Source organism: Ruditapes philippinarum, unplaced genomic scaffold, assembly GCF_026571515.1.
Source record: "Ruditapes philippinarum isolate M1 unplaced genomic scaffold, ASM2657151v2 ctg2281_1_1_1_1, whole genome shotgun sequence".
In the NCBI taxonomy this organism is placed as follows: Eukaryota; Metazoa; Mollusca; class Bivalvia; order Venerida; family Veneridae; genus Ruditapes; species Ruditapes philippinarum.
In genome coordinates this window covers 1-72,089 of record NW_026863416.1, presented here as the reverse complement: position 1 = coordinate 72,089, position 72,089 = coordinate 1, and the positions used below count along the sequence as shown (strand labels likewise).

At 33.7% G+C, this 72,089-nt stretch overlaps 4 protein-coding genes across 4 annotated transcripts; 2 read left to right on the top strand and 2 right to left on the bottom strand.

Moving 5' to 3' along the window:
• Positions 1–38,252: 38,252 nt before the first annotated feature.
• LOC132722077 (uncharacterized) lies at positions 38,253–42,715 on the bottom strand. Its single transcript, XM_060706508.1, has 6 exons — positions 42,532–42,715; positions 41,822–42,052; positions 40,578–40,804; positions 39,701–39,849; positions 39,018–39,128; positions 38,253–38,568 (listed from the first exon to the last, which is right to left on the bottom strand). The coding sequence occupies exons 1-6, from the start codon at positions 42,713–42,715 to the stop codon at positions 38,340–38,342; spliced, it is 1,131 nt and encodes a 376-aa protein (XP_060562491.1). The 3' UTR covers positions 38,253–38,339.
• An 8,075-nt stretch (positions 42,716–50,790) lies between these two features.
• Positions 50,791–52,638, top strand: LOC132722073 (polypeptide N-acetylgalactosaminyltransferase 13-like). Its single transcript, XM_060706502.1, has one exon. The coding sequence runs from the start codon at positions 50,911–50,913 to the stop codon at positions 52,627–52,629; it is 1,719 nt and encodes a 572-aa protein (XP_060562485.1). The 5' UTR covers positions 50,791–50,910; the 3' UTR covers positions 52,630–52,638.
• Positions 52,639–54,196: 1,558 nt separating this feature from the next.
• LOC132722079 (uncharacterized) lies at positions 54,197–60,686 on the bottom strand. The gene is made up of 5 exons (XM_060706509.1): positions 60,529–60,686; positions 59,796–59,890; positions 57,534–57,671; positions 55,959–56,102; positions 54,197–54,938 (listed from the first exon to the last, which is right to left on the bottom strand). Coding segments are annotated over exons 1-5 (399 nt in total). The 5' UTR covers positions 60,531–60,686; the 3' UTR covers positions 54,197–54,918.
• Positions 60,687–62,570: 1,884 nt separating this feature from the next.
• Positions 62,571–71,921, top strand: LOC132722072 (importin-7-like; the record flags this gene model as incomplete). The annotated part of the gene is given in 9 exon segments (XM_060706501.1): positions 62,571–62,754; positions 65,378–65,459; positions 66,003–66,159; positions 66,998–67,156; positions 67,581–67,737; positions 67,998–68,087; positions 70,943–71,037; positions 71,491–71,561; positions 71,819–71,921. Coding segments are annotated over 9 exon segments (998 nt in total), but the record flags the coding sequence as incomplete, so codon positions are not given.
• Positions 71,922–72,089: the final 168 nt, after the last annotated feature.

Here is a 72,089-nt window from a genome sequence, read left to right as displayed (position 1 = left end):
AACTTTAACATATCTAGTGTCCACTTTAAGTTTGATCCATAAATGATTGAATTCATGACCGCACACAACCGTCAAGGTACTGATATGAAATGTAATATTACTTTGATCTTAGTCTTTTAGCTACAATTGTTTTCACTCACATCACATTGTTTGAATATAGTACGTATTAATGCTAGGTTTTCGATAAATGAATAAAAATATATGGACTGATACGACAATCTGTGCATTATCATATCATGACTTTTGACATTTAAGTGTGATCCTGAATTTTGGACTGCTGAACACTTGTTCGCTACATGTCGTCTCACAAAGCCGCATATAATGCCAAACTATTCAAAAATTTATAATTCAAGTACTAACCAACTGATCTGGAAATTGCCGGAATTGCACAAGCATTTATTGTCGAATTCTAAGTTATGTTCAAACTGTTTGAAACCAAATAAGTTTTCAAACTCAGTAATGAAAAAGTACAATGTACAAAATCCCTTACGCCCCGAGCGCCGGTTTGAGCTGTACTGAATTTTCAAAACTAAAACTTGCTTGAATCAACACTTAAGTGAAGAACAGGGCACTTATTGCCTGCTGTTTTGAAGTATAAATATCAGAGGAAGGGTGATCCTTCGGAGGAATTAGTCATAACAAAATGGAATGAAAATTTCAGATTCGGTAACGTTGAGTCTGAACATTTGAGATATGCTATTGAGAAGTACAGCTCGAAAAAAACGAGCAAAGCCATGATGAAGGAGCTCGCATTAAGAATAATGTCTTAATTTGAACGTTTATTTTAGGCAAGGCAGAAAGCAGTTGAAAATAATATTAAATGTTAAATACCTGATTGCCTTTTGATGGCTATGAAATGAAGGTTGTCAGTCTCCATACGAATTTCGTGTCACGCAACCAACTGTCTGCAGATCTAACAAAATCAAATAACAAACAAGTATCTAAATGATATAAGAGGTCAAATCAATCGAATCTGTTAGATCAAAATACTATTCCTGAAGTAGTCATGTTACAGGTACTTCTTAAAGATCATGACTTTAATTACAGTAATTGTGAACTTGACATTTTGTTCTCATTACAATGCAAAAGTGGACATACTGTGCTTATAAGCACAATTTTTTCTTCAATAATAATAGAGCCAATGCCTTTTAGTCATTTACATAATATTTACGCATTTTCATAATACAAAATTAGAAAATAAACCTAACTTAAAATCAAAAGTAGAAATTAACTAGTCATGGCCAACCTCCAGACTAAATATTTGTCAACCAAGGCGTTCTGTTCTTATCAGTAAAACAATATATTGTGGTTCAGGGCACAATGACCTTATCATTTGACAACTTCCCTAAGAATCATTAACATTCATCTACTGGCCATGACCATAATTTAGACTTAATTTACTTAAATTTTGAGCTAAAGACAAAAACAGTGTTTAGATATTCCTAGGGCAAGCTTTTCAATTCGGTAACAGACTTTAACCTAAACACTTCTGTGCCTAAAATCAATAAAGTGCTGGTCAGAAGCAACATATCCAATCTAAGGATTGTCAAAAAGCCTTTAGTTACTTGTCGCACAAACTTTTTGTGTTTAAGGCAACAATTACCATGACTTTTGACCAATTAATAAACTTACTTCACTGAAACATTATCATTACATCTTTGACACCATTCAAGTTGTTTAAATATTCTATCCTGATAATCATATTTTCATGTATTTTTGGTAGAACGGTAGCAGTAAATATTAAATTACAAAATGTTTTAGTAGAAACTTTGTGACTTCGACTGTTTGTTTGACCGTTATAAAACTATAAGAGATCGTTAAGTTAGATAACCTGCTTATCATAGTTAAAATGTTTGGAGGAAAAAGTCACAGAATCATTTTGTGGTCAATTTTTAAGTCTTGGCCTTTGACGGACTGAGTGTAAAAGAAGAACGCTCCTTATTTTATAATCTTGACCTTTAGGCAAAAGCATTATCTAGTTTTTGATGTCAATCGAGAGGCAAGAAGTGTAATTTTAGTTCTAATGGACAACATTTTTTCACCAAACTTTTGTATTATAATTAGTAGTAAAACATTTTTGTTTTAACCTATATCCCTGTAACATTCTGATCGACCGTCTTAAAACTAAAAGGATCGTGTAGGATTGTGTAGTTGTAAACAACAATCTTTACAACGAATCTTATGAATGAAGTCCAAATTATGCTTAGAAGGAAGGGCTTTTTATGTCTTGGCCAAAGTTTTCCTGAATCAAAGACAAATGTGGTTTATCTTGTGTTCATAACTAACCTCCAAATCTTATGACAAACTTATTGACTTTGACCGAGTGATCTCTCTCGTGCCTTACCGCTATTCATGACCAACCTTTACATCACATCTTAGTATTGTAGATTCTAACACTCACGTGATTTTGTCACTTTAGACAAAGAAGGAAAAAAAACTGGTGTTAAACTGCCAATAAACACCGGTTAAGGACTACTTGTATATGCGCTGTTATGTTTTCAGCCTCGATTGTATAGTTTACGAGGCATTTTAAAGCAACAATAAAAAACTATATTTTAAGTTCGTATAATGCTTTCTTTTCATACAATACCGAAATAATAAGAGGATATTTTTTCGTTGGAGTGAAATATGGAATATATTTTCACGAAACATGATAAAATGCCACAATTTTCACGAGCCGGGACGGCGAGTGAAAATATTTGGCATTTTAACATGTTGAGTGAAAATATATACCATATTTCACGAAAAACGAAAAAATAAACTTTTTATTTAATTTCTTTATCAAAGAAAGTGATTACGAACCCCCTTGCTTGCAACGCAACTGCAATTGTATAGCGCGCAGTAATATAATTATTGTCTTGTTTTGCAGGCGATGTTTAGCGCTACATTGTGACGTCACGTCTGTACAGCGTTAATGACTGAATTTAAGATATTGGTGTTCGGATTCATTTTCTTAGTTAGACCATTTTCTATCATTCTAGATAGTTTTCAAAACAAAATTCAACAAAAGTTGTTTTGTATTTATCAGATTTTTCAAACAAAATGGCGAAAGAAGTCCCTTACAATAAATATAAGTTTTGACTACGCCCACTTTCATATTTATATTTCATATTTATTTTTTAAAAATATTAAATATATTTGACTGATATAGCACCATATTTCATGGGTAAAATTAAATAATATCTCACATACACTAACGCAACATTATATGATCCATATCAGTTAATAAATATTTTGACAAAACGTCGCCAATCCGTAAGCAGCGTAATGACGTCATCCCAAGTAAACAACTCATTCATAAACAAGCTGACGTTATTTCATACATACAAGAATGATAAATGGGGCCCTGATGTAAACACAATACGACGTAAGTTTTTATTGTTGAAAACTTGATTTTTCTTATTATTTCTTTTGTTTAATAAATACTATATCTCCGCAACAGTAGGGTGCGAAAATCGAACAGCGTTTGTCGAAAATCGGCACCGGAAGTTATTTCCGCTTGAAAAATAACATTAGTGCTTTTCCTTATTTTATCGTGTTAGAATCGAAATTATATCGGCCGGAGAGGTGTATATCGGCGATTTAACACCGGCTTTGTCATTTTGATGCAAGAAAATTAACCACTCATGCCTACGGCCTTCGTGGTCAATTCCTATGCATCAAAACTCCAAACCGGTGTTAAATAGCCGATATACACCTCTCAGGCCGATGTCATTTCTTAATTAAAGTATCTTCTTGTAATTAATGGAACATTTACTAGACAGGAAAAGCTCTTAACAAAAGTGTCCTCTACTTGATGTTCGTAGAAATGTGGGAGCATTGACTGCCGTGTGGTTCATGCGTCGGACAAGTAATTTAAGGATTGCTGACGTTATCATAAGAACTTCACCCCTCGTGTAACCAGGGCTGGGAATTAAAACTGCGTCGTATCCTACAAATTGTAAACAAACGCCGCCATCTTGGAACGAAAAAGGTATGTTTTTGTTTATAACTCTTTTTGTTGGAAATGACTGAAAACCAGATATATGTATTAACACGCTCCACTATTTTCCGGTTCGTTCGGTTTATGTTGCTTGAACAACTATTTTGTAAAACAAAAGTTATGAATATTTATGAAATTTTGTGGATACGACGCAGTTCATATTGCTTTATCTATCTTTTTTCCTTCAAATCAATCATATACTCGTTTAAGAGTTCACCATAAACTTCAAAATATTATTTTGCATCATTTACAAAAATTTCATTAAAAAGAAATGTTTATTTTCCAAGAAAGTACTGATTTGTACGAAATGATACGACGCAGTTGAAAATAAAATATGTTTAAATATATATTTTTTTTTTGAAGTCTTTTCAACAAAGATCATTTCGGCAATATATGTCTATTTTACGGAATAATCGCTTGTGCTAGATAAAAAAGGCAGATTATTCGCGGTGTGTTGCTTTTGATTATTTAGAATAAATTGTGTGATGTCCAATATAACATTTAATTTGAATTTTTAAATTGCGGAAGCTACTTTTAACCATGAACATGTTACTTACTTTATCATAATATCTGACATAATTGTTTATATTTTCTTGTATGTTCAATATTATTCCTTATTTTTGAAAAAAATATAGAAGTCTGTGAACTTGAATCACAAATTTCATTTTGGCTAGCTACGCTCTTAGTAAAATGTGGTTCTGTATGTTCTAGGTAATGACTGCTTTTTGTTGTTTTATTTCTAACTGTCACTCTGCCATTAAGCTTTACTGGGGGCGAGGACATAAGGGGCGCCTTTGTACATTACTTCAGGCAAAATGTTGCACCTGCAGAGAACCATCGACATTTTGAAACTTGCTTGCTAGGTTTTTCACGCGAACGAATCAAAAGTCCCTGGTGGTTTTCGAAGTTCATAGCAGTTCAGTGCAAGTGATTTGAAGTCAGTGAACATAAAGAGCTCGGCCTCCGTCGGACACACCTTTCTGGGTGTTTTGGGTTTTTTTGTGTGTTTTTTTTTTCAACAAAATTTGTTTTGGTCTTAAATGTCAGCTGTACAAATAAGTAGGTTTTTTAAAAAAAACTTCTGACATGAAGTTATTTGAATTAACTATAAAGACAATAACAGTTAAATTACTTATTGAAATAAAATATTTTATCAATCTCTAGGATCACTGTTTACCTTGGTATTTCGTTTAAAAATAAGTATGTGTCAGTGGTGTGTATAGCAGAGAAATTTTCAAAGTAAACATGAAGTCGTTTTTTGAAAATTTTTGTTTCATGTGTAAGTATGATAAGTATGTTAAGATGCCATGTCTCTAGTCTGTGGAAAATTCAATTCGATAATCTGACCTAAATATTCTCATCCCGGCTTTAATTCAATACAGTGAAACATTCTTCAATACTATTGAATCATCATGCTGGGTATATATCTGTATCAAATATATCGGTGCAAAAGCGTAAAATACCTTTGCAAAACGGACACCGTCTTCAGAAAATAATTTATAATTTTATCATTTGTAACTCTATTTGAAATTTTATTTTTTAATGGAGAAGAATAATACTATGGTGCAAATATAAAAAATACTTTTCGTAGGCGATAAAGAAATGCAATACGACAAAATCAGCGTTAAAATGAGTGAACGAAGCGCATACCCTACTTGCAAAAATATATCGAAGCTTAACCATTTATAATACAATTTTAAACAAAAAGTTTATGTTCATTTAAAAGAGGAATGATTCTTTATTTCAAATACCGATTTAAGTTTCAAATGATAAGGCTCATCTGTTCTCACCGATTATTAAGAAAATCAATACAATAACATCGGCACGTAAAATACCTAAGTAATAACGGAATTGACAGAAATTTAAGTAACAAAAGTAGGCATGCTTGCATTTGCGCATACCTCTCTTCCGATAGCGAGAGACTTTTTTCAAAATTTGTAATTCTTTTTTTTACTCTCTTTTTTTTAAAAAAAAATGTCATTCCGGATAGATACAAGGGTACACGAGAGGTAACCCTTGATATCAAAAGACTGCAAATGAAAAAAAAAACATTAGTTTCGAACTCACGGTAACAAGTTGATAAACATTCTAACGCAACCCTAGAACATGTTGTCAATGGGTGTGCGATGACTATGTATATAACATTTGATACAGCTTTCTTATGGTGCTTTATGACAGGTGCTAAAATGGGACCGAAAAAAAAGCCGTTATAAAAAAAATTATTTCATTTTCCATTTTCTTGGAACCTATAAGCTACCTCTGCTTTTGACTTAAGTTGTAAACAAGAAATGTTGTAAGACGTTACTACTTTACTAAATGCATAATTTAATAGCTGAACCAATATGCAGCCTGCAATGAAAATACAACTGCGTCGTATCATATTTTATTTTCAACTGCGTCGTATCATTTCATACAAATTATTATTTTCTTGTGAAAAATACATTTCTTTTTAATGAAATTTTAGTAAATGATGCAAAATAATATTTTGAAGTTTATGGTGAACTCTGAAACGGGTATATAATTGATTTGAAGGAAAAAACGATTGATAAAGCAATATGAACTGCGTCGTATCCACACAGTTTGATAAAAAATCTGCTCCGCTTCGAATTGCAAGTTCGCTATAACTTTTGTTTTACAAAATAGTTGTTCAAGCAACATATACCGAACGAACTGGAAAATAGTGGAGCGTGTTAATACATATATCTGGTTTTCAGTCATTTCTAACAAAAAGAGTTATAAACAAAAACATACCTTTTTCGTTCCAAGATGGCGGCATTTGTTTACAATTTGTAGGATACGACGCAGTTTTGATTCCCAGCCCTGGTAACAGTCTCCACATCCCGATGAATCTTAAGTATATTAACTGTTTTGACGCCACCAAAAGTAGCGTCCGTAGTATTTATTAACCTTCACGTATTTGACGTCGTTTCCATATAAATATTTTAATAAATCTCCTGATCTTTTCTCTTGTGAAACCGGTAAATGTATAATTAAATTACATAAAATCAAACATAGGTTTATTCTTACTGTCTATTTTACCCGTAATGTGGGTCATTTGTCCGCATATTTATGATATACCGGTAAAGCTGTTCAATACAGCATTATTATTTCATGGCCTGCTAACTTCGTCATGATAAAACAATGCAACAATGAAGCGCTGATCACTCTTATAAAACCTGTCAATAGTGTTTTGAAACATACAATGGTTATCTATAATTTCGATCTATAAACGTTGCAAAATTCAATAAATCTATTTTTTGGTCTATATCCAATATTTATATTGTACAACTCTAATTTTATATTCTATATCATAATTTTAATTCAATCCTACTGAATATTTGTTCATCATAAAAAATATTTGTGTGCGATAATTTCTATATATATATATATATATATATATATATATATATATATATATATATATATATATATATATATATATATATATATATATATATATATATATATATATATATATATATATATATATATATTAAGAGGATATTATTTCGTTTGCGTGAAATATGGAATATATTTTCACGAAACATGATAAAATGCCACGTATTTTCACGAGCCGGTACGGCGAGTGAAAATATGTGGCATTTAATCATGTTGAGTGAAAATATATACCATATTTCACGAAAAACCAAAAAATAAAATTTTTATTTAATTTCATTATCAAAGAAAATGGTAACGAATCCCCTTGCTTGCTACCAACTGCAATTGTACAGCGCGCAGTAATTCATGCGTAAGCACGCGCTGTTTTGCGCTACATTGTGACGTCATGTAAACAACTCTTTAAACGTCTGTACAGCGTTAATTACTGAATTAAAGATATTGGTGTTCGGATTATTTTCTTAGTTAGACCATTTTCTATCATGCTAGATCGTTTTCAAAACAAAATTCAAGAAAAAGTTGTTTTGTATTTATCAGGTTTTTCAAACAAAACGGCGAAAGAAGTCCCTTAAAATAAATATGAGTTTTGACTCCGCCCACTTTTATATTTATATTTCATATTTGTTTTTAAAAAATATGAAATATATTTGACTGATATAGCACCATATTTCATGGGTAAAATTAAATAAATAAATAAATAAATAAATATATATATTCTTTATTTGAAATTATATATTGTATAATTGAAAATATTTATTGTAGTAACACTGAAAAATATTTATTCGATAATTTGAATCATATATAAATGTCTATAAATTATGCACGAATTTCTGATAAAAAATTATCATCCTGATTAAACTAGACTATAATGTAGTGGAAATGTCAGATCAGTGTCCCTGTGAATGTCACTTATGCTTTATCCTCCCTATAAATATATATGCATGTCTAAAAAATGGAAAACGATTTTAAAGTCTTCAGGACATACGAGGGATAATCAAAAATAAGCCGGACTGGGGCTGTCTATTGAAGAATTTACAAACTATCATTAATTGTTATGTATAACAATTAATCGGAAAACTTTACCTGTAAACTGATGCTATATCTAATTTGATATCGCAGCGAATCAAAAAAAAAACATGGCCACGCACACCCGGCGCAGTGCATAAATTTGCGCTGACAATAGACCCTTTATGAAACGTATATTTTACAATATGGCACAATTAGATTTCAAAAGACGCCGAAACGTCATGAGCCATATTTGACGTTGTCAGAAAAGATGACTTCATTTAAATCACATTTATCTTTGCAATCACAATTTATGTGTCACTTGAAAAAGAAAAACTCGCGTTAAAATTATGCCGTCGGAACGTCACGAAATTCGATCAAAAGAAATTGTGTCAATAGTAAGTCGAGAAACTGTCGAAAACGTACAAAGTTATAATGGAAATAAAGGAAAAGGTTAAGGAAATCAGAGCATAGTTTTTGATTGACACAAATGATTATGAAAGGGTGGTTGAGAAATTGAATAAAAAAAGAAAAATAAGGAAGCGGCAGAAAGAAAATTCAAGAACGTTGGTGACGTCAGTCGCCGATAGAGACATTGAAAAGTAGCAGGCGATTGTCTGCGGACGTTGTTAACGATATTCGACAGTAGCTACAGGTGTGCAATCAACTCTAACTAAGGAATTTAAAATGATAAATATTAATGCAATTATTATCAAACTGGCCATTGCTTTCGCAGAAGCAGTGGGTTCATCACAGTGGCGATGGAGAATTCGTCGCAGAAGTGGTGGATAAAATATGGCCGTTTGCTGCTTTCGGTAAGTTTATGACTGAATTTAACTTTATGTTTTATTGTTTTACCTGATCACCTAGTGAGTCTGGAACCCACATATGTACGTTTCCAACTTATTACACGCACACGCTGCAATTCATTGCCATTTGTGTTAACACTTATTACAGTTTGACATGGGGGCGCCACTTTTGTCTATTTTAGGTTAAAACACGTACAAATGTGTGCAAAACGGCCCCTTAATGCACCAGCATTACATCATATGTATAACATTTGCACAAAACAACCATAATTTGGAATTTTTGAAAATTATTATTGCCTTTTTATGAAAGAATTGACAATAATGTTTTTTTTTTTTCGTCACATCGACACAGTATAGGTCATATCGCGACGTTCCAGCTTTACTGGTGGAGGAAGACCTCAGGTGCCCTTCCGTGCATTATTTCAGGCACGAACAAGCACCTGAGTAGAACCACCGACGTTCCGTAAGCTAGCTGGATAGATTCCTCACATGAAAGAATCCAAAGTCCCTGTCGGGATTCGAACCCACAGCGGTGAGGGGCACAGCGGTGACAAAAATTGATTACAATTCAAACAGTGGTGAATTTAATTGCAACGCGGTGCGGAGGTCCCGATGCAATTAATGTCTATTGTGAGGGTTTAACTTGACATAACGCAGTTTTTTAATTTAGAACAACCCTTTTCTTACGTTGACATCAGAGAAACGCTTTCTTTTAGTGTTTAAAACAATATGATTATATAAGAATCTTACACTGGCTGCTGGTACAGACCGAAATGTCTAGCTCGAGGTTTACTGCGGTAACGAGGCTCTGCCGACTTGCCGCTAAAAAACAGTTACCCGAGAGCAAGATATTCTCGGCTGTCCTGACAGCCGGTATTTAATTCTTTTTCTTGCTTATTACATATCAATTATTTTCAGAACAGAAATCACGAAAACTGATATTCTCATAACGCACTTTTCTCTTATAGTAGCTTATGAAATTACAACTTCATTCATAATGGTAAAATGACGTCTTCCTGAGAACGATATTCATTCATAAATGGCGCGCGGGAAAGATGTCATTTAAAGCGCGCATAATGTCTTACATGGGGGTGTAAGACATCGGTGTATACGGTAGATAATCCAGTCTGATATGCAAGAAACAAACTTTATAATACTGCACGTTTGTAGCATCGCTTTTCATTGGATAATCATCACAGTTATATAGCTTTACAATATACACAGATGCTGTCAATTGATGAAGAAATCATTTTTCTATAAAAAAAAAAAGATCCTTGCTGTATTATAAATTTGCTATGAAGCTTTTTACGGGCTATATGGTCGTATATAAACGATTGCAACAAAACATAAGCTTAGCGGTTCGGCAACAAACGGCTATTTAACATGTTGAAAATATTCATTAACTAAACTTACCGACAGCAGCAAACGGCCATATGTTATCTACGAAAGACCGGTAGGGCCATTTCAACTTCATGAATTCCTGACTTCATCTTCAAGAATTCACATTTTTAACTTCGTGAATTCACGTTTTCAACATACGGAATTCACGAATTCACGATTTCAACTTCACGAATTCACGATTTCAACTTCATGAATTCACGATTTCAACTTCACGAATTCACGATTTCAACTTCACGAATTCACGATTTCAACTTCATGAATTCAACTTCGTGAATTCACGATTTCAACTTCACGAATTCATGATTTCATCTTCATGAATTCACGATTTTAACTTCATGAATTCATGATTTCAACTTCATGAATTTGCGATTTCAACTTCACGAATTCACAATTTCAACTTCACAAATTCACGATTTCAACTTCAACGTATATGCCACGTGGTCGTGACGTCATTTGCCGCCATATTGCATGGCTAATGAAATTGCGTGAAAAAATGGTTAGTGCTCTTTTACTTATATAAGTTTTAAATATATCATTCTTTTCATTTTAAATCCTTTAAAGTATATGCAGGAAAATGAATCATATAAGTTTGTTTAAAAAGAACATAATTATATAGTGATCTAGAACACATAAATCCAGCTATATCCTGAATTAGACCCCGGGTCTAAACCAAAGCTTTAAATTTTAAAATACTGTATAATATATATATATCAGGGTTCAATCTATGTGCATCTGTTTGTCAGAATTGGATTTTTCGTGTTCAAGATATAATATTTTAAATAATTGTATTTTTTTCATCTTATTGCTGATGCTGGTGTTATCTTTCATCATTATTTCTATGGCCTTTATTTGCATTGGCAACAGGAGAACGTATTGTGAATAAAGAAGCGATGATGGATTTGATAGTTCAGTATTTCTCGGTGTTATATAAATACTAAATACAAAGAGATATTAGCTAGCCTTCTGTTGATTCATGGAATGTAAGTTAGTTATCGTCACATAAAAATCATAAAGAGACTAAATTTATATAGGCGAACAGTAAGATCGAATAATGAAGATATTGTTCGTGCAATTCTTAGAGAACTATGTGGCAGTGGTAAATGTTTTGGTTATAAAGAAATGTGGTTAAATATGGCCTGAATGCACATCGGTCAACAGTGATAAGATTCATATGGAAATTAGATCAAAATGACATGGAAAGAAGACAAAAAGCGGCTTCTTCGGAGGAAGTATTCGTGTCCTTGTCCAAACTCCGTTTGGCACATCGATGGATACGATAAACTAAAACATTTTGGGTTTGCAATTCATGGGGCCAGATACAGTCGTAAAATTCGGTGGCTTGAAGTTGGAACCAGTAATAATGAACCAAAGGTTATTGCAAAATACTGCTTGGACACCATTACCAGCTTAGGAGATTAGAATATACGGACGGCCATGCACCGGGCTGAAGTTTTATTATTAGAAAAAGCACGTATAATCAACGGATCGAATCATTGTGGAGTACTCTTTGACGTCAATGCGTAGACTTCTTTATAAATTTGTTCAAATCATACAGACTTATACAATGATGGAAATAGTTTTCAAAGACAGTGTTTGCTTTATTGTTTTCAAGTAATTTGAACAGACAGGATTGCCTTCCAGAGTTCATGAAGTTGTTTGATCTGATTACTTCAAGCGAAAGAGAAGTTTGGAGTTCAGAGGATGCCTTTAATCCGTATATGTATATTTCATCGTAATAGAATAAGTAATAGAAAGAGCACCGAAACACGAGGCTATCTGATTTGTACGAGGGGGCGTAGCCCCCGAGTATAAAGCAGATTGCCGAGTGTTTTGGTGTTCTTTCTCTTTTGTATCATAGTCAAACATGACAGCACGTTCCCTGTTGTCATAATATGAAACCCCAGACAAAATTAACCAATGAACGAGCATTTGAATATGATAGTTCTGCCCCTTTCCCTTTCTTTGCCGTCACAATATGTAAACCCCGGCAAAAATGAACCAATCCACGGGCATTATCTGGAGTGCGGGTAACTGATACCTGCACTCCAGTTACCGCACTGTGCATGTATATGTATACGATTTAACTCTGACACTTTTTCAACAGAAAGGTCCCCAAACTATGATACAATTGTTCATTATGTTGCTTGTATGGAACTTTTCTTTTATTATTCATTAATTTCGGTTCATATTACATGATCAATTTTAACATTATAGGAAATTTGACTTTTCGGTCTTGCCAGTTTGTCTTTTTAATTAAGAAGCATAAAATGGTAGACGTTAACTTATAATAACGTGGTTTAATAGATTTTTATTTTCTTTAAAGTTGATTGGTCTACAATTGGTAAATTTTCCAGTATATGTTTCAAAGTTGACATGGACAGCAAAATTAAAAAAAAATGCAAGAGCCTGTTCTTGAATGGTAAAAGAAAATGCAAGTTTTTATGCCCCCGAAAGGCGCATATTAAAATCGCATCTTCTGTCTGCCTGTGCGTCCCTCCGATTTGTAACATTGTTTTACAATGAGGGATTTTAAAAAAACTTGGCACAAATGTCTTCCACATTAAGACGATCTGTCGCGTCTAAGAATCACGCCCCTACCTTAAAGGTCAATGTCACGCTAACATTTTGAAATTTCGCATTATCACAGTTAGAGTTAATATGTACATGTACACACATTCGTGTCCGGACTGTAACTTTGCCATGCATAGAAGGATTTTAAAATAACAAGGCATGAATGTCTACCATTTCAGGACGATGTGTCGCGTCCAAGAATAACGTCCCTTTCTCAACGGTCAAGGTCACATTTTGTAGTTCACATTATAACAATTAGAGTTAATAAAATGTACACACAATCATGTCCGGTCTGTAACTTTGTCTTACATTTAGGGATTTTGAAATAACTTGGCACAAATGTCTACTGCATCCATCAAGACGATGGGTCGCGTCCCAGAATCACGCTACCTGTAAGGTTAATGTCACACTTACATTTTGAAGTTTCACTTTATCACAATTAGTGTTTTAAGGTACACACATCAGTGTCTGGACTGTACATTTGCGATGCATCTAAGGATTTTAAAGTAACTAGGCATAAATGTTTACCACACCAAGACGACAAGTCGCGCCTAAGACCCATGTCCCTACCTTCAAGGTCAAGGTCACATTTATAGTCTAATAGTTTGAAGGTACTCATTTTCTCGAGAAGAGTTTGCAGATAAACATTCAAGTCCGACTGTAACTTTATCCTGCATGGTAGAATTTTAAAATAACGTGGCACAAATGTTTACCACATCAAGACAATGTGTTACTTCTAAGGCTCATGTCCGTTCGTGCGTTCCGTCCCCACTTTCACAACAATCATGTTCAGACTGTAACTATGTCATGTTCTGAGGGATTTTGACATAATTTGGGCACAAATGTCTATAACATTACAACATTGTGACACGTCCAAGAACCAGGTCCATTCTTCAAAGGTCAAGGTAACACTTATATTTTGAATGTTCGCGTTATCATAATTAGAGATTATAGGTACACACATTCGTATCCGGACAATAACTTTGCCATGCATTTTTGAAGAGTTTAAAAAAAACTTGGCACAAATGTCTATCACATCAAGATAACGTGTTTTTGTAAGACACATGTTCCTACCTCCAAGGTCAAGGTCACTCTAATAGTTTGAAGGAACTTGTGCTCATAAGACGATGTTGATGGTACACATTAGTTTCCAAACTGTATATTTCTCTTAATTATACATATGGTTCAATTTAATTAGTCATGATGAAAACAACTTGAACAAGAACCAGTGAAATATATTTTCCTCTTAATTCAACTGGAATTCATATATTTGCAAGCCATACGTTTTTTAAAAAAACAAAACATGCATGGTAAGTCATCAGAATATGATTTTCTAATTGATATTTTTTTCATGATTTAATATTTACTGTGATTTAATTGTTATTGTACGAATAATGATTGATAAGAACGCGTTGTTACGCATGATCTACGTGCATGTGTTAAATCAAACTGAAACTGTAAAAGTGTTACTTATTATATAGTAGGTCATTTGAATGGTAAATAAAAGCTTTATTTGTATTTACTTTTATTCAAATTGTGATTTTTGAATCTTCAGCCGATTGCCAAAATATTTTTAATTTCTTTTTTAGTTCTTTTAGAGCACTCGTTTTTACTATTCTTCATAATAGTTGTTGAAGCTGCCTGTATGGTCTATTATAATATCGGATCGCTGCTTACAAAAATATCAATTATAGAACCTCGTGGAAACTGCATTTTTTCTCCCATGCATATTTTATAACTGTTGATGTTTTCGACCCGTTTTGGGAGAGAGGGTTGCTTTAACGGTCAGTTCATTCCTTCAGGATTTTTCACAATTTCTTCAATTACGTAATGGATACAGTAAGAGTTTTTCTTCGAAAGTGCCTTCTTACAAACGTAAGACATTTTGCAAGGATAAACAACAAATTGTTCGAGGCGAAGCCGTTGATAAATTGCTTTTCTAAGCAAACCGCCTTCTTCATGTCTGTAAAGACACTTTTAAAATTTGAAGAAAAGGAACCGACTTATACGACGATTTAGTTATTAATAAATACATTAACTCATAAATATATTTCAAGCGGACAAAATGGACTTTCATTCATTAACAAACAATGTTATATGGATGCATTCAAAAGAGTCATATTTACTAAAATTGATTATGTCGATCAACATGTATTGCGTCAATCTTATATTGATAAATGTTGTGGACCACTAAGTTGTTAAGTTTTCTTATTTACATCATTCTTAACACAATGGCCGTTGACGTTTTATATCTATTTTTCAGTGGTGGGGCGGGGGGACGACAGTTAATGTCATATCATTATTGTTTTATCCTGATAGAATAACAGACGGTAAACAAGCTTCATCCAACGAACAATTGTTTCGTAGCTTTGTTCCTGAAAATGGTCATCAAATTTATTTATTTAATTCTATTTGCGATAAACTAAAACTCCCGAATTACGCTATCAAGCTCGCTACAAATTTCAATCCGTTTCTATGGTGTCCTGTATGAGGCAGTTATAATATCGCCTGTCAGGTTTTAAGATTGACTAAATCTCTTGTTATTGGTCGACTAGAAGACGAGGTAGCGCTTTTGTACTCTCTCAGGCGTTAGTGTAGACGTCATAATTTGGTTAAGTATTTGCGTCCAAAAACTAATAAGAGGAAGGATTGAAAGGTATTTGGAAGCATAATGTGCTATATCCAAGGCCCGTTACTCTAATATGGATTTTGAAAGAATTAAGGCCCTATTTGGCCTTAGAAAATTCCACATTATCCAGTCTTATTTTCCTACCAAGCACTAAGAATAGTAGAGAGAACTGCTCTTGTTAATAGCTAATAAGTAGCTATATATATAATACATTCTCTTTAAAAAAAACATTTATTGTAGTCACTGGTGTTGAAAACAAGAAACAAACGAGAATAAATGTTGATCATCGCGAATGTTTTTACATTTTGATTCTCACAAGGATTTAGTTAACTTAAAGCATGCGACAAATTTAAAAAGGTTGAATGGCGCCAAAACTTTCATTCGATAATGCAAAAATCTCGCTATTTTTATCTATAAAAATACAGAAGGGCGACACAAGACTTTTGGAGAAAAAAAAAGTTTTGCATTTCAATAGATGTCATATAACTGGCACAAACAGGACACTGTGTAATGCAGCTGCACTAAATCTACATGGAAGGTTACATTTATTCACAGACGTAAGAAGACAGTTTTTAATAGTTCTGCTGAGGATATAGTCGTATTTTAATCTATTGTTAAACAAAATGTCACTTTGCTGGATGTAGATAAACAATATAAACAGTTTTCGTGAAAATTACTTTAATTTGAACAAATCCTGAAAATAAAAACAAACATAACAAATTAAGGAACTAAAGAAAAAATACGGCTTGATGATATAATCGCTCAACATCTGTCATTTATTTCAATGCATGGAGATGAATAAGTTAAGATTGTATGATAAAGTGTTAAAATCTATATCAGTACTGGTTCAGACCAAAATGACCCCAAAAGTAAGACAAAACTAAGAAAAATGTCTATAGGAAACAAATGCCCCCATTCATCCAATGCTTCTAGATACAATTATATGCCTAGACACTACATTTCTGAAGTGCTGATTTTTTTTTCCATTTATCTCTCTTTTATTTTGTTATAAAAATGACAAACCCAATGATAAATAAGCACTTCAATAGTTCAACTGTACAGACATGAGCTAAAAGAGAGGATAAAAACAAAATGAACCAATGGAGAAAGATAAAAGTTAATCAAAGACGCCAAGTGTACGTAAAAGGAATTATTAGATAAAATAATGATTGCTTGTACTAACAGAGTTAAGGTAAAAATAGAAATACAGAATGGTTTATAAAAATCTGATGTATTACCAAGGTGAACATGCTCATCAACATTCCGGTAAAGTGTTTTGACTAGCTCTAGTACATGCGGCACAATTATAAAATTGAAAAATTTGAAATAATAATTCAAGGACCATAACTCTAACATTTCTATATAAATCTACGAGTGAAAGCTCAGGTGCTTAGCTTAACATGCTGATCAACATTCAAGTTTGTTTTTTACTCTAGCTCCAGCAGTTTTAAATATAAAGGCGACACAAGATGAAAATTGCAAATTTTGACTAAGTGAGGGGCCATTACTCTAACAATTCCAAATTAATCCACATTTGAAACCCCGGGTGCACAACACCACACGCTGATCAACATTCCTGTGAAGTTTCTTTGACTTTAGCTTCAGTACTTCAGATACATGCGAACGGACGGACAGACAGCTGGACGAACAAGTGCAACTATAAATGCCCCCACTCTGAGAGTCATAATTAAAGGACGATCAACGAGGTATATGTACAATGTTTGATTTACATCAACATTAAATAAAATCTTAAAATTGAAAAAAATATCCATTACATGGGGGAAACAATTTGAAAAATTAAACAAAGCAGAGTAATTGTTCTCGGTTACTGCAATTCCTCTGAGTGATATTTACATCTTTTTACAGTTAAATTAAATTATTTCCCCTTTGTCTCGGAATATGAGTGAAAGATGAATGGACAAGGTGACTCTATTAGGAGTATAATATACATGTCTAAAACGAGTGTCTTTGTCCTTTTCTAAATTCTAATTTTGTAAGAAGTCAATAATTGTTAAAACATAAGTATCTTGTACAATAGGATGCACTTTTGTACATGCGTCTATAATAAAGTATAATTTCTTACGTATTAAATCATTCATGTAACATTATTAATATAAGTCATATTCAAAATTTCCACTGAAGGTGATTCATACTCTCACACACCACTTTCAACTATTTGAAAATGGAGTTTTCTGATGTCAAAATTGATCTAAACCTATATTTTACTGTGTTGTATCAGTGAACAAATAATAATTACAATTAATTGCCTTGGTAAAAGAAGAGTTAAATAATATGCCAAACATGATTTTGGTAAAAACAAAAGGGCAGATAACTAAGAAAACAATAATCTTCTGACGTCAAATTGAATAAAAAGACCAAATAGACTTAACCTACCTATCAGAGTTACAAAACTTAAAAAAGTGCATCGTTACGTTGCATTGATATTTCAAGTTCATGTAAATTTAATCTACCGGTTCCTGAGACGGAATGCGATTGGATAGGACATACAATAATAAACTTGTAGCAAGTCACATCAATGTTTTGAGAAAAAAGATGACTTGACCTGAAAAAAGTCATTTATGAAGCAGGGTCATTGTAAGTCAACTTGAAAGTATATCCTCAAAGAATAATCCATGTATATAGACAAATTTATTTATAGATAACTTAGCTATAGCCACTTAGGTACATTTTTGTGATATTTTCTAACCTATAAAATTCATATAATTGACTAACTAACTAACTTAAACTGTCAGAGTTATGAAACTTTACACGCATACACACACACGTATACGCTCGCACACACACACACAGATGCATTGTAATTTTATTTTGAAATGCCATTTTTGTCCAGGTATTTATTATTTCCATATACTAATTACATAGTTTTATTGTCTACCACAGCAAAAAAGTAAGAATGTCAAGTAAAAGTTAGTTTGATCTTCATAAATGTTTTGTCCTAAAAGATGTTGAGTCTAAATATGAAGACAAAATACTTTCAGAGCAAACACAAAATTGGATGATATTTGACCTTTGACCATTCAGGGTGACCTTGACACAAAGTCAGCACAAAGTGGTGTGAGTTTTGTATAACATCTTATCAATTTGAGCATTTATGTCAAGGTTGAAGGAAATTTTCGAATTGTAAAAGAAGTACTGAAGAGCATTAAACTTGTTTGATCTCAAATTGTAAACTTGACGTTGAACCAGCAGAGTGATGACATAACTTCTCTCCGCTGCATGGTCTACGTCATGTCCTTATCAGTGACAGTGACATTATAAGTTCCTCGATCACTCATAATTGTTTGAACGATACGGCATAAGCTGGTTATGGTGTCCAAGTAGCATTTTGCAACAACCTGTGGATCATTATTACTGGACATAGAGTTGTACGGCTGTATTTTTCTACGGCCCCATGAATTGCAAACCCAAAAGGTTTTTATCGTATCCACCGATGTGCCATACGCGGTTTGGACCCGGACACGAATACTTTCTCTGCAGACGCCGCTTCCGTTTTCTTCTTTCCGTGTAATATTGATCTGCTTTCCGCATGAATCTAATCACTGTCGAATGATGTACATTGCTTTAAAACCATTATATTACTATGCATTTAAACTCAAACCGTGCATTATTCTACATTCTAACACTCACGTGATTTTGTCACTATAGACAAAGAAGGAAAAAAACTGGTGTTAAACTGCCAATAAACACCGGTTAGGGACTACTTGTATATGCGCTGTTATGTTTTCACCCTCGATTGAATAGTTTACAAAGCATTTTAAAGCAACAATAAAATGCATTTTTATTTATATTTTCAGTTCGTATAATGTTTTCTTTTCGTACAATACCGAAATAATATCTCACATACACTAACGCCACATATTAGATCCATATTAGTTAATAAATATATTGACAAAGCGGCGCCAATCCGTAAGCAGCGTAATGACGTCATCCTAAGTAAACAATTCATTCATAAACAAGCTGACGTTATTTCATACATGTGATACAGAATGATAAATGGGCCTGATGTAAACACATTACGATGTAAGTTTTTTATTGTTGAAAACTTGATAAAAAACGTTGTTTTTTTCTTATTATTTCCTTTCTTTAATAATTCTTTTATCTTCGCAACAGTAGGGTGCGAAAATCGAACAGCGTTATACGAAATTCGGCACTGGAAGTTATTTCCGCTTGAAAAATAAATTAGTAATTTTCCTTATTTTATCGTGTTAGAATCGAAATAACATCGGCCTGAGAGGTGTATATCGGCTATTTAACACCGGTTTTGTCGTTTTGATGCGACAAAATTAACCACTCAGGCCTACGGCCTTCGTGATCAATTCCTACGCATCAAAACTCCAAACCGGTGTTAAATAGCCGATATACACCTCTCAGGCTGATGTTTTTTCTTAAACAATGCACTCAGAATTGATATCAATTTCCTAAACAAAACAGAAAAAAATTCAATAGTTTGTACGAGTTTTAAGAGAATGAATTTTTTACAATATAAATAAAAAGAAAAGAGAGTGTATATGAACCAGGATTCGAACCTACGATTTTACGTTTTTATTCGTGAAATGAAACATCTTTACCCACTGCACTAAGAGGTGTTCTAAATTTAAACCATTGGACAACTACTAGTAGTTCATTCCATGTAGATCTGAACGTTTACGGAATTTACCGAATATAGGGTCAAATGCAAGAGTACAAAACAATACTGTGATGCAATTCAAGAAGCGATGCTTGAATTCGCAAAACATCGGACCTTTTAATTATACTGGCATATATATTTAGTTTGACCAGTCATGGACCAGCTATTTTAGCTGGTGGCTGTTTGTCATGTTTTCTTGTTACAATGTCGATAAATCTTCCATTTTTAACTTTTGAAGTCTAGTATTAAATTGAACGGTATACGTACTTTTGGTGAAATATGCGAACACGTTTATTATACTTTGCTGGTATGGACGTCATAAGTGTTTTCATCTATTACATGTCCGTTTTGCAGAAACTTCTTCAACGCTGATATACAATACACTTATGTCTATACGCTCATTCGTTGCATTTTCGGCATTAATTTTTGACTGCTCAATAAACCATATGCTCTTTATACGCCTCTATTATACGCTTCAGATACGGTAATTTTGTAAAAAACAAAAAAAAGCAAAAAACGCGTCTACTCATGAAATGGGTTAAGTGATAATGACAATGCCGTGCAAGATTTACTTACTTTATAAGTAATAATAATACATTTTTGTTATTACCATTAACATTTTTGTGTCGCCTTGAAAAGGTGACATATAGGGGTTACTTTTCGGCGGCGTCTGTGTCGGCGGCGTCGTCATCGTTGTCGGCGTCGGCGTCCCCTAAAGCTTGTCCGGAGCATAACTCAGTCACTTTAAGTCTATTGACTTCAAACTTGGTATGCATGCTTCTTTCAATAACCCGGAGTGCAGTGCACAAGGACCGGTACTCTGCAGTTCTTAATTTTGTCCGGGCCATTTCTCTTCAACTAAAAAAGCTATGGACTTGAAACTTCATAGGATGATAGATCTCATTAAGAAGAAGTGCAGTGCACAAGAATCGGTACTCTGCATTTCTTAATTTTTGAGTTATGGCCCTATGTTATTTTTCATACTTAATTTTTGTCCAGGCCATTTCTCCGAAAGTATAAAAAGTTATGGACTTGAAACTTCATAGGATGATAGATCTCATGAAGAAAAAGTGCAGTGCATAAGAACTGATACTCTGCATTTCTTATTTTTTGAGTTATTGCCCTTTGTTCATATTTCTTACTTTATTTTTGTCCTGGTCATTTCTCCTCAAGTATGAAAGCTATGGACTTGAAACATCATAGAATGATAGATCTTATTGATAAGAAGTGCAGTGCACAGAAACTGCTGCTCTGCACTTATTATTTTTTTAGTTATTGCTATTTTTCATATTTCATTTTTGTCCTAGCTATTTCTCCTAAACTACATTGTTCACAAGGCGACACATCCGACTCGCGGAGTTCGAGTTTTCATTTTAGATACTTTTTATTATTTTTTTCGGATGCAAACAGATTTTCTCTTTATTGCAGATATCCAAGTAAAATAAAACAAGAACCGGTTGATTGCACATGAATACGTTTTGGACACAGAAAAGTTTACCTCTTGTAGTTTCAGAGTTATGCAATGGACAAAGTTCAAAGTGAAAATACTCCAAACTAAGGCAAGACAAGGTTACCGTTCTTTGCACTGCATACTAAACAATAATATCTATCCACCTACAAAGTTTCTTGTTCATATCTCTTATAGCGTCATGTATAGAGTTATGTCCTGGAAAAAGTTCAAAAAAGAAATATGAACAAAGGGCAATAACTGCTAAATTAGGCAGAGTTACGATTATTGTACACTGCATATCTACCCAATGAGACCATTCTACCTACAATCATGTTGATATCTCCTCTAGTTTCAGAGTTATGTCCCGAACAAAGTTCAAATTATAAAAATGAACAAAGGGTACTAACTCCACAATTAGGCAAGGCAGAGTTACGGTTCTTATGCACTGCATATCTACCCAATGACAAACTTCCATGCTTATACATCTTGTTGTACAGAGTTATGTTCCGGACAAGAAAATCATTCACTAAGAATTATCGATGTGTACTCTGTAAATGATGTTATGAATTTAAAAAATTTAAGATTGTGTTTGATTTGTATTCTTGGATTTTCAGGATTTTTACGTTACAGTGAAATTTCATTGATTCAAATGTCAGACATACACTTTAATGATGATCATGTTTCTATTAGAATAAGAAAAAGTAAAACTGATCAGTTTAAACATGGTACTTTGATAAATATAGCTAGAACCAATACTGCATTATGTCCGGTGACGTGGTTATTGAAATATATTAAAGCAGCTAATCTCACTTTGGCTTCGGGCGAATATTTGTTTTCAAAGGTCCGCTTTCTAAAAAGTAAAGATAAATACGTTCTTTGCGATACCGGTTCACCTCTGTCGTATACTAGAGCACGTGAAATTCTTATAGAGGCTTTAAATAAAATTGGGGAAGACGGTTTGAATTTCGGCTTACATAGTTTGCGTAGCGGCGGAGCGTCTGCTGCGGCAAACAGCGACGCGAACTTAGATGCTAGATTAGTTAATAAGCACGGTCGTTGGAAATCTCCTTCTTCTGCCGACGGTTATATTCATTACAGTCTTGAGAATCAACTTTCCGTTACTAAAAGTCTAGGCTTGTAGTTTTCTCATCTTTGCATTCGAAAAGTAGCAAACCGCCTTCTTACTCGATACTGTCTTTGTTTTTCCTTGTCAAGTATAGCAAATAATTGTTTTATTTTCGGACGAACGTAGTGAGGGAGAAAATAATAAATATTGTTTTCGGTACTTTCTAGTTTTTGCTTTGTGGTATTTAAAAGTATTTGGTATGAATAGTGCTCGTTTTTCTCGTGCGTATTTCGCGGCTAAATAGTAATTCGAGGTTTGCTACTGTACAAGTAACATTACGTTTGTTCGGTTAATTTAAGGTCTAAATAAGTGAGATTGTTGCTTTATGTTGTAACAAAACTGTCCAATGGCTCAATTATCTGTATAATTATGTTGATTGAATATTTGTCTTTGGAGATATATATTGTCTTTATTACATGATAAAATACGTTATTATTCATGTATTGCTATGAGAAATATTGTCGACTTTAAGAAATAAAAAGTAGCAAACCGCCTTTATTTAAATTATATCAAATGTTTTATATAAAACTGTCATGCCGATATGTAATTTTGCCGTTTTTCTGTGCTTTCCGTGCGTTAAAAAGTTTAAGATTCATTCTTTTTACATATTTGTTTTCATCACATTGAACATGTCATAAAAATACAGGCTAACATAAAAATGTTGTGACAAACTCCTACAAAAACTAATTTTCTTGTTTTCTAAAAGAAAAGCAGTTTTTTGTATTTAATATCTTTTCATAACGAATCTCTAAATAAAGAAAATTATACAAATATTAATTTTACTTACGTTATTTTTTTATTTTCATTTACTATTTACACAAAATTGTTCGCTTAATCCTCCGCCCGATCCTTTAAATCAATGTCATAAAATCCATATTCTTACTCGGGGTATTTGCCAGTATTCAAATTATATCATTGAAATCATCAGATCGTAACTGAACTGTCATTAATTAATAATTTTATAATTAAGAAGTGTTTTTGTTTTGTTTTTTGGTGTTATTTATTATTATTATTATTATTATTATTATTATTATTATTATTATTATTATTATTATTTTTCAGAACAAAAAAGATAAACATTTTGAAATAACATGTTTTCGTGGAGAAGAAACGAGGTGTTTTGACAAAAAAAAGGTAAATAGAGAAGAGTTGACTAAAATCAAGTGTAAATGCGAAAATTACTATTTTTTAATTTTACTAATATATTATACTAATATATTATACCTAACTAAAGACTAAAGCTGCGGTCTCACCGACTCCCGGCAGAACCCAGGACCATCCCGGTAACTTACCGGGATGATCTTGGACGACCGGGGTTACACCGGGGAAGCACCGTAGCCTTGCCGACACAAACCGGGGATGATCCGGGGTATGATATATCCGGTAGAACTACGGTAGAGCCCCGTTGAATGCTGGCAGAGCCCCGGTCAATGCCGGCAGAGCCCCGGAGGATGCCGGCAGAACTCCGGAGGATGACGATGGAGCTACGGTTGATCCCGGTAGTGTCCCGGCAAAGCACGGTTCATTTCAAAAGAATCACGACAATTTGCGATGATTATTTAAAAAAACACCTTCCCATTTCCCTTCTATCCAGTCTTGCACAAGGATTCATCATGAATTATTATTCTGGAACAATAGATATTATATTAAATAAAAATTATGTATCAATGTAATCATTTTCGCACGTTTTCAATCCACTGGGGTTCTACCGGGGCTCTGCCTGGGTCGTCCTGGGCTTTGTCGGGGCTTTGCCTGGATCGAACGGGGCTCTGCCTGGGTCAACCGGGGCTCTTCCGGCGTCATCCGGGAACGACCGGAGTATCACCGGCATGAACCGAAGCTTCACCTGGATTCTGCCTGGATGATCCGGAGCTCATCCTGTGTGGTTAGTTGTAAATTACCGTAGTGCTGCCGAGGTTAGTGTGACCGCAACAATAATTTCACCCCGGATCGTCCTGGATCATCCCGGTAACTTACCGGGATGGTCCTGGGCTCTGCCGGGAGTAAGTGAGACCGCAGCTTTTAGGGGGCGTCGTGGCCGAGTAGTTTTTCTGTGCTTTCCCGTTCGTTAAAAAGTTTAAGATTCATTCTTTTTACATATTTGTTTTCATCACATTGAACATGTCATAAAAATACAGGCTAACATAAAAATGTTGTGACAAACTCCTACAAAAACTAATTTTCTTGTTTTCTAAAAGAAAAGCATTTTTTTTTTGTATTCAATATCTTTTCATAACGAATCTCTAAATAAAGACAATTATACAAATATTAATTTTACTTACGTTATTTTTTATCTTCATTTACTATTTACACAATTTTGTTCGCTTAATACTCGACCCGATCCTTTAAATGATTGCCATAAAGTTATGTTCTTACTTTGGGTATTTGCCAGTATTCTAATTAAAACATTGACACTGAACTGTCATAAACTTTGATATTCAATACTTTTTTTGGTCTTTTCTTTTGTCTTTTTTGAGCGTGTTTTTGTTTGTTTGTTTGTTATCTTTTTCTTTTTTTCTTTTAAAAAATACTTTTTTCTTATTTTCATAATATAAAATACATAACTAAAGACTAAAGGAGTGTCGTGGCCAAGTAGTTAAGATTGTTGACCTCAAAACACTTGCCTCTCATCTCTGTGAGTTCGAGTCCGACAGAGACTTTGGAAACTTTGATGTGATGCAGCTATCCAGCTAGCTTACGGAACGTCGGTGATTCTTCTCAGGTTTTCGTTCATGCCCTAAAAAAGTACACGAAAGAGCACCTGAGGTCTTCCATCGCAAGTAAAGCTGGAAAGTCGTCATATTACCTATTATGTGTCGGGGAGACGTTAAACCCAAATAAACAAACTGATTAAAGACCAAAACAGCATCACAATGCGTCCTTTGCATATGAGCAATGTCAGCTTTTGAACAGGCTCCTTATTGGTACAAATTCATTCAAAATCAACTGTTCGTAAAGCTCTGAATTACGAATCTATTTACTAGAAAGATAACTTTTAAGTTTGTTTTGTTTTTTTTTATTGTTTTTTTTTTCGAACCTCAAGATTTATTTTAGAAAGAAAAAAAACAATTGGAAATTTTAGTTTACATAATGTAACGTTAGGAAATTTTAAACCATCTAACAGGATTCGTTTCCTATTATCAAAAAAGGAGACATTCTTGCATATGCTTGCGGGGAAAAAAACACGTTCACATCAAGTGTAAGTATTGAAAGGCGGTTAAAATTAATTTTTGCTTCTTTCTTTTTCAGTACCTCCAAGTAGAATATAATTCGCTTTCAAGATTTCAGGCATAATTTTTTGTAGAATGACGTTTTTATTTTCATTTAAAAGGGTATCTTATATATAAAATATTTGAAAACAAGCATATCTATGGAAAAAGACTGTAAGTAATATTCATCCAGCTAATTCATTTTTTCTTGGTTGTAAATTTTAAAACTAAATGAAATATAGTAAATGCTTGGAGACACGTCGTCATTTCGGGGTAAGCCCAGGCTTATATGTTATCAAGGTATTTAACTTTTATCGGAATTGTTTTTAATAATTATAGACATCGTATAAGTATGAGATTTTTATTCTCTTTAATACGTGAACAAGTCAAAACTGTTTGTCAAAGATTTATTTCAAAAGATCAAATAGAAATGCCATTTTTTTTAAACTATTTCCATTGTCTGCCATTTTTTGAGATTTCACAGGATCTTACAACGGTATCACGGATTTCCCTAAACATGCAACATCTTGATTATAATATCACTGCAAAAACAGTAGCACAAAGTGCTGGTCGTGCCTTGGAGCTTTTCATTGCTAATTACAAAAGACAAGGTGGTCTACCCTTCGAAGTCTACACCAAATGGTATTATGCATATGTACTTCCTTTTATTTGTTATGGGGCAGCTATATGGCTGACCAAGTTTTTCTCTTGTATTGCAGCAATACATCATAGATCAATGAGATTTTACCTTGGCACTGGTAAATATACACCAAATGCAGCTGTACAAGGAGATATGGGTTGGAATCCAATTACTGTTGACCAGTGGAAAGCTATATGTAATCACTGGTACCGATGTTGTAATTATGATATTCGTAGAACCAATAAGAGAATATTTGATTGGGCTTTGTCTAAAAGTAGTAATAGGTGTAAAAATTGGCCATTCTTGGTAAAGAATAAGTTAGTTTCTTATAATTTAGCATCCTATATTCAACCACCTTTCCATCGTAAAAATCTCGTGTCTGATATGACAAATGCTATTGTTGATGCTCATATTTTGCAATGGAGAACAGATATTGATCGAGTGTCAAGTGTTAATGGCACAGGTCGTAATAAATTAAGGACATACAATATTTTAAAAACTAATTACGAAGTTGAAACATATTGTAAATTACAATTACCATATGCACATAGATCTGCGTTAGCAAAATTTAGATGTGGCGTAGCACCACTTCGACTAGAAACTGTGCGTTATGAAAGATTACCTGAATCTGAAAGAGTGTGTCCATTTTGCAAAGACTTGGTGGAAAACGAAATCCATGTGTTATTGAAATGTCCAACTTACTCTGTTGATAGGAATTTACTTTTAGAAAAGGCAGTTATGTTAAATACAAATTTTGAATTACTTAATGATATTGATAAGTTTCTATTTTTGTTTACCCACCCAGAAATGATACGTACATTAGCAAAAACCTGCTGCAATATATTAAAACTTCGAAATTACACTCTGTATAATAGCAATGTTAACACAATATAGACTATGAATTATAAAATTTAAACTTAAAATTATTAGTTTGCCTCCAGTCAAATTTTAAATATTTTAACAAACTCTCATATTTTTAATTTTTTCTTTTTTATGTATTCTTCTTACCATTTAGTGAAAGTCGGATGTTTGTATATAAAACTATTGTAATAATTGTCTTCACAACTGACTTGCTATGACATATTTTATTTCTTAACAAAATTGGACTGTATTTTATCATGTTTATATCAGTTTAAATATGAACTATCATGTTTTAATGTATACTGAGTTGCATTCTGTATTAACAAGGTAAATTCTGCCAATTAGACCACTCCATAATCAAAGATAACCTCTAGACAAATAATATTATAAAGATGCACATTTTTACTTTTTTTAATAGTGAGCTTTCATTTAAGCTGTTACCTTTTAATAGTGAACTTTTATTAGAGCTGTCATTATTGGCAGATTTTACAGTGGATATTATGTGATGTTTTAATATGCATTTAATTTTAATGTGTAATATATTTGCATATATATGTGCATATATTTCATATATACACATACATTTGCTCATAACATAACAGAATATGGTTTTAATTGTAAAATATGTAAAATATCTTAAGTCTCCTGTAATTCTACTTAAAGAATGGCTATGTACAATGTAATGTTTATCTTTTATTTTGAAATATATGTAATTGTACACAGATGAGACTAAAATAAATAAATAAATAAAAAAAAAAAATACTTACTGCAAGTATGGAAAAATAGTTGTGTCATAGTCTTCGAATAAAGTTGTGAAAAATTTCCAACAGTTAACTTGCTTTATATGAACAAACGATTTGTCAGTATATGGGATAATAGCATATTTTAATTGAATGTGTGAAATTAATGGAAATACTAATCTAGTCGAATATAAAGAAAAACTATAAAATTGTTTTTACCACAAATATAATCATTATTCACAAATTTAGATTTTAATGGCAGATGCTATGCGGTTTAGTGTGAAAGTTTTAAAAATATGTGCACCGTCTTGTGTTGCTTATTTTATCAGTCGCGAAAAATGTATATACCGTGATATCATAGAACCCGTGATGTCATAGAATATAATTTGTTAATTTTAAAATCTTAACTTTTATTTATTCACAATAATATTCGTCATGATAATTATTTTCAAGTGCTGAAGGATCATATCTCAATCATCACAATAGTTATCTTTATCACCATCATCATCATTATCATAATCGCCATTATTAACTTAATCATCATTATCATCAACAATTCAATAATAACGATATTCATCATCATTATCAATATCAATACTATCTCCGTTATCATCATTATCACCGTTTCATCACTTTCGCAGCGGCATTTATATGCACAATCAAGTGGACCATCCCCAGATTGTGCCGGCAGAGCTACGGTGCTTCCCCGATGTAACCCCAGTCGTTCCCGGCAGAGCTAAGGATGAGGCCAGCAAAGTTATATTTCCCGGATCATCCCGGACCACCCCGGTGATATGAAATATATTTTATTCCATCCGGGGTCGAATGCCGGATGTTCCCGGATCTTGCCGAACGTTGCCGGCAGAGTTACGGATGTACCCCGGTTGTTCCCGGTCGTACCCCTGTCGTTCCGGATCACCCGGACGTCTACCAGGGCTCTGCCGCGATGTCAGTGAGACTGTAGCTTTAGATAAAGTACTAGTGTACATTATCAAAGGACATCCAAGCAAAAATGCATTAAGTGAAGATGACCTAGTAGACATTTGATGACCAGATATTCTTATAAACTTTTCAATTGGTTAATTGGATTTTACCACAATTGTACATGTATATCATAGATGAATGGGCGGACGGAGGACATTGTTCATCATGAACTTTGGTAGGCTTGCTAGAGATAAGAATATTAAATGTATTTTCCTTGGAACATAAAAAACAGTAGTCAAAATGAACAAAGTTTGCCTTATTATTATAATTATAACAAATATACAAACAGAATATAAAATAGCCATAAAAGGGACTAATATACTAGTAATAATATTACATGCATTTAGTTCATGTCAAATTAAGAAAAATGGTTTTTTTAATACCTGAGAGTTAAGATAGAGTAGCTCTATTCTAAGTCACTAACACACACTGGAATGAAAAATTTGGGATGAATTTCAGAAAGACCAAATTTAGGACTTTTTTTATACACGTTAACAAAAAAATAATGGTACATTATACATCATGAATATTTGCATGACATGTTGATATAGTGAAACATTATTTATCAATGGAAAACCGTTGCCTGAATTTTAGACAGATATGAGGAAATTCACTAACATCATGTTTTCATGTTCATGCGAGTCATAGATATAAAAGCTGCTTGACATTGATTATAAACAAAGAGCTATTGACAATTGATTTATTAGGAGATCTATCTACTATTTTGTTGAATTGCTTCAAAATCCTCGTCCAGTTTTAACACCTCATGAATAAATTTTCTGTTGTTAAAATGTCACAGTATTCGGCAAATCAACATTCCACTCAAATCACTATACAGCCGATTGCCTTCAAAGAAAATAGAATCAACTTCTAACAACAAAAAGTCGGGAAAGTAAAAAAATATCAGAAGTCAATCAAGGTCGTAAAAAAGAAAGGAGCTATTAATTTACCGGAAAAAAAACACTACGGAAAAGACAATTTCAAAATGATAATACTATAATATAACAACAGTAAAAATGGCCAAGTTAAATTGTTTCGATAAATTTATGAAGAGTGCAATTTATGGTTGAATATGTTTGCATTTCATTTCATTCAAACACTCCAGTTCGTTATTTAATAGCATAGCGCGAAATAATAATAATAATAGCAATAATAATAATAGCAATAATAATAATAATAACTTACTTAATATGCCTATTGATATCAATGAAGAAGTCATTAAAGCAGTTGATAATCTTAAAAATAACAAAGCGAGTGGTTATGACAACATAGTAAATGAAACAGATTAAGGCCTCTCTCTCTCTCTTTGATGAAACATGTTTATGTCAAATTATTCAATGTAGTGCTTGATACGGGTCTAATCCCAGAACACTGGACAGTTGGAATCATCAATCCAATCTATAAAAACAAGGGTGATCCTGTTAAACCAGAAAATTATAGACCAATTACATTATTAAGTTGCTTAGGCAAAGTTTTCACAAGCATATTAAATAAAAGAATCAATGATTATGTGAAGTCAAATGATATTGTTAATAACACACAAGCAGGATTTAGAAAAGGTTTCTCAACCTCAGATAAAATATTCATTCTGCACCATATCATTCAATATTTAAATAATACCGAAAAAAAAAACAATTTTGCTCATTTTTTGATTTAAAACAGGCATTTGATACTGTGTGGAGAAACGGTCTATGGGAAAAAATAATTAATGCTAATATACAAGGAAAATGTCTGCAGGTTATACAAGATATGTACAATGGAACTAAATCATGTGTGAAGGTAAATTCTCAACTATCTAACTTTTTCTCATGTAATAAAGGTGTCCGCCAAGGGGAACATTTATCTCCCTTACTCTTGTGATCTTAAAGATTTCTTTCAAAATAATAGTAATACACGTGGAATTTTGCTCCATAATGATCAGAATATAAACGAGCTTTACAATTTTTTACAAATCTTTATTCTGTTATATGCAGATGACTATGTTATTATTGCCGAGACAGCAAATGACTTAAAAGAAGTGCTTAATACATATGAAAGATTGCGATATTTGGAAACTTACAGTCAATATTTCTAAACCAAGATAATTGTATTTTCAAAAGGGAGACAAAGAAATTATCATTTCACTTATAAAAATGAACAAATCGAAATAGTAAATGAATATAAATACCTCGGCATATTTTTCAATAGAAGAGGTTCTTTCGCTAAAACTAAGTCACATATTGCAGAACAAGCTACAAGATCGATGTACAGCCTGATAGGAAATTCAAATAGATTAAATTTATCAATTGACTTACAAATTGAACTTTTAAATAAAACTGTTAAACCAATATTACTTTATGGTTCTGAAATCTGGGGATACGGTAATCTTGACGTTATTGAACGCGTACATCTCAAATTTTTAAAACATATCCTTAAACTTAAACGTTCGACGGCCAGTTACGCATTTAATATACGGTGAAACGGGATGCATGCCATTGTCTGTAGATATCGGAGAAAGAATAGTTTCATTTTGGGCGCGTCTCCTTTAGAACGAAAATGGTTTAATACCAAATAAATTATCATACTTTGTATATCTTCATATGCTAAGAAATACAGTAGATATTAATGATTATGATTTTGAACGTAATTATCCGTGGATTTATAATTTAAAATCAATACTTATAAAATGCGGCATCAACACTGTTTTGATTGATCATAATTTTCCCGGTACCAAATGGTTGAAATTAACAGTAAAACAAAAGCTAAAAGATCTTTTCTTAAATGAATGGTATTCAAGATAAATGAATCGAGCAATAGTTCTTTTTACAAAAAATTTAAAAAGTCTTTTGGAATTGAACCTTATCTTTAATTATGTCAAATTCAGAACAAGAAACCATAGATTACCAGTTGAAACTGGAAATTGGTCAAATATACCTGTTAATGAAAGAATGTGCATTTTTTGTAGAAATATAATCGGTGATGAGTTTCATTACCTTTTTGAATGTAATAAATTTTCTAATAAAAGAAGACAATTTATAAAACCTTATTTTTATAGACGTCCTAGTATGTATAAATTAGAACAACTTTTTACAATGAAAGATTCGCCTGCATTTTATAAACTATGCAAATTCTTAATGATGATTATAAGAAATGTAAGAATGTAATCAAATATTTATGTTTTCATTTTAAATTCAGTTGTTATTTTGTAATGTTCTGAGATATATTTTTGTTTTAATGATATTCACTTACCACTTTCTTACTATACAGCAAAGGTCCTTTATGCCTCAAATATACTTTTATTTTCATTTCTCATAAGACTAAGTTTTTGCTGTACTTTTATAGTATTAAACGATTAATCACTGTTTTATTACATGAATCATCTTTCATTTCAAAATTTGCTTTTTAGAAATAAATACAAATATGTAATAGATATGTTGATATTGTTTAGTAATTGTAGTCTGATCTCAATTTGAATAAATGCCTCGTTAAACATTTTGACATTAGCCTCATATTACATGTTGTATGCATGTTTGAGTGAATAAAAGATGTGTTGTTGTTGTTGTTCTCTTGTGCTTCAAAATATGTCTGACAACAATTTGCAATTTAAAAATGCCAACTGATGTTCAATTTTAAACAAATTTGACTAAATGTCAACAGGTTGGTTTGTTGTACTTTCGGTTTCAACAACCATAATAATAAATATACAAGTTTGCTTCTTAAAAAAGAAGCATGCGAGAGGTCTTTTTGCTGCTGTGGAAAATTTGTTTAATTCGAAAATATTTGGGGATAATTTTGCATAAAAGACACAAGGAATGCCTATAAATTACAATTATTTAAATTAACAAAATAGAATTTATTATATATATTGAAAGTATAGTATCATAATGAAAGTTTGTTTTACACTTCATTTTTTAAAATGTTTTGATTGATTATATGCCGGAGAAATGGACTTTTTTCTTGGGACATTAGGGATACTTTTTCTGAAAGAGAACAATTTATTTTTTGTCATCAAACTAAATTTAGAATAAATGATATACACATGTATACATGTATATCACAGATATAGTTAGCTCCCTATATTATATAAAAAGCAGTATCAAAATAAAAGTTTAAATTAGAACTTATAAAATTCAATAAGCACATTTTCGGTTTATGTTTTGGTAAGTATATATATGGAAACATTTCCTATACATTTTCCAAAACGGGCATAAAGTTTGTTAATCAAACAATTTTAAGTCCCAGATTTACATAAGAAAATGTTTATATAATTTGATTAGAATAAACAGTATATAAAGCTGCGTGTCTCCAACCAAAGTCTTGAGTAAAATTTATGCCACTTGCGCCAAAAAATCTCCGTTACATTATTTAGTCATACCGGTTCAAAAGTTTAAGGAGCACACGGTTCACCCGGTCATATAATAGTGCATGGTGATATTGTACTTGTAAATTTCACTGTTACTATTTTTCGGAACATGAAATAGTAAAACCGCTATTCATTAAACAATACAGTAATCGAATTCTACAATTTAAAAGATTAAAACGGAATGAAACATCCACGTAGCCCTAAGTAACATAAATGATATTTTCCGTTTTTTTCTTTGTACCGATTTGTTCACTTCGATGTTAATTTTTCGTTTAAGTCGTATTTTTAAACGGATCATGCGCAAAACAATTTTTGTAGACTGCTCCTAATGATTTTACGCTTTAAAGAGATTCGTTCACTACAATCAGATACGCAAAAATGGATGCCGCCAGCAATCAGTCTGAACACTGTGGAGAGGTCTGATGACCTCTCCAATAAATAATCTATTGTTTGCTTTTGTACCTATGAATTCACTTATTTTAGGTGGACGTTTATTACATATATTGGAAATAAACTTTACAACAACTCCCAGCATTAAATTACTATTTGTTTACATGTTTAGTTTCTTAGCGTAGGTTAGACCGAAATATCGCATCCGTTCTTTGTTTCATACTATTGTGTTCGAGGTCCTTATCCGAAGACTGACGGAATGGGCCGAGTAGTTGCGATTGATGTACTGTGAAGGTCATATCTTTTTATAGATTTCGAATTCATGTAAACATAACCCACTGTGTACTACAAATAATTAGTAATTTCCTGTAGAAGATACAAATGTAAGAAATAAATTACCAAATTTAAGTTGTTTTTTTTTTGTCTTTTATACTGGTTTTATATAAGAAATTTGTTCCAGTTCTCATCAAATAATATGACATACTCGGATCACCGAATAGGAAACCAATATATGACTTTACCTAATTGAAATCGGATGGAATTCTTGCTTCCGAATTTACTATTAGCTGTAAATCGAACGGATTAATTGATAAAAATCGGGTCCATGGAAAAAAAAAATAGTCAACACAAACAATTACAGATCTGTTAAGCGATTGATAAGTGATTTGCCACACCGTTTAAAATAAACGAGCCGGTAGGTAATTTGAATTATGATTTGGAAACTTCATTGACAAGCTCTGCCAACAATAACAAATTTTGATCTCTGTGACATTTACCTCAAATTATTTTCTTATTCAGAAAATATGCAGTATATAGTTTAGTCGGTGGTAGGGGGTGGACTGTATCTTGCAATTGAAAACCGAGCCCACAATACATGTAATTTTAATTTTGCCGGGTGATGCAGGAATTCTGTCTTTTTTCTCTATATTAAAGAAATTGATGGGGTTATTTGTGTCGTGCGAAATCTGTAAAGAGTCGCCCCGTACATTTAATCAAAGACATTATATTTGCGATTCTTAAATACCGTTAAGCAAGATATTATTTGCATGCTTGTAAAGTTTTCAGTTCATTCTGTTTGATTTTTTCTGGTAGGGTGGTATCAGTATATTTACTTGAACACTATTAAATGACCCAAAGGATATGTTGCCTGCTTTGTTTATTTTTCTTTCGACGTCTTGTCCGTGATATGCAGGCTTAATTACTTCTAACGGAACAATTCATTGCTATCATTATACCCCCGCACAACAAAGTTGTAAGGGGGGTATACTGGAATAGGCTTGTCCGTCCGTCCGGCCGTCCGGCTGTCCTGCCGTCCGGCTGTCCGTCGGTTTTTTCTTGTCCGACCAATAACTTAAGATTCCTTTGACCCTTTGTCTTCATATTTGGCATGGAGGTTAGTCATGATTAGTAGATGATCCCTATTGATTTTGAGGTTACTAGGTCAAAGGTCAAGGTCACAGGGGCCTTGACTTCAAAAAGCTTGTCCGCCCAATAACTTAAGATTCCTTTGACCTACAGTCTTCATATTTGGCATAGAGGTTAGTCATGATAAGTAGATGACCCCTATTGATTTTGAGGTTACCATGTCAAAGGTCAAGGTCACAGGGGCCTTGACTTTAAAAAGCTTGTCCGCCCAATAACTTAAGATTCCTTTGACCCACAGTCTTCATATTTGGCATGGAGGTTAGTCATGATTAGTAGATGACCCCTATTGACTATGAGGTCACCAGGTCAAAGGTCAAGGTCACAGGGGCCTTGACTTCAAAAGCTTGTCCGCCCAATAACTTAAGATTCCTTTGACCCACAGTCTTCATATTTGGCATGGAGGCTAGTCATGATAAGTAGATGACCCCTATTGACTTTGAGGTCAAAGGTCAAGGTCACAGGGACTTTGACTTCAAAAAGTTTGTCCGCCCAATAACATAAGATTCCTTTGACCTACAGTCTTCATATTTGGCATGGAGGTTAGTCATGATTAGTATATGACCCCTATTGATTTTGAGGTCACCAGGTCAAAGGTCAAGGTCACAGGGGCCTTGACTTTAAAAGCTTGTCCGCCCAATTACTTAAGATTCCTTTGACCCACAGTCTTCATATTTGGTAAAGAGGTTAGTCATGATTAATTGATAACCGCTATTGATTTTGAGGTCACCAGGTCAAAGGTCAAGGTCACAGGGGCCTTGACTTTAAAAAGCTTGTCCGCCCAATAACTTAAGATTCCTTTGACCCACAGTCTTCATATTTGGCATGGAGGTTAGTCATGATTAGTATATGACCACTATTGATTTTGAGGTCACCAGGTCAAAGGTCAAGGTCACAGGGGTCTTGACTTCAAAAAAGCTTGTCCGCCCAATAACTTAAGATTCCTTTGACCCACAGTCTTCATATTTGGCATGGAGGTTAGTCATGATTAGTAGATGCCTCCTTTTGACTTTGAGGTCACCAGGTCAAAGGTCAAGGTCACAGTGGCCTTGACTTCAAAAAGCTTGTCCGCCCTATAACTTAAGATTTCTTTGACCCACAGTCTTCATATTTGGTATAGAGGTTAGTCATGATTAATTAATGACCCCTATTGATTTTGAGGTCACCAGGTCAAAGGTCAAGGTCACAGTGGCCTTGACTTCAAAAAGCTTGTCCGCCCATAAATTTAATATTACTTTGACCCACAGTCTTCATATTTGGAATGGAGGTTAGTCTTGATTAGTAGATGACTCCTATTGATTTTGAGGGCACCAGGTCAAAGGTCAAGGTCACAGGGACTTTGACTTCAAAAAGTTTTTCTGCCCAATAACTTTAGATTCCTTTGACCCACAGTCTTCATATTTGGCATGGATGTTGATCATGATTAGTAGATGACCCCTTTTGATTTTGAGGTCACTGGATCAAAGGTCAAGGTCATAGGGACTTTGACTTCAAATGTAATGCAATGTATTGATTTTGACATTTTCACATTTGAAGCATGTAGAATACATAACTTAGCAATGCACTGGCTTAGTAACCTCAGATTTGGCAGGGAGGTTGTCCTTGAGCTCTAAATGGCCACTGTTGATTCTGACAAAGTGGTATGCGGGGGTATTTACGCCATGATAGTGGCAGTTCTAGTTGCCATTGTCATGGTTGTGTTGGAATTATTAAGTTTAATGTTGTTTTGGTTTTTTTTTTTTGTCAACATGTCCAGTAATAAAAACGTTGATTTGAGAATAAACCGTTTGCAATTATTTTTCTTGGCTCCAAAAAGTTAGAAGTTGGTATTTAATACAAACGTGTGCATACATTCCACAGCAGAATAGCAATGAATTTGTCGTTGTTGTTGTTTTTTCGTTGTTTTTTTTTTGGGGGGGGGGGAGTTCAGAATCATTGTCGTATTTCTATTTTCTATCAATAAAAAGTCCGAAAATATATTGATCAAGAAACTTCTTTTGCGATCTCAAGATACTTTAACAACTAAGTATGTCTAATCATGTTGAATCCCAAGCGATGTAGGGAATACGAGGAAACGACAAAACGCAGATGCTTTGGCTAAAAAATCCTTAAATTTGCATGTTACCAAAAAGTGTTTTTAACCCCTCAATTACTAGTAGTAAACTTATATCATCTAAATGGAAATCAAATTGGACCAAAGCTGAATTTAACAAACTTCATCACATCAACCCTTTTTTTTCTCTTTCTCTCCTTAACCGCCATGATAGGGTAGTTCTTCTAAGTTGCAAGAAATACACGATAGGAGACAATGCTCCATTTTGTATAGCTTGCAATGAATCTTTTAGTGTCAAACAACTATTTCTTGAATGCTTTTATTTTGCACACTTTCGTGGTAGATTTTATCGAATCAATTCACTTAGATAACTTTTTGCGTCAGTTCCTAAACCCTAAAACCCTAATCGATTACTGGAAGGCAGTAAATTTATATTCTACGATTGAACTTATTCAATCGTACCAACTCATTCTTAAATCCTACTTATTGTAGTGTTCGGCTCAGTATTACCAATAACGTATGCTGTGAGGTATCAACTACTTTAAAAATTTCATCAATTCCATTTAAGTGTAAATATCGTCTAAAACACATAGATAATTGTATACTTTTTATTGATAAAACAATTGTTTTGTATTTAGTTAATGCAATAATTATCAATATACACAGAACATTTATCAAAAGCTACATTTCTAGTCTATAAACGTCCGTTACAGATGTACTGTAGGAGGGTACAAAAAGCTCCAGCATTCCATCACCGTCCACGTCGGCACATGCCAGCTGTCCAACAGTTTCGCCGCCGGTCGTTACAACTGTGGTTTGTGTATATGTCCAGTCGTTCTTATTTTCACTGTTTGCTGTCAAAATGTAAGCACCACCGTTATCGTCACCGGATACAATGATTATTGGTTTACTGTAATCAACGGTAAATGATTAATATGATTCAACGATCATAACAATTGTTAAAAGTCAACGGTGAACGGTGAATATGAATCAAGAATAATTGTAAATATAAATCAATGGTTAATCAAGGTTAACTCTAAAGATCTATGTAAAGAACGGTAAATATCTGATATTAATCATCGGTAAATAATAAGTATAACTCAAAACTGTTAAATTTATATAAATCAACGATTAATGATTAATATAAATCAACGGTCAAATAGACTGATACGAATCACTTTAAAAAAACTGCTAGACACATATATAAATCAACTATTAACATAGCTGATCTTAATCAACAGGAAGTTGTGTATATTAGTCAACGATAATATATGATTCTGCTTTTAATCAATAATACATATTACATATAAATCACCAGTTATTGATTATTAAATCAAGTGTATTAATGAAATAACATACGTATTATTGGAAATCCGTGCTGTAAATGATGAACCTGGAGCGCCCTTGCCATTACCCGTGCTTATAGGGACGTAGCCTGTAGATATCACGTGACGTTTAAACTGGCCAGTTCTAAAACATCACAATGTTGAAATAAGGATTGAAGGTGATTATTTTATATTATGCGGAGAATCATACTAGACTATGTGTACATTAACATTTTAAAAATATTTGTATTAACGTGTGGGGCGGTAGCAATTTTTTTTTTAAATATACGCAAAATCAAAAGGTAATTTATGGACCTTTATATCCGGTTTCAATATTTTTTATATCATATATCTTAAATCTAAGATTTTTTAACAGTGATACCAGTTTGCCAATATAAACGGATGTTAAAATATATAACTCAAGCAATTAGGTAATGGTTATATTGTTAATAACCGTTCATATACGGTCAAATAACCGGCTACGAATTTAAAATACTGTAATCTTCTTTTATTAGAGAAAAAAAATGAAATGATTTCATAATTCGACTGCAGCCGTGTACATAATTTATACCATCGTCACGATTGTCCAATGAAAAACGACGTTACAAAGGTGTAATGCTATAATATCCATTATAAATTAAGTAGTCTGGCGACACGATTATCCAATTAAAACTGGCGTTGCAATATTATAATACATTGAATGCAAAGAACTGTTACCTAAAATCGTCTGGTATTTCGTAAACAAACACCGATCCATTGTTTCCATTATTGGTGACGAGTAAATCCATTCTGCCGTCATTATTGACGTCATCAAGTTTAACTTCGAATACAGCACCAATTGTGGCATCAATAATTCTACTTTTAACCTGAAAATTGGAGAAAAACTATATAAGATTTCATATCTTTCGTTCGAATCCATTTCATCATTTTTATATTAAATGATTGTACATGTATATGGTTATGAATAAAATCATCGTTGGATACCCACGGCCGAACCATTAAGATTGCATGTTATATGACATGTTTATTAATTGTGGGTATCCGACGATGGATTAAAATATGTTTAAAATATACGTTTTATGTGTTGTTGTTGTTGTTGCTGCTGCTGTTTTTGTTGTTGTTTACAGCTTTTTATACCATTTTATGTGGGTTTTACGAAAATCTTTTGCAAAATTTCAGATCATTTACTCATTTTCCAGAAAAAATATTTTGCTGAATGACCTAAAAAACGTGGGGGCTTTTTTTTGTTGTTGTTGTTGTTTTTTACTCAAATCGTGCTTTTTATAGAACCGCACTAGTTATCGATTTCAATTCAATTCTGAGATTGTATCCTTTATTATCATTTTTTGCGTTTAAAGTTACCACAAATCTTATTCTTATGAGTTTGTGTGCTTTTTTTTTCCTTTTGGACATAGGTAAAGCTCTGTAACCATGCACATGCACATTTAATGCGAACCACGTTTTTTCAACATGTTTGTACAAATTACGTTGTGTCGTTTTCATTCTATACTCTCAAGTTGATTCAGTGTTGTCTTTCTTGTTAAACCAATAACCTTCTTCCACTTCGACCGTGGTAGAAAAAAAAGAAAATTACCTCTGATGTATTCGTCCAAAGACCTTTACTATTTGTTGTCCAGTAAATTCCTAGCGCTTTCGTGAAAAACTGAGCTGTAACAATACACTCTACAGGACCGTCTGTAGTATTCAACGTGGTATATTCAAAGAAAATATCGGGCCCTTCACTCAGAACGTGAGTTTTCCATGCGAACGTGACATCACCGTTAGGATTCTCCAACCATAGAAGTTCACTTGCCTTCGAACCTACGTTTAAACAACTTTTTTAAAAGGAGAAATATGTGATGATTAAGAGAATATCAAAGTTTGGCTTGTGTGATATTCACCGAGACCTTCGATGTTTAAAGACTTGCATTTTCACGGAAATCATTGCATTAAGTTTTCGAATTTTATTTATTTTAATATCCGGAACTCTATGTTTTATAGGGGTATCACGTTTATTCGTTTAAACGTGTTTAGTGGGTTTTAAGCCATCGTCGGATACCCACGGTTGATCAACATGTAACATAACATCTGATAAATGTTACTGGTTCGACCGTGGGTATCCGACGATGGTTTTAAGCCAAAAACCGATGAAAATAAAAGTCAATAATCGGTAGCCGAGCTTTGTATTAGACCATTAGCCAAAGATGTTTAAGAATGATGTTATATATTTTACTTTGACCAAGTTTGACATTTTGTTTTTAGGTTAATCGTACAGACATGTGTCTTTTACTATTGCATGGTGTCAGATTGTGTACGGCACAGAATAAGCAAGTTAACTCCAAGTTTCATCTTGGGCATTTATCCAATCATATAGCATTAAGAATAATGCCCCTTGCCTCACAACTGCGCTTTTTCTACAAAAGGAATTATTTTAAGGTTCATTATTATACTATTGAAGTGTTTTCAATAGTTATTTCTACCTGAACAAAACTCAAAATGTCATGTCAACAACGACGGCTACTTGGCAATCGTTATACATCAGCCTTTTTCTTTGAAACAGTAAGTATTATTCTTAACAGCGTTAACGTGTATTTTAAAAGTTTGATTCTGGCATTTGTGAGATAGTTATTGTAAGACATTACGCTTATTTTTTATTATGCATATGACGTCACATCACGTCACATTACGTCACATTACTCGTATATGAAAGCCCGTGTTATATAGACAATGCCACATGCAAAATGTACTTATGCAGGGAATAAATATATATATAATCTTACAACATGTTTATATTTTGTTATTTAACAAGTGATGACAAGAAACAAACTGCTACACTACCGAAAATTGGTTCTCTCGCGTGACAAGTCACGGCGTCGAGGTCCCCGTCACCGTCCATGTCATGCCACCTGGTCCTATGATAGAACCATTGCCCAGTAGAATCATCTGTGATTGTATATGGACCACTCGGTGGCTCAGTAGATACGTCAATCAATTTCAAACCACCATTAGTTTTGAACGGTAAGATGAAGCCATATGGTACAATAACCATACGCTTTCCAAAAACATCATCTGAAAATCAAATGAAAACGTTGATACGATGGCAAATTTTGTTTTCTATATGCATTGAATTACGGGGCTGTTCGTGGCTGAGTGGTTAAGGTCGTTGACTTCAAACTACTTGCACCTCACTGGGACTTTGGATTCTTCATGTGAGGAAGCTATCCAGCTAGAATACAGAACATCGATGGTTCTAGTTCTACTCTAGTGCCCTTGGTAGAAAAATGAAATAATGCATGGATGAGCACCTGAGGTCATACTCCACCAGTAAAGCTGGGACGTAGCCATATGACCTTTTCTGTGTCGTAGTGACGTAAAACCCAATCAAACAAACATTAAATTACATTTTTTGTATCTAGACTCACAATAAATGATACAGTGATTCTGTTTATATAATATCCGGTCTACATAGGAAACAGAAATAGATTTATATATAGCTTTCGAATTATACAATACAATACTACATATAATGATTTCTATCAAACGCATACCAGGAACGCCGGCCGCTTCGTTTGGCCACGTGGCTTGTGTCGTCAATGTTTCCGGTTTAATACCTGGCACATTATCCATAAAATGTCCAATTCCTTTCACAATCCCCACTGTATCGGTAGCAAAAGGAATTGCACTAAATGTTGATATAACGAAGTCATATTTGTCTTTTTTGGGTCCTACCATTTGGATTCTCGTATAAAGTAACGAAAGCGGGATCTGATATCTTAAATGCAACCTAAACTCGTTATTTTAACACAATTGACACAATAAATTAGTAAAGAACACAAATAAACTAAAAATGCGAAATTTTCCATTATCAAATTATTGTGCGATATCGGTGAATTTACACAACAGATTTTATTAATGTCCGTCTGCTTTTGTTTAGCCATGTGCTTAATAGTAATAGAAAGGGTCAACAGATAAGAAAACAACCTTGGTGGTTGTTATATGTTCATTCGTAATGAGAGAAGTGTCACAGTTCTTATTCTATTATTTGGCCCTATTATCATTTGTTTGTTGCCACGTGATCTATAGATTTCAATTGCAACTGTTGTGAATGTGGACAGAGTGCAGTTTTCGATGTTTTTCCCCATTTCATCTAAATTCCTTAAAGCTGCTCGCATCAAGTTTCGTTTAAGTTAAACAAGGGGTATATAGCACTTAATCGCTAATTTCAAGATATGGTTTGTATGAACAACAATTCATTATAAGAACATTCCAGTAAAGTTTTATCAAAATCAGCCAAGTGGTCGAGGAGATGTAATTCAAGAAGTCTTCGGTGGTTTATTTAGCACCAATGCAATCAGATGGAAGTGAATATCCGCAAATAGTATATGTATCCTGATGACATGTTTACATCTAAATGTTATTATTCAATGTATTTTATTGTATTATTATTCATACATATTAAATTTGTAATTCTTCTATGTATATCGATTTGCATGGGGTTAAGAATGCAAACTTTCAAATGTATGTATGCCAATGTCAGTAAAAGTAATGAAGATTTTTCATAAGATATTGTATCATTGCTTTAGATTTAAGGCTTGTGCAATATAATAAACTATTGTCTATTCAATGCGTGCTTTATAATAGTGTCAAGCTATTACATTGTACCTGTTTATGCTTTTATGACATATGCACAGTGACAAAAATAGAGACAGGTGAATCCATTACATAATTTGTAATAATACACACGGTCACACAATTAAGTATAAGTTTATGTAATCATAACAAAACTTTTGACTATGAGAGGTAGCGATTTCAAGGGGACTCTGTATGTGTTATACTCTTATATGATCGCGGACGTATGCAAATCGTGTCAATTTCATCAGAAAATACTTAATGTGTAAATTGGGTTGCGTCCGTTAAATTTCTTTTGTATGTGTTTTCCGTTTAATTTGTTAGTTTGCAGTTACATTGAAGTTTTTCTAATGTGTTTTTGTCTGTTATTTTGCCAACTGTATTTGTTACTTGGAGTTCTGTTAAACCTGTCTGTCCTGAAATGTTCCGTTTACATGTGTGTTATTATCTGTTCAGTTATTGTCATTATTATACCTGTTTGTTTTTCTGTTTTATGTCTGTTATTGCCTTTTCAATGTTATATCTGTCCTTTTAAGTTTTATTCTTACAGTATTATTTTGTTTCGTAAAGTGTCATGTCATTATTTTTTGTGTGTATATTCTATGTTATTCGGTGTGTCTTTCTTGTTGTCTGTATTCCGTTATCTACTCGTTTTAGTTTTTCTGTTGTCGGTCTCCATTTTCTGTTCCGTTGTATTGTTCTGTTAAGAGTTCTCTTGAAGGTATTGTTGTCCTGGTGTCCTTACTCTAGTAGGTATCTTTTGTTTGTTCCGTATCTTGTCGTTTGTGGCTACTGTAGTCTTGTTCCGGTAAGTGTTCTCTTGCCTGTATCGTTGTCCTTGTGTCTTACTCTAGTAGGTCTCTTTTGTTTGTTCCGTTTCGTGTCTTGTCGTTTGTTTGTTACCTGTCGGATGATATCTTATTTTGTATGTATTTTGTTGTGTGTTCCTTCATCATCTCTTTTCCACTTTTCTATTAGATCTTGTATTCTGGTCCGTTTAGTCTCTGCTTGTATGTTCTTAAAAGTCTGACAACGCGCCGTTTGGCACTTTGTACTGTTGTCCCTAGCGCCAACACGGCGTACGAAAGCGTTCCAAATCAGCTACCATATTTATTCCCCAATATGATACAACTCATGCACGGGACCTCGATTTATTGTCTCATCCGAAAGACTTTTTAGTAATGTTATTTGGCAACCCCGGGAATCAGGCCCATAATTCCGAGATTACCAGTCTGGGAATCGAACCTAGCTATTATGTCAATCTTCCATTTTCCAACGTATACAAGTATTTGTTATGTATGCACCTGCCTCTTTTGTTTGAAAACGACATGACACGTTATGCCAAATTTTAGTTTCGTAAGCAATGTATTTTAATCATCACACAGAATATATTATATTAACGAAATATACAAGCAGTTTTCACTTTGCTTATGTCATAAAGACATAAACGACAAATAATATGACACTATTTTAAAGCATGTATTCTACACAATAATTGGTCTCCTTCCACAAGACTTATATCTAAAGCAACCAAATAGATTATAACATTCAGACAAGAACATGTTATCAAGATACATATACTTTGGGTGGATATTCCTTTCCATAGTACTCTATAGTACTCATCAATCCTTTGAGCTGCATGCCTCTTTAATAAGACCTAACCACCAACAAAGTATCAAGTTGTTCTGTCAGGAACCGTGAAGCAGTTTTTACGTCACAGACGAAATCCGCGGTGTATTTAAGATAGTTTGTAATACGTTAAAGTTTAGTGGCATGCGTCATTTTTAAAGATAGCAAATTTGTGTATGAAAATGTTAGGTTTTGTTCTAACACTACAGCATAAAATATAATACATTCAGCGGGTCTTTAAATTACATAACTGCAGGGATGTACAAGACACTAATTAAATATGAGGCAATGGCATGTCGCATTCTTTTATTTGTTTAATTTGTGTTATAATAGCCGAAGTTAAGTCGTCGCATTCAGTGCTTTCAGCGCTTTGATCTACATTGCAGTGTTAAAGATCATATCATTTTTATCATCAAATTGAATTGAATGACAAGTTTCTCATGCAAATTAAAACGTTTCACTATGAAAAATAGCCCGTTTATTTGCTTTAAATGTCTGAAATCGGAAGATTGGTAACTGTGCTTGCGATACCATAGCAGCTCTTGAAATTTTCGGAATTCAGAATCGGTTTTTGGAAAATTCTGCAAGAAGATTATCACACCAGCTGATGAACCTAGGAATTCCAGGTACCCTCCACTTAATTGCCAGGGTATCTTAGGCCGTATTCAGAAACGATAGTTAATCTCAAAAGCACGAAGGTTCGCCTCAAGTAACGCTGGAAGCGACTAACGGTAAGTAACTCATAATGTGAGAGACTTCAAGGTTTTGTTGCATACCAACACTCAATATACATTCCAAGAGCATTAAGCATGTCGTGTAAAAGTGCGTATTTCACAGAAGTGGAAACAAAATTGTTAAAGGAGATAGTAAATAAAATTCTAAATGTAATTGACAACAAACAAAAAAACCTGATCTACGTACGTTAAGAAAAAAAACATGAGCAGAAATTGAAAGAGAATTTAATAGTTATCAAGAAACATTCCAGAACAGCAAAACAACTGAGAAAATGATGTGAAAACCTGAAAGACTGGGTGAAAAAAGGGAAGCTAAATGAAGTTCATTTTGTTTATTTTGAAATAACATCCAATTCTAATGTCCATGAAAAAAAAAATATTGAAAAAAAATCAATATACACTTATGTTATTCTCGATCATCTCTCAATGTATATTTTTAATAAGACTGTTTTATTTAATACTTTGTCGTTTGTATTTGCAAATATCACTTTTTTAAATGTCTAAAATAAAGATGAAAGAGTTTGTACATTAAACACATGTGTCTATGTTAAACACATGTGGTGTGAAGTGAAACTTTTTTGTATTTATTTCAAGATAATTATAATACTATTTGGCAATTTATTTTCAGAATGTTGCTTATAAACAAATCAAATGAAATAAAATATGTGTATTACTAAATGACAATATTGATAAAACGGCAAAATAATTCAAAATCAATACTCATATCAAAGTGGTATTCAGTGTAATGTTATTGTCACGGTTCAGAAATGTTCACTATTTCGGGGAGAAGATATGTAAGCGGCCGGATATCTCAGTTGGTAGATCCGCGGAACAGTATTCCGAGGGTCCCGGGTTCGAGTCCCGGTCAAGCTGCATATTTTACTCACCCTGTGACATTTGGCGCCCAACGAGGAACCGTGACTAATATAGCTCAGAATTTAATTTACATTGCTCTGTAACTCTGTGAAATTCGAGGACGAATTTCAATATAGTAGGCGAGTATGTCACGGTTCAGAACTGTTCACTATTTAGGGGAGAAGATGTGTAAGCGGCCGGATAGCTCAGTCGGTAGAGTCGCGGAACGGTTTTCCGAGGGTCCCGGGTTCGAGTCCCGGTCAGGCTGCACATTTTTCTCACCCTGTGACATTATTAAAAACATTTCAAGATAGCCCCCTCCTAATCAAATAGAAACTGACTTTAAAATCTGAATACCACAACTACATGTATACGGGATTTACTCAAAAAGTAACAGCAAAGTTATCTATTAAAATATTACTTAAATCGAGTAATATTCTCTTTGACGATATATAAAATGTCACGTGGTTTGGCTACCGGTGTAGAGGTGTTAAAATTTAATTGCAATACATTATTTGTTAGCCATTGAAGTTATTATGTATATAGGACTTCCAAAAACAGTTATTATTCAGAGCGGGCGCTATGGTGCAGTGGTAACACTATCTGTCTACCAATCAAGGGGTCGTGAGTTCGATCCCCCGCTACTCCACTAAAATTACACAGAACTGTAGAGACTAAGCGAATAGAAAATACAAACAGAGACTAAACGGTTAACGACATACAGATACAGACTATACTGAGCAGACTGACCTAACGTACAAGAGACAGAACAGAACATACAGCAAATGACATTCAAAAAGGAACATCACCCGTTCTGAGAACAGAAAGGAACAGACAAAAAATAATAAATGGAACAAAACACAAGGACAACGATATCGATACAGACAAGAGAAGATGGTAAATGGGAACCGATAACAGAAAAATTGAAACGAGGACCAATAACAAAAGAACTAATAGAATACACAACAACGGGATACAGACAGCAAGAGACGGAGCATATAGTAGGAGACTGAATAGCACACACTAAACACAAAACACGGTAAACACAAAACATAACCCAACCAGACACTTAAGCAGACAAGAAAGCACATTGACAGAAAACAAAGTGAGAACAAAATGGAAATCAAATGGAATATAGTTCGATACTCCGCTACTCAACTAAAAGAAGGAAAATAACATAGCATACAAAAAAGCACTAATATACGATAAGACACGGACAGGATCTGTTAGTAGATAACAAGACGCTAAGAAAAACAGAGAAGGACTAGTCTTTCCAAACAAGACTAAAAGCACAGAAAACAAATCGGGAACATAATGGAAAACACCGACAAAAAATGAAATGAAACTGCAAAAACCAAAACATAGAAATCTAGAAACTAAACGAATAGAAAATACAAAAAGAAGCTAAACGGTTAAAACATACAGACTAAACAAAAACATCTAACAGAAAATGGAAAAAGGGACACAAAGGAACGGATCGCGAAAAAACATACAAACAGGAACGTTTCCCAGCAGACTTAACGGAGCATCTAAAAACGACAAATTAACAAAAAAACAATTAATGGAATAAGACAAAATAGCACACACTACACACACTCGTTAGTAGATAACACGACGCTTAGATTACAATAAGGAGAGTTATCAACGTTACAACTAACAATACGCAGCATTTCACCAAGTTTACAACGAAAACTTAACAAGAACTAAACAGAAAGTAAACAGTTATAGACAGTTAAGTAACAGCGTTCGGCTGAAACAACTACATAGAAAACATTAAATGGAACAGCAAACTAACAAGTTAAACGTAAAAACACATACAAATAAAAAGTTAATAACCAATAAGAAAGGACTCAAAAATGTAAAATTAAAGAAATACATTGTAATATCTAAATAACTAGACACTTTACTTACATTGACATTAATTTGAAGACATTATATATTCAAATACATGTACTTAGTGCAGATTTGGTTTTTATTTAAGCGTGTATGTTTTAGCTTTTCTGATGGCACGGGAAATTTTACCGATTCGCCTGCTATCATGTTATATAGACTTAAGAATAAAATATAATAAGCCATGATCGTATTTAACATACACTACAGAATCCCCGAGAAATAGCGACTTGTCATAGATGTACATGTACATGTAGCCACCTGTCTCTATTGTCTGTAGAGGAAACATTTCCTAACACTTAAGTTAACAACATTCGTAAACATTGGAGTTTAATCACAGAGAACATAATTATTATATTAGACCTAACAAAATATGCAAACAGTTTTCACTTTGCGTATGTCATAAAAAATCATAAACGACTAATAACATGACACTATTATACGAGCTGCGTCACGACAAAACCAACATAATGCGTTTGCGACCAGCATGGATCCAGACCAGCCTGCGCATCCGCGCAGTCTGATCAGGCTCCAAGATGTCCGCTATCAGTATCTGTACTTGTAATAAAGTTGGTAAGCGAACAGCATGGATCCTGATCAGACTGGGCAGATGCGCAGGCTGGTCTGGATTCATGTTGGTCGCAAACGCACTATGTTGGTTTTGTCGTGACGCGGCTCATATATATTGTTTTTGTTTTCTTTTACACAATAGTTTGAAGACTTTTATCAAAAGCAATGATAAAATTTCTGCATTAAAATCTCCATTACTATCGTTCACATTGACATTCATACAATGGAAATTTTGCATTCTTGTATGTAATTCAATATACACAGAAGATATACATAGAAGAAGGACAAATCTAATATGTATGAATAAGAATGCAATAAACATGCATTGATTAATAACATTCTGATATAAACATGTCCTTGAGATACATATACTTTAGCGGATATTCACCGCCATAAAAATCAACCTACATTAAGTAAATTCATATAGTACATCTGTGCCATCCGTGTTTTCGTCCCGTTGCTGAAACCGAAAGTACAAAATGTCTACCTGTTATCATTAATTCGGATTCGTTTATAACTTTATTATTTTTTTAATTTGGCATTTTTAAATAGATTGTTACTTTCGGATATATTTGCAATCATAATTTTAGAGAAATAGACTTTATTTTTCTATGCATGTCAAAAATATACATTCGTTATACATTATCAAAGATTGCACGCTTTGTGTTTGTTTACATCCAAAACAACGTGGTAGAACTATTTTCAATCCGTATTAAGTCCGAGATTATTATGAAAAATAGCCGAGGATGTTCCGATTGCCCTTCTGTAAAATGCATATCCCCTTTTCGCAAGTTTGCGACCCCATCTGATAAGCAAACATTTCTGGATCCACGCATGTACTGTATCATTCTTTCCCTGCATGTTTAATACAACGTGTGCATGATTGAACAAATAGGATTTACCTAAGTAATATGTCGCATTATCGCTAGTTATATTCCGTTTTAATAACAGTCAATGACTTGCGTACGTTATTGTTTGATTACTAGAATAATGTGCCGATATTCTTACTGTATGAATTTCCAGATTACGTTTATAATAATTTTACATTTTAGAAAAACCGGAAAAACGGAGATCCTCCGACAATATAGAAAAAGCAAAATGAGACGAGAAAAAATCGTTAAATTAATTTTGTTAAATTCCCTTCTTGTACTTACAATAAATTTTTTTTTTTAAGTTGATGAAAACATAATAATGTAGAGATGGAAAAAATGTAAATTTGTACATGAAAATAGTCGCTCTTTGAGTAGAAAGGAAAATAATTATTTAATATTGCAGAAGAATTGCAATCAAATAATATGAACACCACGATTATCCAATGAAATTCGAAATTACAATTGTGCAGCATAACATGATTTTGTTGTTGTTAGTGTTATATACATAAATCAGTACATACCGACTATATCAAATTGAAAAAAAAATGGTAAAGAGATAAATAGATATACTGCAGAAAATCAAAGGATTATTTGTGTTGTACAATATGTCACCTGAACAATACAGGTTTTACCTTAACAAGAATCGCTGTTAAATTAAACGTAAACCATCTGCTGTGCATATAAGACTATTGATCCATCCCATCCCAAAGAAAATTCACGAGAAGTCGAGACATCATTAATAAAAGCAATGGGACCAAAGGTCTCTTGTAACTTTAGTGTACTTTTTTGCATAATTAGTGCAATATTTCTTATATACGGAATTAGTCGAATTTACCAAAATCATCAAGTGAGGCGCGAGAGAAATTTTCCTGAGCAGAATGTGAAGAAATTGACAGTAGAAAATACATCACCGTCCGTAAAGCAGCAGGAAATTGTCACAGAACTGTCAACATATTTAGGACCGGGCGCAGATGGCGAGCAGATATATTTACCCGCCAACAGGGAGCATTATGAATATATAAGAAATAAATCTTTGCTACACGAGGTTAATAACTTTAATAGCGATTTAGTAGGACTGAAAAGAATACTTCCTGATCAAAGACCAGAAAAATGCAAAGATATACAATATCCTAGTGATTTACCGGAAGTCAGCATTGTCATCACTTTTCGCGAGGAGTCAGTTCCAAGTTTATTACGTACCGTTTACAGTGTGCTGGAAACTTCACCAGATCGTCTTATCAAAGAAGTTATCTTGGTGGATGATGGGTCAAAAGATGAATTTTTGAAAGCGGCTGTTGAAATTCACGCGACAAACGTTGACAAAATAAAGCTTCTGAGAAACGAACAGGCGCTTGGATTGATGAGGGCTAGACAAAGAGGCATTGAAGAAACCGGAAGTGACTACTTTATTGTTTTAGACGGACATATAGAGGTGACTCCAGGCTGGTTAGAGCCGGTCCTTTACAGGTTGGTTCAAGAGCCAAATGCATTGCTAACGTCACATATCATGGTTCTGAACAAAGAAACGTTTGAAATATCAAGGGGAGATCACGATATAGCGTTTATGTTTTTCGATCAAATTACATTGAATGAATTATGGGTAAAATATACAAACGATTACCGGGCATATAGAAACGGAAGTGTGTCACCAATTCCATATGGCATTGTACCTGGCATGATGACGGCAATGAGAAAGAGCTTTTTCTTGCAACTCGGTGGGTTTGATCCCGGCATGGAGATTTGGGGGGTTGAGCATATGGAGTTGTCAGTAAAGACATGGTTATGTGGCGGGGTGGTTGAAATGCTTCCCTGCTCTAAAATCGGGCATATTTACAGAGCTGCTCCTTGGCAATCATTCCACCCACATCAGCGGTATGTGTCTAAAAACATGATGCGTTTCGCGCATGTCTGGATGGACGGGTATCTTCAAAAACTCGCTTTGCGCGTGCAACACAAGAGCAATTTAAGCCACTGGCCAGACCCGGGAGATTTGGAGGATCGACACAAAATTAGGCGAGAAAATAATTGTAAGCCATACCAGTATTATGTTGACAAAATTCAAAACATGACCCATAATTACGTCCCCAAATCACCACGTGTAACCGGTGTTGTTAGAAACGAGCAGACAAAAGCGTGTCTGGATCATGCAACGATTGGTGGAAATTTTGTTCTTATAACATATTCTTGTACCGGAGACTCAAACCAGTTTTTCGTATTGACTGAGGATAATAACATTCGAGTAGAAAGGTCGTGGCTTTTGGTTATACCCGGTTCAACCAAGCTAAAACTTCTTCGAGATATAACGGACTGGTCTGGACCAGAATTTCTATGGACTTTTGAGAACAATAGCACCATTAAGCATACTGTTACAGGAAAATGTTTAACAGAGAATGTTAGGCAGAATGTTACTTTAGAAGACTGTGTTAACTCTCGTAGTCAAATGTGGAAATGGCCATTGACGGCGTAAAGTTTCTATAAGAAAACTGCAAAGCACTAAACTATGGTGGCTGATGTCTGCCATTTCGTGTCTTCGCCCTTCAAAAGACGAAGGCGAAGACACGACAGTATGTTCACTTACCGTGTCTCCGCCTTCGACTTTATAGGGCGCCTACACGAAAACACGGTACATGTATATTTTAAGCGGAATAACGATATTTTAATAGGAGAAGACACGAGATCTTCGCCTTCGGCTATCAGTGGGCGAAGACACGAAGACACGAAATGGCAAAAATTAGCCACCATACTAAACTAATCAAATGTGAATGAGACTAGTGAACGCTGCATCTCTCCATATGAGAGAAAATTAATGTTCTAAGATATACTCATAATATCTAATACAAAAGAGAATTTGTATTTGTTTGGAATTTTCATCTAGTAAGCGCTTTTCTTGTTAATTTTTCATTGCAATGTTGGAAGTCCAACTCAGGTGCCCGCTCGAGCTAGAAATAATGCACGAAGGGTCACCTGAGGTCTTCGACCACCAGTCAAGCAGGAAAGTCGTCATTTGACCTTACTGTGCCGCAGTGACTTATAACCCAACGAAACAAACAAACAAAACAAAAGATATATGTAAAAGCTGTTTTGTGCAATGTGTTATCTATTACATGACAAAAAAGACATGCCAAAGAACTTTAGAAGAACGGTTCTGGTAAATGTCGGTGAAAGCAAAGGGGCGTATACTGGAGTTTTTTCGCTTTTGGAATAATAAATAAATGTAATATTTTCTTAGAGAACGTTTTTGTGTTTTTAGTGATAGAAAAAAAGCATGTGTACCTCTGAAACAATTACACACGCACGTTTTCAGTTTTGGAAATGACAAGACCTTTGGTCATTAATAATATTATCAATACACATGGATTAACTTGCGATATATTCAGTCTAAATGCGAATTATGCTTGAAGAATGGTACACGAGTACGCCAAAGCTAAACATTTACTATCTTCATATAAACATTGACTACATTTTAATACAAACTCTGCTGTTTTGGTGATACAATATATAAGTTTCCATCGCGCCGTCAATTCTAAACAAAGTCTTCATAATGTTATTCCGAATACAATAATCGATATATCGTCGATTTTTTTCTGTCGATCAGTAATCGATCAATGTTTTCTAAAAGATAATTTTTATTTATTAATTATAAAAATTCACCAAAAGCATCACGGAAGCATTGGACATGTCACATAGCTATATTTCATGTCTCTGGATATGTGTAAAATTATGCTTGTGGTGTTACGTTATGGACACATTTCATAGCAGTGGTGACAAAATATGCCCAGGTCATAAGAAAAACATGCAGAGGTGGGGTGGGGGCGTTCATTTATAACATACTTCATAATTGTATCAATAGATTAATAAACATCTTACTGAAATCGTAAAAAATCGGTATGAAAATGAAATATAGATAAAAGTGAGACTCGATATACCGATGTATCGTTAATATTTGTCATCTAATATCAATATATCGTCGATATGTCTTGGACTAAATTAATAAAAGCTCCAATAATAAGGAAGAGGAAGATGTACATGTTTCATCATTTTATTATATATCGTAAATTATCGAATAATTAAAATCATATATTTTATAAAAATATGAAAATGAATGTATAGTATGATAAGTGAACAATATTATATATTTCTGTCTATGTGTAAAAATAGTAACAGACATACCGTAATTTCAAACGTCATACATTTGTGTATATTTACATATATACAGGGGCGTCAATACGTACAACGAAAAAGTTTGACTAGAGTTACTTCCCCTGATATAAGTACAGGCACCGTACAGATATGTTACAAAAAAATATATAAACAAAACTCAAGTCGAACTATGTCCGTACCTATTGCATGTTGCAATGAAAAGTACTGTATATAGCTTTTTACTGTTATGATAATAAATATATCGCAACGTGGTTTTTGAAATGGTGCACTGTCCATAACTCAGCAGCTCTTTTGATTGGTCAATGTTTAGAATTCCGATGCTATATCACGTATTATACCCCTCGCTGCGCCACATCCACCTCACAAACTTCCACATTCACACCCAAGCGCGCACACATGCGCACACTCACACTGGCCAACCATTCTGACTTTAAAAGCTTCGAGGTTCAAAAATGGCATGGTAATGTACAAAACGATAGTGATGTAAATGAAAATATGCATCAGCATAATAATAATTGTTTTAAACTTCGATTATCATTCTAAAATTCGCCTGAAGTTGACTAGTAGTGGTATGAAATACTGCCTGGATCACAAGTTAAATGATCTTCAATGCAACTGAAAAAAAAAGAAAATATAAATGTATATCTAACTGACCCGACATATGTATATAATTTATCAAGATATTCAGCGTAAAGACTTAATTTACAGTTACGTGTAAAACAAATATAGATAGTGATTCGTATTTTGTATGAAAATCAAAATAACAATTTATTTACATCTTTCTTCGTGTTATAAGCATGTAAGATGCCCTAAAAAACATTACACTGTATTTAACATTATAAAATACATGTTAACCCTTTCAAAAACAAAACAAATTTAATTTGTTTATTTCTTAAATGGCAATTATGTGACTTTAAGAGAAATCAGTTTTATTCATGTGAATAAAATTGATTGTAGTAAAAAATTTATGTATCCCATTTTTAATTCCATTATTAACTCCATTTCTGTGAATAATATCGTAAAAAATCCCAAAATATTGAGTTATAGTTTGTTTCAAAATTTTAGTTTTCAAAATTAACAAAATATTATATAAAGTTATAGAGAGTTTTTAATGCATGTATGGTTCAATACTGAATTTATTAAACTAGCTGAATAAATTTAAAACGTTATTCGTTCCTCTGGCACTGCGAATTATTTTCTTTCATCATATTCAACGAGTTCATTAAATTTAGTATTGAAGCTATACTTAAATAATATTCAGTTTATCCTGGGACAGAAATATACGTTACATTTTAGTCCCAGGTTTATCACAAACCCAAATAAATGTCAAAGACACTGTGCGTCTTTTTAATGCTATGTTTGCATATGACGTCACGTCAAATATACATACGTCATTGACATACCGTCAAAAATGCGGTACGGGTTTGTGATAAAGATATATTTGCAACCTATGAAAAAATGTATAAGAACATCTTTTTCAAGGCACCAATGGGGAAAACATCTAAATATTACTTCGTCATACTTGAAATAAATTTATTTGAAATGGTACTGCCATAGTTTCGCTTTTATCCAAAACAATCTATCTAGAACCAATATAAAATATCCTAGATATACTGTAGATGTAGTTTTACTTACAAAGAACAATAACTGCTGCTATTGCTAATACGACCACCACCACGCAGACGATACAACACACAAGTTTCCAATTCTTTCTTTGAGTATGTTTCCTTAAATCTACAGCACTGTCTCGGAACCTGGTACTCGTCACAGCCAAATTCTCTAAAATATATCAAAAGAAGAAAAAGGTTGTTGGACTCTATGTACAACACCCGGGACAAATAATAATAATAATATTTTTGTACTAGACAACACTAGTTTACTATTTCCGAACAGTTACGTAAAAACCAACAGCACTTTGAACATTTTCGGCATGCTACGATAATTATCGATTAATTTACACGATCTCTGTTCGGTAAAAAAACATTATGAATATCAAAAAGGAGAGACAATAGCGTGAAACGAGACGAACATTGACGGAAATCACCGATGTTTGATTACTACACATATAGTGCGCACCATTCATGCATGAAATCATGCTTTTATCAAAGCGTAACTTGCGCGTTCTATTTTCGTATTTATATTATTGACTTATCGGATAATGTACTAGAGCTATGTAAATTATATATATTAATAAGTTTTGAAGATCTCTGAGATTTTAGATCGTGTGTTAAATTATTGAATACATAGATCGAGTGGTGCGTTTTTCTGTGAATGGAGTCTTAATTATCTGTATTTTTCTATTTTTATACTTTAGCGTGAAATCCATTTTGTTTAACAATAGTATACTTCATGTGACCTAATCACTAAATTATACATGTATGTAGCAACATGACATACAAAACAGAGTGGCGTGGAAATCCTGTTTTCTGTGTATTTTCATTCATAATTCATTATAAAGTACGATTTTTACCATACAGATTTTATCAGAAATAAACTATTTTATACATCACATCTTATATGCAGGATATAAATGTAAACACAGTGGCATAATATAATCATTAAGTCAAGTTATCAGAGGTTAATACTTAATAATGCGATAATGGCCCGAAGATGTCCAAAATGACCTGTATATTTTTGGGCTTTGTAATTCTGCCAATATAAACGTTATTTGTACGTGAATACGTATATCCCCTAGGCTTAAAGTGTATTTACATGTTTGTTTGTTTGTTTGTGTTTGTTTGTTTGTTTGTTGTTTGTTTCATTTTACGCCTTTTCCCAACAGTATTTCAGTCATATAGGCGGGTAGTTTCCTAACTATCGTTCCTGGAGAGTTACACCAGTACTAGACTACCTTCCTCCGTGCTAAACTACCAAAGCATCTCCCGGGAATCGAACCCACGCCAGAGGTAACTGGATTAGAAGTCATCGACTCTAACCCCTCGACCACGGGGTATTTACATGTAAAAGGTATACGCTAGGTTATAAATTAAAGACATAACAGTTAAAAACTTGATTTTACACGAACCTGAATGTATGAAAAAAAAACACAAGTATTAATTAGCATCAGTACCCACGCTGATTTCAACTGCTTTATGAAATATTTCTTCTTTAGCAATTGTCTTTGGAGGGGTGTGGTTGTCGATATTTTTGGAGGGGCGGGATCTGGTGTATAAGGCGGGATTTTTGTGATAAAAGGATGAAAAATTAAACCTGTTCTATCACTTAGGTCTTGAGCTTTCTCTCCTCTTTCTATAACCTTCTCAATGTTATCTTTCATGATGTCTTTAACTTCATTCACTTGTCCTCTCAGTTTGGCTATCTTGTTTTCGTCTGCTTGGAGGCCAGCAACTAAAATAAGTTGGGGGGAATGAACAATTAAATGAAGTTGGATTCAATGTACAGACTCAGGCAGCGCTCATGTATCACGTGACTTTCAGAAAAAGTTCTAAATTTTAAACCATTACATATTCAGGTATGCTGTTTTGTGTTACATTTCTAATTATAAATCGATATATTTCTAAACCTATGTGCATAAACCCTTACATAAAGACCACTTTTCTTGGTAAGTAGCGCCTTTGTGTTAATTAATAGGGATGTTGTAGGGAGCCGAATCCACTATCAGGATGTCCGGATCAGACATCCGGATGAATCCGGATGTTCGGATGGTGTAGTTCCCTGTCATTACATAACTATTTTGCAACCATTTTCATATATGACGTTTTTTATTTGTAATGCTGCCCTCACACATAAACCACGACCTTACTGCGACCTGAAAACTAGTAAAATAGCATTTTTCTTTCGAAAATCGTTGGTTTTCTTTCCAAATTTCTCTCGCAGACGGTCCGGGGCTCTGCAGTCTTGTGTTCAGTACGTTTTCTCTATGTCCTCAATACGACCCTTCTACGTCATTGCGTTTCCACTGCGACTGTATTGCGTCCCCAAGACGACCCCACGGCGATCATCGGCGACCCAGCTGCGACTGTGCTATGTTCTCTGCGTCCTTACGGCGACTCTACGACGACTATTGCGTTTGTCCGGCGACTGTCCTGCGACTGTACGACGACCCTACTACGTTCTTGCTACGTCTATAAAAACAATACTTTTTACCTTTAGTAGCGTCGCCAAAGGTTTCCGAGCAATTTCTTGTAATTTCATCGGTGAATCTACGGCGTCCTTAGTACGAGTGTACTACGTCTATTGCGTTCTTATTGCGTCCTTACTACGATGCTGCTGCGACTATGGCGACTCCACTGCAATCCCACGGCGACCTAACCAGGACTCAGCAAGAACGCAGAGTTTCTGCGACTGTTTTGTGCATGTTCAAAATAGTCGCCGACGGTCTGCGACCTTGTGCGTCCTTGGGTTCCTCGCTACGACCTCGCTGCGTCCCTGCTGCGTCCATGGCGACTGTGCTGCGTCCTGGGTCGTAGCAAGGTCGCAGTAAGGACGCAGTAAGGTCGCGAGGTATGTGTGAGGGCAGTATAATGAGTCAAATTTATAGTATAGATCGAAAATATCGGCATGATTTAGATTAACATGCATAACATGTTATACCGACTATAATGAACGCTTTCTGCCAAGTGGCATCAATAAAAACCAACAATTTACAGAAGAACGCTGAAGATTGCAAATGGTATAATTATCGTACATTTAATGTGAATCTATAGACAAACTTTAATAAATCAATTAAACAAGTATAGGCCTTTTAACGACACGGTACGTTGCTCGTTAGTAGTATTTTCTCGCACATGCGCAATCTGCGTAGTAGAGTAAAAACATAAAAGATGTCCTTACAGCTTCCAGTGGCCAGGTTTGCCATAAAAGGGCATGGAAAAGATGATCGTTTAAGATATATCTTCCTTAGGATCACGTACGGACCTGAGATTTGTAAAAATGTGGAAATATATCTATTAGCAAATAAAGGGGTCAACATAATTGTTGTTGTAATATAACGTTATACAGGGGAAATAAAAATTAATCTTTAACACCCTGCTGTTTTAATCTAAATTTCTGAAGGAAAAGTCGTCTAATGAGATCTTAAAAAGAGGAATTTTCATTGTACATGCGCTTTCTTTTCGTTGTAATAGTATTCTCTCATAGTTTTGTATATCTGTTATAGATACAATTAATGTTTTAAGTACTTAATGCTTTAAGCCATCCCAAAATTACTGTTTTCTGGGTGATATAACTTGAAATTATGTCTAAAAAATTATTAAAATTATGCCCTGAAATACGACAATTTGTAGTAAACGTTATTGCGTTTTTGTCCTACACAGAATGCGCATGCGCGAAATGCAACATTCGTTACTATGGAAATACTACGGAAAACTCGTATTGTAATCTGCATTAGATTTTTAATAATCTTCTCCCAACAAATTATTTTGAAAACGATCGTTGAATGAATCAGATGAACATCACAGCTAGTGAAAGCCGATCCTCTACAGTGGGAGCTGGGTTTTACAATATTCTTACCTGGTTGTGGGCTTGGACTCCGTTCATCTGTAACTTGGACAGAACCATAGTTCTTGCTGTCCTTGTTTCGAAAACCTCCTCGTCTGCTAAATGACCTTGAAACAGAAATATAACCAATTCACCAGTTTAATACACGATTTCTTTTTTAAAAAAGAGCTCGACTCTTGCAGTGCAACAGCACCCTTCCATATTCAGGCCAGAAACTTGGATTTTCCATCCAATAAAAACAACATTAGCAAGTTTTTAATAACAAAAATAAAAACTTAAGTTTAATAAAACTAATCTAAGAGTTGGCAATCTTTTTTTCTTTTTCATTTTTTTTTCGGTGCTTTGTACATTCAAGCTAGGACTGTGACCAATTGTTTACTGTATTTTTTATTATCATTTATTTATCACTTTTTGTTGTTGATATACATGTATAAATATTAGTAATGCTATCTAAAGACGTAGCTGGGGTGTTATTACTATTTATTACTATACTAGAGATCATATAAGCATTTGCAAGTGATCATCTATAATTAAAATGTAAGAATCCTAGAGGATCTGTCAAACCATTCATTATATACATGTAAATGATATTTTATCTAATAGGATGCAAATGCCCGAACAATGTTTTTGACGTCACATGATTGTTGTACGATCAATTAGAGTCTACAATAATAATTAATTATTCAAAACTAAATCAACAGTATTAAATCATAAACATAAATAAGAAAAATAAACTTTCAGTTACATTTTTGCTCTAATCCATTATAATATCCAACAATACAAAAAAGTTCGTAGTTCAACGACTTATATTACACAGAATTTAATTTTAAACGTTCGATATCCGCCTGATCTACTTTCACTTCCGTAGAGGGTCAAAGGTCATCTCAGTGTACTCACATGTATAATATCATAAAGTAATCTTGCATGTTGTAAAAGGGAACTATTACGCATCTCTTGACACATAAAATGATTTTAACTGTTATGAGTTCTTTCAGTTAGAGAGAGGTTCTATAGAGTTTTCATTTAATTGATCTGAAAATTTAAGTAATTGGATATTGTACAATAATACTACATACCACGGAGTAAAAATAACGATTCGCAACTTCTCGGCCATTCGAATGAATACGGTATTCTATATCAAAATATTTTGACGTGCCAAAACTAGATTCTGAGATATTTTCTGTTCTGTGTCAGAATGTCGCTTATATAGGGGAGATATTGCTTATACACTAAATAGCTCAATATCTCAACGTATAGTACAATTGCTTGCGCTAGGTCTTATCTTTGAAACATGTTTATATTACATGTAGATATATAGAATCTAGTTAGAAAATGCAGGGATTTGGTGGACTTAAATTAAGTAAATATATAGGTATAAAAGTATACACTGAAATTCACCTCGCTCACCCGTAACTTTGTTTGTTTGTTGTTGTTTTTTTGTGTTTGTTTTGGGGTTTTTTTTCCCCTTTTTTTCAAACACGTTTGACGAATAGGAAAATATTGTCAACTGGCAATTTACTTATATAAATTAACATATCTAAACACAAGGTACTAACTTTGTGTATAATATTAATTTGTGAAGGTATGCATTCTTAAATAATGTCAAAATGGAGTAAATGCACGAATTGTCAAATCTGCACATTTATGAGCCGGTATACTTTCACAAATTAATTATACAAAAAGACGAAACTGCGGTTCAGAGTCTGGGGAATTGTATGACTTATTAGTTGAAGGATCCAGTTCCTCACAAGCGATGCACAAATAACATCTTTAAAAAAAACTACTTGTAGTATATGGACCTGGGACGGAAGACGGTGTATCTTTCTGTCCCAGGACTGACAAAAAATTCACCTACATGTACATAAATCTGTCTTGCACATGCAAATTATTTTCTACATGTATTTTAAGAATTATGTACTGTAACCAAAAAGCGCGATAATAAAACACGTTCTCTACGGTATTAGATCTATACCCTTCAATTAGAAAATAAATATTGTAATTTTTATCTTTTAATTCTTTAAATAATATAAATCGAACTGAAGACGCAGACCATTACTTTTTTCAAGTGCCCATATTATATATAAACCAAAGGCTAACATTATTTATCATTACTCGTGATTATCACCCTCTTAATTAGTGCCCATAAATTGCTTTTCGGTATCACTAACCTTAGTGATGAAGACAATAGTAAGTTATTCCTTCAAGTTCATAATTTCATCAAGTATTCAAGGAGATTTGAAAATGACTAATTTTCTTAAAACGCTTTTAAATTGTTGTTCATAACTTATACATAATTGCTAAGGACAGGAACTGGGTAGGAATCTCCTACATGGTGCGTAATTATTCTTCCATTCATTCAGTCAATCTTTCTTTCTTTTTTCCTTTTCTTTTCTTTCTTACTTTTTCTTAATTCAAGTTTTGTCAGTCTTTGAACTATTTTTATTATCAAATTCTATTTTCTCAAATGATATCACAGTGGTTGTTTTTGTTTTTTTAGTTGATTTTGCCCCCGATCGCGAAATAAGGCATCTTCACAATGCCAAAAAAACATAATATATTCACAAAAATGTGTAAAAAATCAATTTTGATACCGCACCTCACTCCCGATGGATGATCGGCCTATTTACGGTCCAGCGAAATCAATATATTTATCTTACACCCATGTGTATTTTATTTCAATATATTTTTTTTCTCGAATACTCTCTCTAAACATGAAATCGAAATTCATCCGTGTTATAGTTATCCGTGGTCTTTTTATCTCACCGATATTTTACGACATCCGCAAAACGGTCTTCCTTTCTTGGCGCGGACCGGGTTGTAGAACACGCAGATTTTCACGTAAAATTAATTAAAATATACCGGGTTACAAATACAATTTTCGGTCAGGATGGATGTAAACAAGCTTGTGGAGGTTCTAAGGGCGACGTTAGATCCCAATCAAAGAGAGGAGGCTGAAAAACAATTGGAAATAGTAAGATAAAATCACCACGTTACTGAAGAATTCCAAAAATTTCATGGCTGCCTGCAATACTAACACGTGCAGCACATTCCTTTGATCATTTTTAGAATGTATGAATATAAGTTGTTACCGTCCAATCATTGTAATGTTACTATATGTATAGTCTATCTTTTTATGGTCTTCTGTAGCTGATATGTATTTTGCTGCAGGAGATAATCGAAGTTTATATGCCATATTGCCTAGGGCTTATATTTTGTTGATGTTTAAATCAAAAATCCGTTTAAGATAAACCGTTTCTGCTGAAAAGTATGTACAGTAAAAAAAAAACTATAAATGATTTCTTTTAAAATGATAAACAGTTTGCACAGACACTTTGGTTGTGAAGATCCAAACACCTAAAAGTTACAATACTGATAAAATGTATTTTTGTCAATCCCAGCACATGTACTGATCATATATATCAAAGTAAATATAAGCCTTTTTGGAAAAAAAATCACATTTCAACATCTTATCATAATAAGATAAAAACTTCGCCGGGAAGAATCTGCACACCTACCTTTAAAATCGCAATGAATTTAATTTCTTTTCCTATATTTTCACATCAATAAACCTTTTGTCCATCAACACAGAAGATATTATTCCCAACGATGATGGTCAGTTTTAAACTTCAACACCAATATAAACAATGCAGCTGTCGAAGTTAACATTAAGATTATCGCCGTTACTCCATTTACAAAATCTTTTGACAAATTCAGACTTGGCTCCCCAGCTTTGCCGTATGTAAATGCGCCATGCTTTAAAGATGAGAACCAGTCTGGCTATTGTCAGAGCCTTTTGGTAATATGTTGGTACCCATATTCATAAAACTGACTAGATAATGTATCTATCATAACCAAATTTAAAAGACAAAGAAATAAAAAAAAAAAACTTTTATTGTTCACTCGTAGCACATATTACTATTTGCCGTATTTGGATTTGCAAGATTACAATTTTCTATGACACAATGCAGTTAAATGTAACAAAATGACAATTAATTTACTTTTTTTATTTTTTGTTCCTTAAACTTCAAATTGGGGAAAAAACTATCTAATGATGCTCAGATTTGTTAGAAAATCACATTGTAATTTTGCATGCACCTCAATTGATGCATATATTGTGGTGAAGTCTGGATATTAGACAAGGCATCAGTTTTGCCATGTATTTTGGACGGTCCTTAATAATTCCTTAAATTTAAAATGAAGAGAAGTCTCTGTAGAAACTTTAAATAAAATTATGTCGTGAACTTGCAAAGACAAAAAACAGGGCCTTTTTTTCACAGGTTCTGGTTGGGGAAGCAGCCCTGCCCTTAATTTTGGGGGAAAAAGTCACAGTCTATTTGCAAAGGGGGGAGAAAAACTTTATGTAAATTCAATTTTGGGGAATATGTCATGATTTTAAAGAACTTTACTAAAACGGCCCCTGCTATCGAAGGGAAAAAAGCCCTGTAAAATGATATTGTGTTCAATCTATGATGCTGAAAGCTAATGTTGATTTAAAAAGACAAACTGTTGAATTATTAATCCATTTTGAATTTCAAGTAGTAAAACTGAATCAATCTGCCTATCTGCAGTCTATGCGAAAGACTTCTGAGTTTTACTGGACAGTAGGTCCTGTAAACTGAAAATTTTTACTGGACCAAACATGATTTTACTGGACCGAAAAAAACCCGATTGGTATAGCATTTTGAGTCACTTGATAAGTGTCAGCAGTCAAAAAATTTGTGTACATTAAGAAAATTATATTATCAACGAAGTGAAGTTATCTTTTTTTCACTACAATCAAAATGTAAACATAAATATTGTTATACATGTATTCAATGGATTTTGCTATTTAAACTTTAATTCCATACAGACTATATACTAGCAAAATGAGAGGGTAAATTTCAGCAAAAGTCTGGCATTATATGTAAACAGAATTATATATATCGGTAATTTAGTGAAGTTGACAGATTAATTGTTCAATGATTTTGGTACCTTCACAGAACAGTTTAATTTTTGTCAACATCTTGGACGATCTTTCATATCCCTAATTCGCTGCTTAACACCAGTTGAGCACACGTGTAATTTAGCATTAATCTAAGTCAGTGGATTAAAAACGTAAAATACACTTTCATCTGTGTAAACAAACTAATAGCGGGTGACCTTTCACATCTGGGCCGCTTATGTAATTTACGCGGCCGCTTATTGACTTTTAATTGTACTAGTAGTCGGATATTTTTATCTTGCGTTGTTACATAAAAGTTTGCATTATGAGAATGCATAACAATTGACAAGCATTGCACGAGCTTATATTGTGTAATGACAACATTTTGATATGTTTTGAATTTAGGTAAATGATCGGCCTTTGCAAAATGTTGAATGTAAGGTTTTTATAAAACCTTAATTTTTTACCGGACCGTCGGGCCGTCAATACATATATTTTTATCGGACCTTCTGATTTTTTACCGGTCAGGGCCGACGGTCTTTCGGAAAGACTGTATCTGTATTTTATATTGACTTTCTAATCTCTGAAGTTATTTTGTAAGTATTGCTAAAAATGCTTAAGTGTATGTATTCTGTTACTGCATCTATATATACTTCTCATTTGATATTTTTAGGTGCACAAAATAATTGGATTTGCACCCATTCTTCTGCAAGTTGTGATGGAAGAATCAATTGATATGCCAGTCCGACAAGCAGGTTAGTTATACACTTGAAACCTTAACACTTGCAGCTGCTTTGGCATTAACTTTTTAAACCACTGGACCATTGGGCCCAGTAGCCCAAAGAGTTTACTAGACCTTACCTGACAAATTTTGGATTTTAAAATTTGGAAATCACGTTATTGGCTTATTTTAGAAGTAATATAGGATTTTTCAAGAAAAAAAAAGTCCAGAATTGTGAGATTTCTTTGTTATTAGGTATAAATACTTGTATTTGGAATAAGAACAGAGATATTTTCCTTCTTTTGGTCCAGAAAACAGATCCTTCCCAATTGTAAAAAACTGATTTTTTTCCCAATTTTGACCTTTATAAAATGCTTATCAAATTCCACAATGAATCCACGAAAAATACATGATATATTAACTTTTTGGGGAAACAACCCCAATTTTATCACATCGTCCATATTTTTCCCAATTAGATTGCACTTTGACACTTCCCCAAAATAAAGAAAAATAAAAAAGCTGTAAAAGTGTGATTTCCTATTCGATAATGCTCTTATTTCCCATGTGTTTATTCTAGGTGTAATTTACCTCAAGAACATGTGCACACAATTCTGGAATGAGAGGGAAGCCGAGAATCCTGGAGATCCTGTGCCATTTAGTATACACGAGCAAGACAGATTGACAATTAGAAACAACATTATAGAAGCTGTGATACATGCTCCAGATCCTATCAGGTATGTATAAATAGTTACAAATTTATTTACAAACCCTATAACAAGGAGAGAAACTGATACAAATTTGCTTACAAACCCTATAACAAGTAGAGAAACTGATAGCGAACAGCATGGATTCTGATCAGATTGTGCGGATGCGCAGGCTGATCTGATTCCATACTGGTTGCAAACACACTATGTTGGTTTGGTCATGACGCGGCTAAAATGTGTTTTGCTTGAATACAGGGCCCTTTTTACCTTACAAGGAATAGGGGCAAGGTGCCCTCCGGTAGCATAATAATGCATGTTTTCATAGAAAATTGGTGTTTGTTTTTTTTTTTATTAACACAGTAAAACTTCATTTTAATTGTGATGTGAAGTAGTACATATTTTTGTTTTCAAAAAACAAATTCAAATAAGATATTGTTAATGGCTTCCTGCTTTAGGCAGGCAAAATGTTTAAAGAAGAAGTGTGTGAAGGTTTTTTTTTTGAAAAGGGGAAATATTCATTGGGAAGGGAAATGAGACAAAAATCGTGAAATAAGGGCTTTGGAATTAATAACAGTCCATCTTTGTTCGCTCGAATTCAAAGGGCCTCTGCAAATTAATGCAAGAAATTGGTAGTTTGAGCCAACCAAGATTGAACTATTTTCATGTAGGATACATCATTCGACTGATAAATATGTCAACATAATTTGTTTGTTAGTACATCAGTTCGTTGAATATGTCATTTCTTGTAAATATTAAGAATTATTATCCGCAGTGTTTTCAAACGGGTATTAAAGGTACACTGAAAGTCTTTATTCATGCATATTAAATTGTAAATATTACTTTAACACCTATGTTTTTGTTATTGTAGAGTACAGCTATGTGTTTGTCTAAGCACAATAATCAAATACGATTATCCTGGTCGGTGGCCAAATTTCCCGGAGAAGGTCGCCTTCTATATACAGTCAGAAAATCATGCTACGTGGATGGGAGCCTTCATGTGTTTGTACCAAATGGTGAAAGTCTATGAGTAAGTTCATCAGTTAAACCATTTTGTTGAAATCAATATTTATGTTACTGAGCCAATTTTGAGTCAGAAGTGTTTAAATGCAATTTATAAACTGTTATTTTAATAACCGGAAAACATAGAAATGATTAAAAAAATTTATGTAAATTCAATTTTTTTGGGAAAACTGCATGATTTTAAAGAATTTTTCTTTGGGGAAGGAAAAAAAAGGCCATTAACTCATTTAGAAAGTACTTTACAGCTTGTTATTTTCGAAGTTTCACTGGCTTATATGAAAAATAAGAGAGACCACTGTGAATGTAAGACATTACAGCCTGTGATATGATCACAATTGTAGTTGTAGGGACCTTTATAAATAAGTTTTAAGGTCATTCCTTATGTTTGATGGATGTCCAAATGTGCTAGATGTTTCCAATTCTTTCCATAGGTACAAGAGAAGTGAAGAAAGGAAGATTTTAGACACAGCAATGGCCCACATGTTACCCCTGTGTTATCAAAGATGTGCCCAGCTCTTGCCAGATCCCTCCGAGGCCTCAAATCTGCTACAAAAACAAGTTCTTAAAATATACTACGCTTTTATACAGGTAACACTTCACTTGATTTTACACTATGTTTATCAGAATCCCCTTAAAATGACAAGTGGTACTCCTACATAGCTTAAAAGGTATCTTCGTTTAGGAAAGGAATCTTAAGTTCTGTAATAAAGTCTAAAAAGAGATATTCTAGTTAATTCATAAAATACAGGAATTTTGAAATTTTAGCCCTAACTCTGCCCCAAGCCAATGCCTGAAGAGAAATAACAAGTTTTTGAAATTAATTTGTAGCTTGGTGTATTTATTTTCAGAACTATTTACCATTGGAAACTTTAACAAAAGAAGTATTTACACAATGGATGGAGTTGATACGACAAATTGTGGACAGACCTGTGCCAGAGGTGAGTGAAAGTGATGTTGATAAACTTGTAAGTAAATCTGTAGTCGAACCAAGAGCTTAGTATATGTGTAGATATTTGCATGGGTGCAAGTTTTCCGGCATGTGCCGGAAGTTCCGGTTTTTCACGTGCCGGAGGGATCATTTTTGCAAATCACGTAAATCCGTTGAGATATTTGGAGGGGTATGGTGCGGGTCTACTCTTTCAAACTGAGAAGTACCACCGATTAGAAGTTCATAATCGAGAACGCTATATAACATACGGATGCTCACGGTTGTTCTCGAAGCGTCAATAGTAAACTTTCGCGGAAACTGCCGATAGTTTCCGAAGATATACGAGATGATACGGCATGCAATTTTATCCGTGAATTTATTACAACGATTTAGATTGGCGCGCTAATTATAATCATCCAATGAAAAAGCGGCTTCGTTACCGATTCGGCTACAGAGTAATATGTAAACAGAAAGTAATTATTCATTTTGTTAGTCAAAATGAAGTTTCTACACGAAGGATTTAATACAAAAGATATCGAGAAGACCTCAAAATATAAATGGAGATTGGAATGGTTGTTTGTATGTGATCGAAACGGGGATAACTACGGAAACTGGCTGGAAAAGCCAGACGTTCCCGGCAGCTTTCTGCACTGTATGTAGAAAATCCATCAAGTATGGATCCAGCGGGAAAAAAAGAATTAAATGCACGCAGACGATCCAAACCATATGAAAAACAAACTTACTGTGAAACATAACCAGGGTTGTTTTAATTATCTTTTTTGAAAACAATTTATTGTTTGTATGAATCAGGGTCAGCTCAGCCCTAATTAAAAACGTAAACTCGGTACAAAATCAACTCAATTTTCAATTTATTTATATATTGGTTTGTTTTATCACTCTTTACTGTTGGAACCACAATATTAAATAGTGGAACCAATATATGAATGCACATTTCTTTTTGTGTTGAAATGTTTTTGTTATATATATATAAATTAAGAAAAGAGAGAGAAAAGAAGAAAAAATTATGTGAGCAATTTTTTAGTGAAAATACTATACTATAGTATGTATGTTATCTGGCATGTAATCATTCAAGGGAATTTCATTTTAGGCCTTCAAATGTGCTATAATGCAGGAGCTTCCGGGGGCCTCCGGCCCCCAGGACCCCTGGCCAGGCGTTGCCCTGGACCCACCGGGGGGGGGGGGGGCCCTTGCGGCCCCCTGGCCCCCAAACAAAAAGTTCAGGTTTTTCAAAATTTTTAACTTGCACCCATGTATTTGCATTGCCAAAGCAAATTATACACCTGGCCTTGAAAATTATTTCATAGTGTGAATTAAAACTGTTAAATCTTTGGTTCAGTTATAATCAGTTATCTCAGTTCAATAGTGCAGAAGAAATGGAAATGATGCATTGAGTTGTCTTGTTTTTAGGAAATAGATTGCAATTTTCAGTGCATTGTAGAGTAATGCACAATTTGAGTTTAAAGAAAAAAGCTAGCAATTTTTGTGTGCAATGTTGTACAATAATGCAGAGCTCCAGATAATTTTTTGGGCAGAGGGGTTTTTACTCCTCAAAATCAAGAGTGAGGAGTAAAAATGCATATCTCAAAATCACCATGAGTAAAAATAATGATTATAAGTCTTGAGCCTTATACAGATGGTTATTTATTCAAAATTGTTGTTTTCATACACATGTAACAGTTTTCAGTTGTATTTCAGTTGTATATCAGGATTAATTTATTGATTTAAAAGTCAACACTCCTTAAGCTTCATTCTTTTTGGTTCTCTCGGTTTGTACTCTGCAGTAAGTCTCTTTTTCCGCCTTCTCTTGGTCAACCACTGCCTAGCACATTGTTCACTATCAAAATTCTCAACACTTGGTCCAAACAGGCTGACCCTCATGAGAGCCTCAAGGGAAACATCACCAAGGGAGGCCCTGGAAATATTATATACATAAAATAATATTTCATATTTGTTTAAGAATGAAATTATAAATGTTTGGAACGAAACTTTTAAGTACGAATCAATAACAAGGAAACTAAATCGGCAGTGTTACGACACTGAGCTCAAGCAAAATAGATTAGTTATATATAAGTTTTATCAAATATTCAAAATAAACAAAACTTACCCCGCAAGTGGTATTTATGACTTGTATAAATTTATTCTTTTAACAAAATCGAAATGTTGAAAACGTTCGGAGATTAGGTCATACACAACTAAAAAGTTGAACAGATTAAAACTTTTTATGGGCATCGGTTTTTCTTTTTTGCATCGTTGTATCATTAGTTATGGAATCTTTTAAGATAGTACCTTCGAAAAAAAAAACTTCAAGTATTTTTTTTCTATAAGAAAAGAATGTCTGTCCACGCATTGGATTTAAAAATATTTTGTTAGCATGACCCTTCTTTACTACCGATGAAAGTGAACTTGTCTGACCTGGATCCCGGTTGTTAATTAACATTGTATAACCACTCTTACATCACGTGAAAGCATCCGCGCTTTATGTCAACTTCCTCTTTACCTGGGTTAGTGATTACTCTTTACGCATTATTTTGAATATGCATGCGTATTTTGATTTTATTATGCGTAACTGTGACGCATGGATTCTAAGACTGATGCGTATTTTTTATTTTTGATGCGTATTTTACGCTTATACGCATGCTATCTGGAGCTCTGATAATGCATGGCTTTAGTTAAAAAAAATCCCAATTTTAGTCAAAATAACGCATTTTTTCCCAATCAGTCTGGTACTGGCACCATTCCCAAAGTAGAGAAAAAAGACGCGGAATTATCTAAAAAGTACAATGATCAAAACATACTATTATGGTGTTGTATCACAATGATGATGCGTAAATTTTCCATGTACAGGATACAAATCAAGTGGATGAGGATGATAGGCCAGAACTTGCTTGGTGGAAGGTGAAAAAGTGGGCAGTACATATCCTCTCCAGAACTTTCGAAAGGTGAGGGAGAATTCCCGGGGTCAATAAAAACATAGAAAAAATTTTGCAATATTAACATATTTCATATCTGATGAATAAATGTTTTTGTCTTTTGTTGAATTTTGCAAGGAATTTGTTTGTGGACAAATAGAAGAAATGTATTACTCAGGAGGGGAGCACTGCCCTGTGGTTATCTGCCTCTCAGTCCAGGGAATATAGTTTGAATCTCGCACTGGTCACAACCATGTTTTCTTGTATTATATCAGTACTGGTTAGTTGCAGAAGGTGAAATCAAAAGTTGATTTATATATCCAGGAATTAAAATCTAAAGTAGATTCATAAAATAGTTTTTAAATTTTTTTAAATAAATATGTAACTAGTAAGTTTCTAATATTTTTCAATTTTAAGAGGTACTGTGTGTGTTGAAATTTTAAACTGTGAAACTGAATGTAAGCATTTTATATTTTCTAACAGGTATGGAAGTCCAGGAAACGTAACAAAAGAATACAACCAGTTTGCCGAGTGGTATTTGAAAGCATTTTCAGGTACTTCGTGTTTCTTTCCCCACTTTACCAGTACTGAGTAGCTGAAGACCATACTCCTATGATTTTTGAGTAAAGTGTGTATATTCCACACAGCATCTTTGCTACATGTATTATAATACTTGATGGATAGTTGCGCGTATATGAAGACTTTTCATGAAAGAATCAAAGATAGCTATAGTGTTTTATTCACCTAAACATGTCTTAAATTTTACTGCACTTAAGTAGGCAGAGGTATATGTTGATTGTAAATATTTCAGGTGGTATCATACAAGTGTTGTTTAAGATACTGGAACAGTACAGACAGAAAGCATATGTAGCTCCACGTGTCCTTCAACAAGCTCTAAACTTCCTCAATCAAGGGTAAGTCCAGTGCTTAACAAAAAAATATTTACATGCTAATATGCTTGGAGTGTGTCCCGGTCCCAAGCAAAGCTGAAAAGTCAATAAATGACTATAATTACAAAAGTTGTCCAGTTACCTCATTAGGTAGAGTGTTGAACTGTATATAAGGTGGCCCTGGTTTGATAC

What these genes read in the sequence shown, in the direction of transcription:
- LOC132722077 (XM_060706508.1), bottom strand. Translation starts at nt 42,715, where the DNA reads ATGGTAGGACCCAAAAAAGACAAATATGACTTCGTTATATCAACATTT. An exon ending in CGAAGCGGCCGGCGTTCCTG is followed by an intron (nt 42,053 to 42,531) that starts GTATGCGTTTGA and finishes TTTGATTTTCAG; the next exon opens with ATGATGTTTTTGGAAAGCGT. An exon ending in TTTGGACGAATACATCAGAG is followed by an intron (nt 39,850 to 40,577) that starts GTAATTTTCTTT and finishes TCCAATTTTCAG; the next exon opens with GTTAAAAGTAGAATTATTGA.
- LOC132722073 (XM_060706502.1), top strand. Translation starts at nt 50,911, where the DNA reads ATGGGACCAAAGGTCTCTTGTAACTTTAGTGTACTTTTTTGCATAATT.
- LOC132722079 (XM_060706509.1), bottom strand. An exon ending in GAGTCCAAGCCCACAACCAG is followed by an intron (nt 57,672 to 59,795) that starts GTAAGAATATTG and finishes AACTTATTTTAG; the next exon opens with TTGCTGGCCTCCAAGCAGAC. An exon ending in AGACCTAAGTGATAGAACAG is followed by an intron (nt 56,103 to 57,533) that starts GTTTAATTTTTC and finishes GATATATTTTAG; the next exon opens with AGAATTTGGCTGTGACGAGT.